Here is a 72089-nt window from a genome sequence, read left to right as displayed (position 1 = left end):
AGTCTGAAGGCTCAAGACCCAAGAAAACTCCAATTTAGTCCAAAGTTAGGAAAAGGCCAGTGTCCCAGCTCAAGAGCTCAGGCAGGAGGAGTTCCCCCTTGCTCACATGAGGGTAAGCCTTTTTGTTCTTTCCAGCCTTCAACTGATTCGACGAGGCCCACCCACATTAGGAAATGCAATCTACTTAATCAACATATTCGGGTGAATTCAAGAGGTTTTTAACACAGTATTTGATATTCAACACAGGAGAGTAGATGAGGGTGCAGAGGAATATGCTCTGATTTGCAGATGTCACCTGTGCCACATAATGCTCTCCTCCTGTCTTGAGCAGAGAACCATGGAAAGTTCCTAGGACAGGGGCTGACTAGCACATGCCAGGTATGTAACAAACATTAGTTCCTTTTATTCTCCATGAAGACAGAAGGAGCAGCTTATTAACAAGTCACAACTGATAAGATTATTTATAAATTCATTGCCCTTTAAAAATTTAGGGGACCTAACAGATGACCTGGACCCACCCTCACACTTTATAGGCAAGGAAACCAAGACCCAGAGAGCTCTAGTAATGTACTCAGCTTGGAAAAGCAGAAACTGGAACCCAAGTCCTTGAAACTTTATCCGGGACTTTTTGCCATATGTATCATCCATTAGGTCTGTAGGAAGATAATTTAGTCATTCAACAATTATTTATGGCTAGCCCTGAAAGATACACTGTGGGGGATCACAGATATTTATAATCTAATTGGATCGACAAGTGTTAAGTAACAGCAGCATTCAAACCAGCATTTCATTGGTAGAACAATTAGTGTGAGGCCATCAGTGAAATGCATAAAACACACAGGAAAAGAAATGGTCCCATTATTTAAGTAATTTAATGATTAACAAACATTTTATTGAGCTCCTAATTGCATGAGGCATTTTGCTAGACTTGAGAGATACATGGCCTCTATCCTTAAGGATCTTAAGTTTACATGGGATGATATGTGTGTAAATAAATAATTGCAACACATTATTTTTTTAAAATATCTGCAAGAAAGGTATTTGCAAAGACTGTGTAAGCTCAGATGACTTTAGGAGCACTAAGGAGATTATTTCTAAGTCTGTTTCGGGAAGCCAAGTTCAGGGAAATAACACTGGAACTGGGTTCTGAAGTATAATTAAGAGCCCACTGGTGGGTAATGGAAGAAGCCGCTTCTAGGGAGGAGAAGAAAAAGGCTTTGCAAAGGCCTACCAGACAAAAAGCATGGCTTGTTATTTAGGGAACTGGAACATGGTTGTGTAGATGGAGTTTGAGCTGATGGAGTTTGAGTGATATTATGTCAGGCAGAGCCAGAATAGTCAGGAAAGGCCATATCTCAGGAGCCATGATCACTTGGTCTCGAAGCTGGGATATTTTTGGTGTAGGAAATGAGAACTTTGCAATTTTTTTTCCTGTATTCCTATGGGAATTTTCTGTAATATTCCTGTGAGAATATTTCTGTAATGAATGTAGATGACTATACTCATCAAAGGAAGCACGGTATTTTAAAAGAAAGCAAAATCTGCCTGGTGTCTGTATGGAGGGTAGAGGACATTCAATATCAGGAATAGAAACAGGAAGCCAAGTTAGGAGAATTGCAAATTGTTGAGAAAGTGGACCAAAATTGGAGATGCAGAGAAGAGAATATATCTGAGAGGATGTGAAAGGGAGAGGGGAGTAAGGGACTGAGTGGATGTGGGTAGCAGGAGAGGAAGCAGTTCAGTGAGACTCCCAGAGGGTGCTGACATGACATGCAAGTCAACTGTCAAGCAGCTGCCTCTTGTGACTTCTGTATTCTCAGCTAGACTGAAAATACCCTTAGAACAGAGACTTCTGTGTTCTGGAGGTCTCTGATCATGTCTCATACAGAGCCCTGCTCCTCTCTTGCTCTCTGTCTGAGGGGCAGAGCGAGGCTGGAGAGCACTGGAATATGAGTTATGATTAGAGTTGTCAGATAAAATACAGGACACCCAATTAAATTTGAATTTCTATTAGAAATGAATAATTTTTAATATAAGTATGTTCCATGCAATATTTGAGATATACTAAAAATTGTATTGTTTATATGAACTTCAATTTTAACTGGGAATCTTTTATTTTTATTTGGTAAATCTGGCAACCTTGGTTCTAGGGGTGTGTGTGTGTGTGTGTGTGTGTGTGTGTGTGTGTGTTTAGAGTAGACAGTAGGAACAAAGAGTTGTGTGCAAGTAATGGGATATACAAAAGATTTAAATGAACTTAAGAAGCCTTCATTTTCACAGAGGAAGCGGAGAAGGCACAAGAGACCAAAAAGTGAGAGTCACACTAAGGGCGGCAATTGAGCAGAGTGGCTTAGAGTCTTTCTCTGCCTGGTGTCCAGCTACATAGGAGGCTGAGGTGGGAGGATCACTTAAGGCCAGGAATTTAAGACCAGCCTAGACTGTAGGAAGACCCCCTGAAGCTATTGCTACGGAATAAAAGATGAAATGCTTCTGATAATTGTAAATACAAAATTGCATGCAGGATTGTGTAAAGACAATGCCAGGTTGGACTGCCAGAATGAGCCAACAGCGCGTGATGTGCTTCCCCTTGCCAGAGAGCCTATGAATGGACGTGCAGTCAGGGAGGTTTCACATCACCAAGATTCCTATTCCAGAAAAGCAGATATTCATAGCTCTGGGAATGGAATGCGACCCTCGGGGAGAACCTATAAACGGGCACATGGGGGGCGTCTGTCCATATGGATAAGATAGGGCTATAAACACCCTCATCTTGCCACAGCTCTTCTAGGCCTCTTCAGGGTTCATACTCCCTTCTGAGAATTTCTGGTCTAACTGGTTGTCTAACTTCACGTCCTGTTTCTATGGATTGTTTGTAACCAGCTTTTGCTGCAACTGTTACTGCTGATTAATATCTTGCTAATCATAGGTTATGGAAAGACTGTGTTTCTGTTTTAAGGCTCTGTTAGAAATTACTGATGCACACACTATATTGTAAATTCTTACCTCTGTATACTGTACTTGTGCATACAGACGTTATGTTAAAGAATTACTTCATCCCCATATGACCATCTCACTTCATAATCAAATGACCCTAAATCCCTCACTAACCTACCTCGGCCCTCACTAAACTTAATAATAAATGCTGGCATATCCAGTGCATTGCTGGCACCGCAGGACCAGAAGGCGGTGACCCCCCTGGACCCAGCTTTCACTATCTTGTGTGGGTCTATTATTTCTCGACCTGCCGATCCCCCTGGGAGCAAACAGAGAGCCCCGTTGCGTTGCGGACTGCTGGCCAGTTCCCGCAATACTAGACAATGTAGTGACACTCCCTCTCTAAAAAAATAAAAAATAAATTAGCCAGGCATACAGTGGTGCATATCTGTAGTCCCAGCTACTTGGGAGGTTGAGGCAGGAGGGTCACTTGAGGCGAGGAGTTGGAGGCTGCAGTAAACTATGATCATACCACTGCACCCTAGCCTAGGCAACAGAGTGAGGCTCACCTCCCTTCAAAAATGAGAGCCCTTCTTCACATCACTACCACCCCTGGATGGAATGCACTGATAAACAACAATCGAATAGCTTCCTACATAACTCGTTTATAGACAGAAAATGCTCTGATCTGGGGAGAAGCCCTTTCTGACCCACGTGAACAAGAAAGAGAGGACACTATTTAGCACACAGGTTTTTGTGGTCAGACTGTCTGAATTCAAATTCTAGCTTCATAGCCTTGGGTAAATCATTTACCCTTTTAATCTATTTTCTTTTTTCTAAATAAAGAAAATCGATTTAAAGGGTATTGTAATTATTAGTTAAAATTTAAGGGTAATTATTTTCACACAATTAAAAATTATTTTGCAAAAAAATTTTGCATAATAATGATGGTAACTTACCTTCAGAGACTACTTTCATGTTTTCACATCGACTGTTTTTCTTGTAATCATATCTTCACAACAGCTGTGTAACATAGACAGTATGGGACAAGTTTGATTATTCCCATGGTACAGACATTTAAAAGAAGAAGAAGGTTAAAGAGGTTAGCCAAAAGTCACAGCAGGGGTAATTGGTTAGTACCTGAACCAGGACTCCTCAACTGATACAATATTAAAACTAGAAAGTAAACAGGATCATCCAGCAGTTCTCAACTCCAGGGTTTTGGAAATGTGAGGACCATTTTGATTGTCACAATGCCTGGGGGATTTAACGTCTGAAGCTCCAAATGCTAAAGATTCTCCAATGTGCACAACAGTCCTGGCCCCAGATTCTAATAACCCCCAATTGAAAAACACTGGTATTCCTGCCCCCTCATTTTACAACTGAAGAAACTGAAGACAGAGAGGTGAGATGACAGGTGGCTTTCACATAGTAGATTATAAAAAACTGTTTCCTGAGTGAGAGATACTGAAAAAGAGAAATGCAGCCCATTAAGGGAACTTTCTGCTTTTGCTCCTCTACGTGGTGAATGTAGTACCTATGTCAGAGGCACTGGAACCAGAGTGACTCCATCTTGAATAGGAGCACGGTAAAATGAGGCTGAGACCTGCTGGGCTACATCCCCAGGTGGTTGGGCATTCTTAGTCACAGGATGAGGTAGGAGTTTGGCACAAGATACAGGTCACAAAGACCCCACTGATAAAACAGAATGCAGTAAAGAGACCAGTTCAAACCCACCAAATCCAAGATGGCAAAAATGACCTCTGATCCTTCTCACTGCACATTATATGCTAATAATAGTGCATTAGCATGCAAAGAAGACACTCCTTAGAGAGTCAAGACAGTTTACAAATGCCATGGCAATGTCCAGAAGCTACACCATATGGTCTAAAAGGAAGAGAAAACTTCAGTTCCAGGAATTCCCCTTCCCTTTCCCAGAAAATTCATAAATAATCCACCCCTGATTTAGCATATAGCCATCCTTGGGGCTGCTCTGCCTATGGAGTAGCCATTCTTTTGTTTCTTCTCTAATAAACTTGCTTTCACTTTACTGTGTAGACTCTCCCAGAATTCCTTCTTGCCTGAGATCCAAGAACCCTCTCTTGGGGTCTGGATGGGGAGCCCTTTCCAGTAACACCTGTATATGTTGGTGTGGCTGCAGAATGGGAAAAGGCCACTGAGTTCCAGTCCCAGGTGCACAGCTGACCATGTGATCAAGAGCCCTTCCCTTGTTATCTTTGAAGACTCAGGTTCTCATTGTGAGACATGGGGTCTCCTATTCAGTGACCTGTAGTGTTTCTCATGCAGACGTGACCAGGACATAGAAAGAGCCTCCCCAAATGGCTCCAAAGAAAGGCACCCATCAGGCCGGGCGCGGTGGCTCAAGCCTGTAATCCCAGCACTTTGGGAGGCCGAGATGGGTGGATCACGAGGTCAGGAGATCGAGACCATCCTGGCTAACCCGGTGAAACCCCGTCTCTACTAAAAATACAACAAACTAGCCGGGCGAGGTGGCGGGCGCCTGTAGTCCCAGCTACTCAGGAGGCTGAGGCAGGAGAATGGTGTAAACCCGGGAGGCGGAGCTTGCAGTGAGCTGAGATCCGGCCACTGCACTCCAGCCCAGGCGACAGAGCAAGACTCCGTCTCAAAAAAAAAAAAAAAAAGAAAAGAAAGGCACCCATCAAAAGCAGAGCCAGACCCTGCTGACCTATGATGCTTAGGAGCCTCATGGTAAATGGCAGCATGAGGTCAGGCCTTCCTGGCAGAGTGGGATGATTTGTTTTTCTAAGACCAGTGGAGAGGGCACAAAAGAACCAGCGACCAGGCAAGGGTAGGAGCAAAACTGCAAGTTTATTTTTGGTCACCTAAGGTGTGGGGGAGAAGTCTGTCGGCCTCCAGCAAAGGAGGCCGGCAGAGTCCCCTGGTGGGGCTCTCAGACAGACTTCCCACAGTCCCGACATCCCGACAGGAGTGGGGCTGTGAGAAGGCCCCACAGCTCACTGGCCAAGAGTGGCTTTTCTAGGAGTGGGAGGGCAATAGGCGGGGCACGGGTGTGTCGGGGGGGGCATTCCACAGGCGCGACCAGGTAACTCTTGGTCTCTTCGGAGTGACGTCACCTGGCGCATGCCCAGTTGGTCTGCACCCTCCCCGGTGGCTGGCTGCATTTTGGCGCACGTGGGAAGAGTTGGTGGTGAAGAAGAACCCGGAAGTGCACCATCTTGCCTCCGTTCGTCCAAACATGGGAACCCTGCAATGGTAACACCCAGTGCCCAAGCTGCACTATTGGCTCAGGGCGAGCAGCTGAAAGCTAGAATGGCCTTAGTCCTAAACCAACATTTCATAGATCAGGAAAATAATTAAAATGCAACTATCTCCTTTCCATGATTTTACTACATGTAATGCAGTGCTGAGCAATTGCTACATATTGCCGCATTTAATTCCCACACTAATTCTGTGAACTAGAGGCTTGTATTCCCATTTAGACATGGAGAAATTGAAAGTGAAGAGTATAAGTAAATGTACTAAAGTCCAAAAGGTGAACGTAGCAGTGGTGGGATTCAAACCAAGGTCCATCGGATTCCACAGATACTATACTGCTATCTGGAAGACACTGAGGACTGAAAAGGGAGTTACCCAAGCGGACCCTTCTGCTTAGAAGGACTGGCACCCAAGTCCCCAGTCGTGTTTCAACTACTTGGTCACCCATGGAGACTGGAGACAGGGCAGTGTGGTCTGAAGCCGCCCACCCCACCTTGTATTGTGGGGAGGTCACCCAAACGTCCTTTGTAGCTTTCATTCTTCCCAAAGTAGCTGCAAAGAGGACGTGATGTGAATATTAAAAACCCCAGCCTGGAGGACTTGCCTCCCCAACCCCAGTGCGGAGCCACAGAACTTCAAAGCCAAAGGAAGCGCAAGCAGGAGGGGGAGGAGGTGTAAATTTCCCCCGCGGTCCCTCGGAGCTGTGAACATTCGCAGATTCCCGAGCCCTCCCGCCAGCTCCCCGCCAGGTGTCCGAGGCCCGACTGCGCCCCACCCCCGCGCGCGCCCCTCCCGGCACCCCGCCCCTCCTGCTCCGGGCTTTCATGTGGATCAAGGCTAGAGGATGACAAGCTCCTGACTGATAGATACACGGAGACTTCGCTGGTGATTTATTGGCTTTCTGCACCTGACGAGAACCACTAGGCCTATCTGAGGAGGGAAATATATGGGCTTTCCTGACTCCAAGTGGCAGCCCCGGGGTGAGCATGTGATGTCAAGCTGGGCAGGGGAAAGCGGAGCTGTGCACCGGCCTGTGTACTGTAAGCCGGCCCGGGTCGTAAAAGTGTCAGCACGCGATATATTTCTTGCGGGGGATCCTCTCTGGCTCTTGCCAGCGCCTCTCCCTGGTGGCTGGTAATCGCCATAGCCGGGCCTGTAAGCAGCGGATGCCCCAGGTCGCTATCCCTCCTCCCTGTCCCGGAGCACAGGGCCCTCACGTTCTCGCTCCAGCCTGGGATCTCTCACGTGGCACCTGGCCCTGGGGACGCTGCAGCGCAGGAGTTAATTGCTGTCACTCCTGACTTCAGCGAAAGAGGTGGATCGTGGGATGAGATATTGAAGCTGGGGATTGACCTGTGGACCAAGAGTTTGATGGAGCAACTCAACAGCAAACTCAGTGTTCCCAGAGATGAACCAAGTAGTAATCAGAGTTATTTATTCAGAAAATAAAGGGCTATTCGTGTGCCAGGCTCTGAGCCCGCTATCCGCAGGCCTCACCATGGCCTCCGGCCTGAGTTGGTCTCATTTCTCCTCCCTCTACCTCCAGGCTTCTTCCTCGGGGTTGGCAGGGGGCCTGGAGTGGATGTTTAGTCTACCGGTCAGACTCCAGGTTTTATATCTTGAAACTGTAAGTCCCTGAATTCACAAGACAATTCAGAGTAAAGATGGAGGCAAAGAAGAGGACCTTGGGTTTACTGTTCTCGAGGTAGGGGTGCAAGGGCTTGAAAAAAACAGAGATATAAACTGCATTTCTACCCCATGTCGATGAGAGTTTTATGATTTTGATCAATTTGATGAATTGGAGCGCGTCTGTCACTAATTGTTATGTCTTCAATTAGAGTGCAAGCTTATTCTTGGGCCCACAATATTCGAAATATGTGCTTGTTACTCTTTCCTAAAACTCCATTCTGTCATGATCTTTGGAAATCGGCTAATTCTATATTTTGTTTGTAACAATTTTTTAAATGTTCCAAATTGAGACATTGGTATGCTTTTTAAATTAGGAGATATTTAATTAAATTAGGATTAATTAAATTATGAGCCAAATTAGGAGATAAATTTAATTTAAAGCATCGACATGCTCTTCTCTCTCATCTTCCCCCTTTTTTCATCTCCTGCCCTGGTCTTGGAAAAAACATCTGCTGGGTAAATGTCCTGCTAGATGACCTCATAAAGGTGTTCAATGATGAAGAGGAGTGGCTGAAGAGGTAAGGAGAACACTGAAAGCAACAACAGCAAAACCTACAGTATGAAGGGGGTAATCATAAGGTCAGTCCATAACCCTGCCAGCATCATCCAGGTCGAAGTGGATCTGCTATCCCTCCCCACCCTGACTTCACTACCTGCACACCCACAAGCAGGGCAGCATTAGTCCCCAGTGCTCTTCTGTGCATATTAGAAAGAGTCTTCCCTGGAGAGCTCAGTACTTTGCTGGGGCTCATGGCATGGGGAGCAGAACCCAGGCTGAATTTCAGTCCCTACAAGGTTTTAGTACAGGGGTCAGCCTGCACAACCGAATGGGGAGGCCCGGCCCTCACCTGCCCTTCTGTAACTTGTCTTTCCCTGCCAGGCCTCCCTCAGAGCTCACTGTAGAAACCTGGCATCCAGAGCTGTGGATTCCCTGCTCTGCCATCTACAAACTGTATGATTAGGGCTTATCAGTTCATCTCTCTGAGTTACTTTATTTTGTAAAATGGAGGTAGGGCTACTTCTCTCACATGGCTTTATGAGGGTGAAGTGGTTTCCACTGAGCACTTATCTGGATATTCTAGGCCCATCCGCTCGCATAGCTAATGACAATCCCTCTTTACAAGATGAAGGATTAGGAGATGATTCTAAATCTTTGAACTGTAAGGGCCTTTAAGAGATACCTGAGTCTGTCTTGGGCCTTAGAGTGAGTAAAGGGACAGCAGGTGGTCAGGCCCTGCCAGCAGCAGGATATTTTCTGCAGGTGCCCAACGCCAGCCCTGGAGTTGCCTCAGATCCTCCCACTGCAGGCTTCATTGCTGTATCTGCCACCCCATCCCTGGCAGGGATAGGCCAAGGTCCTAGATACCCTGGCACCCAACACTCCATACAGGCTTATCTCTGAGCAGACTCTCGGTGAAGTCTATTGTGCTGGGCTGAGCAGAACGGGAGGTGCAGGGATTGCAGCTGTTCCTTCACTGCACTGTCAGTTTGGAAATTTTCCCAGAAGACTTAGTTGATGCCTCTTCTTTGATATTCATGAGTGCGTGAACGCAACGACCCTCCTCATCTTTGTCGAACACATTCCTCTTGGACCACACCACGTATAGTCCAAAAAGAAGGTGATCTAGAAGTGTGAAGGCACCCTCAGTTCCGGCAAATTCTTGGGTATCCTGCAATTCTCACTCAGCAGCATCCCAACACAACCAGAAAAAAGACCCAGGGCCGGGAGATGAGCCAAGAAAATAGCTTCGTGTTTGGCTTGAGGGTACAGACATCTGCAGAAGCCAGCCTGTAAGACTCTTTATGAGCCCAGCTGCAAGGGGCATCCTAAAGCCAGTTCGTGAGTCCAACTTTACAGAGGCACCAAGATTCCCCTCCCCTAGAAAGCAAGGCTATAGAGCAAGCAGAATGTTTAAGACACGGGCTTTCAAGAGAGGCTGACTTGGGTTAGCGGAACGAAGGATGACATGGGCCTGTGTAAGGAACTTAGTAACTCTGGGCTTCGTTCTTTGTCTATTTACCTACCCCAAAGTCCTGAAAGTACCACAGAAATATCTGTTTTTATTCAGAGGATAATAAAACGGAATATTTACATATTGCTTCATCTTCCCCCAGGTTATTTTTAGATTATCCCAATATCCTAAGGGTTTGTTTATGCATGCTTTATAGACCTGTATCTGTGGTTTAAAAAATACATAAATACTTTAAAATTTTATAATACAAGAGTATAAGTTACCTGATTTTTTTATGTGTTCCGCAGATGGCTATCGAGAGTCAACACGAACCTACCCCAAAGTTTGACCTTTGCCTTAAGTCAGTAACCAAGGAGGGCCACGGTCCTGAGTTCAGACCAGGCCCCGAGAAGATTCAGAGCCTGCAGTTGTCCTCTGGTTTCTAAAGTATGTTATTGGGCTAAAGATTTCAAGACATGTATCCTTCTTTGCTTTCTATCGTAGCCATTAAATATTTCAGATATTTTCTGCCAGAAGGCAGGAATCACGAAGATTACAAATATTAAAGACAAAACAAAATAACTTTTTAATGAGAAGGTCAGTCTGTGGTTTGGGTCTTTGGAAAGAAATCAAGAAATCTGACTATACTTTCTATTTGACCATTGATTCTCTAGTGGAAATGGGCAAATCTTTTATACCAGGGCAAATTTTTCAGTAAAGGGCCAGACAGCAAATATTTTAGGAATTGTGGGCCGTTCAGTCTCTCTCCCAGCTACTTAACTCTTTCAGCATAGCATAAAAGCAGTCATAAACAATACTATAACAAGTATGGCTGCGTTCCAATAAAACTTTATTTACAAAAATATGGCCTGCCACAAGCTATAGCCTTCCGACCCCTGCTTTGTCAAACTCAATAACAAACAGAGAGGGAAACTCTTCAAAAAAAGAAAAAAAATGATATTCATCTGGGAGTAGCATTGCAATAGGAATATGTATGCTGTAGCAAATTATGAGCGTTTTCAAAGAGATTGGGGCAAGGGAAAGTTTATAAAGGCAAAACGAAGAGGATTACAGTTGTTTGAATCAATTATCTTTGGCTACAAGGGTGGCACAAGTCCAAGCTTGGACAGGCAGTTGCTAGACAAACATCATTACAGAATTTGTACTTTCTGTCTAAGGTTGCAGTGGCCTTTTTGCAAAGTTATAGTAAATCACAGGGGTCAGTACAAACGTACTACAATAGATAAGCCTCGCCTTCGGAAGATCTTCGTGATCATGGTAAATCTGTATTGTGGTAAATCTGCCAAATAAGTATTGTGACAGTTCTTATCAGGCATTCATGTGTGAGAACCCTCCCTTGATGGCCATCCCTGGCTCCATTTGCCAAGGTTTTAACATAAATGACTCCATTTTGATTCTGACAACTTTCATAGCTGCTTACCATCTGTGCCTCTGTGTATAAAAATGGACATACTAAAATTTTTCTTTAGGGCTACAACTAAACATCCAGCCTAGCCCTTAGCCAGCACCAAGGAAGAGGCCTGGGAGATAGAGGAACAAATAATGAGACCAAGTCAGGCCACCCCCCATGGGGTGAGGCCTGCAATGGGCCCAGTGTGGTGTACCTCTAGCACAGTGCCTGGCACACAATTGCAGTCCATTTGCTGAATAAATAACCCTTGGATCGATTGGTTGCTCTCTGGGAATGTGACTTTGCTGTTGAGTTGTGCAGAGTACTCTCTGTCTCCAGGCCAATGCCCAGCTTCAGTATCTTACCCCACAATCCACGTTTCCCAGTGTCTGGAGTAACAACAATGACCTGGGGCTGGACTCTCAGCAAGTCAAACCCTGCCTCAACAAACCCAAACTGCTTTGGGGACCAATGTGACACAAATGTATACTGAATCCCCTGAACTCCCCCTGGTGATCCTGTCTTGTAACAGGCCCTCCCCATGCCCTCAGGCCAGTGCATTCAGGAAATCAGTGACCACAGGATGATTTCTCAGCTGGAGGGAAGGTCAGCCTGCATCTGAGCATCTTAGAACATGCAGTTACTTTGTTCCCACTGGTCAATCCTGTCCAAGCTGTACACATAGTGCCTCAGCCAGGTTTGTTACTGCAGGTAGGTCTGTCTTCGGAAAGGTCACTGAACGGAAGGAGGAGGCACCTTATTCTCTTTTGTTAGCCCTCTACCACTTTTGTCTAAAGGGAAGTTTAGCTGGAGGGCTGGGCATGCAGACAGGTTTCTGACTGTGCCACCTAGATCCCACCTTGCTTCTCTGCCATGCCTTATCATCTGTGACTTGACATGTTTTGCACACACGGGCATGTTGTACACATTGAGTCATGCTTCCTGCATTCAAAGATTTTCCCATATTGAGGGCATTTTCCTGATGTAGAATTGAAGACTGAATTGAAGCATTCAGACTGACCTCAGCATCTACGGGTCTGGAGGAGGTTTGGGACATTTTCTTTTCTTCTCTTCCGGGACCCACTCCTGTTGTAAAGAGCAGCAGCATTTATAATGAGGGTCCAGGAAATGCGGGGGATGGGGGAGAGCCTGCTGTCTCTGCAGTGGGTGACTGTTGTCTCCCTGATCAACAATGTATCATATCTCAGCCTAAGCCTGCCTTTCTCCTTCCCCTTCCACACAGGGAGGGGCTGTGGGCTCAGAGTTCACCTGGAATGCCTGAAGGGCTGGATGGAGACTCTGAGACAACCTGATGGATCATCTCATAAACAAAGCCCGCAGGAAGGAGAAGAAAATTATGCCAGCATAATGCACTTGCGAGAAATAGATACGTGCGGTGCAGGGAGAAATGCTTTGATATTAAAATTTTTGTAACTTAAAAAGGCATGAAAAATGATACCGACCACTAACTAATCAACATTCCTTTGCGAATGCAGCTTCAGTTCCTAACCAAAAACACATCCCTGCTATTGTCTTGTCTGGATCCAGATGCAAACATGATTAATTAAGTTTCTGGTGAGGAGTGGGAGGAGGGCAGTGGGAATGGATGGCTTGCTGAAGATCCTTTTCATACACAGGCCTGGGGAGAATCCCTTAATCTGGGTGCCTATTTCCCTCCACATGTCAGGGCTTACCCCATGCACTGACAGCCACAGGGTGCAGTGAGCAGGCTGCAGGCAGGGCCATGGAGTGAGGCAGTGAGAAGCTGAAAGGAGAGGCTCTACAGACAGTACAGAGAGGCTCTTGGTACCTCGCGTTGCCACTGCCCAGCACAGCACGGCAGAGTAGCGAATGAATATGACATGTCTTGTTGGGAGACCTGGGCCCTGTTCCAGACTGCTACCAAGTAGTTTGGGACCTTGGATGAGCTGCCTAACTTTCTCCATTTGTGAAATGAGAGGTTGGATTAACTGTTCCTCAAAGTCTTCCATATCTGGCTTTTAATGCTAGTGCCCGAAGTCCTTCACACAAAGCAGGTGTCTACCAATTGATTGCCAGGCATGGCCACTATTGTTGGCCTTGGGCCAAGGAGTCTGGTGGGACAGGGCTGAGAAGTATGCTAGGTGAGTGTCTCTGGCACAAGTGGCTGAACTGCAGAGCCCCAAGCAGCATGGCAGGGACCAGCAGACCAGATTCCTGATCCCTGCTCTGCCACAGTTAAGCGTAATGACTGTAAGTGAGATACACAACTGCTCTGCACCTCAATGTCCCCATTAGGAAACAGAAACACCAGGCCCAACCTACCCCAGTGTGTCAGGATACTGAGCACTGCTCTGGTCTCATGCTGGGACAGTGGCACAGTGCACCGAGTGGTATCTTCTCCCGAAGTCTGCTCCTGTGGTAGGAGTCATAGGTCATTGAAGTACACTGTAATTGAGTGGTTAACGGGGTGGGATCCAAAGTCAGGCTGCCTGCATTCAGATCACCCGGCATCCTAACCATTAGGCAAGTTACAAAACTCCTTTGGGCCTTGACTTTATCTGTAAAATGGGAATAATAATCACAGAGCATACCTCATGGGATTATTGTGAAGATTAAACAAGGTGAAAACTCCTGGCACGTTCAGCAGCTACTACATAGGTGTTAGTTTTGTTACTGCAAAACTCTCTCACGCTTTGGGTGCCCACCAAAGGTCCCTTTAGTGTGCACGGACTCGTGTCTTCTTCCAGGAGAGTGTAAGGAAAACTGCCCAAACTTTCAGTTGCATGGAACAAGTACCTTCATTCGTTCATTTATTTCCCGGACAGATATCTACGAGTTCCCACAAGGTACCAGGCCCTATGCTTTGGAGAGTCAATGTGACATTCCGCCTTGGCTACCACCTGCATTCACCAGGAGAGCACACAGTGGGTGCCTTCCCTGCATGGTGAATAGGAGCAGCCGAGTGTACAAATGAAAGAGTTTTATAAGGCCAGCTGGACCCCAGGGTGGTGCTGTGCCAGGTATAATGCCAGAGCTTCCCATCATACTTTAAGACTCTAGTGAGGGGATTTGAGCCAGAGCCAAGACTGGGATTTAGTGAGCTATTTTATTGGAGGTTTTACTGCCTCCTTCTAAAGCCCATTGATTCCCCTAGTGTTTACCCTTTCTCAACATCAGCTGTGACTGGCTGATTTTTTAAGATCACTATTCACACTCTCTCAAACATTAGAACAATGAATTGCCCAGTTCAAGTTCTAGATTTTCTCAATTACAGAGGAAAGAAAACGACTACTACATGTGTGTGATTTTGTCCCTGGGAGCAACTATGAAATATGCAGCATTCTCCTTCTAGCTGGGAAATCACTTTAAATATATTATCTCTAATTCATCTTCATGTTTTCAACAGGGAGTTTGTTATTCCCATTTCCCAGATGGAGTAACTGAGAGCAGAGTTGGGAGACAGCTTGCTCAGGGACCAAGAATGACAGAATGATTTGGTGGTGGGGCCAAGATTGAGTTCTTACTTCCTGCCTCTCAATCCATTGCAACCCAGGAATGACCTTTCTGGGCAATGTTAGAAACATGACCATATGAAATGGAGAATTCAGATTACAATTCCCTGGACCATATCCAGGACACTAAAATGAGTGTGTTGCTCTTGTGAAATGCATTCTAAGAATTATTTACTGTTCTGAATGTAATTTAGGATGAAACAGATCTTCTACAGAGGCTCCAGGCTAATCCTAGCTTCCTTCCCCACCCAAGCCCTATGGACAATGACTTGCAATCCATGTCAACAAAGATTTAACCCCTACAGTGTGCAGGGGACTGCTGTCCTGGATGTTTATAAACAAACTGGGTTGAGAAGGAACCACCCTTGAAAGAAAGGCATGAGGATGAATACAAAGATGAAATGTCAGGCCCCAGCCTGTACATAAACAGCCTTTGTATATGTGAGTGGCATATCCCATTCTCCAGCTGACCTATCGGGAAGCCTAGGGATAGTAACGACACTTTTAGCAGCGGTGGCAGGCCTCCTGTCTGCATTCCAGAGTGGCTCCTACTCCCCTCCAATTTCAAGTGACTCCTTATTTCAGGCTGCTTCTCTTGCCCTGGGACTTGGCCTTGATGTTTGCACTTTGGTTTTCCCTGCATTTTGTTCTCAAGGCCTCGGGTTTGGACTCATCTCTCTGGCACACCCTCCTCCCAACTCCTCCATTTTTCTAAGCCCAAACTGATCTGAGGTCCCCTTTTTAAAAATTTGGTACAATTTAGCAGATATGTGTTGAGTGTCCAAGAGATACAAGGTTGCTACACTAGAATTTGCGTATCACTCAATAACAAGAATGATACTGTTTTCGAGGAATTTATAATTTAATAAAGAGGATGAGAAAAGAACTCATTAGGTTTCTTTCAAAAAAAAATGGAGGAAAAATACCTCTTGGCCACAAGCATATTTGAACAAAGGCAGAAGCTTGCCCAAATTCTTTCTAGAAATAACTGTATTGGTTGAAGGTGGGTGCAAAAGAGGATAAAAGCATGGTAAACATTGGATGAATTTTAGTTCCATGGTGGACTGAATGAAAACGTTTACAGATGTTGATACATGTTTGCTTGCTTTTTCAATTACACTGAAGTAAAGTTCTATCAACAGATGTTGCCCAGGGCCAATGGGAGAGAACCAACTGTCTTGTTTTTCTAAGACCACCAGAGAGAGCACAAAAGAACCAGCAAGTAGGCACAGGTCAGGAGCAAAACTGCTTGTTTATTTTGGTAACCTAAGGTGTGCGGGAGAAGTCTGTCGGCCTCCGGCGAAGGAGGCCGGCAGAGTCCCCCCGTGGGGCCCTCGGACGGACTTCCCACAGTCCCGACATCCCGACAGGACTGGGAAGCTGGGAAGTCCGCATGGCTCAATGGCGGAGAGCGGCTTTTCTAGGAGTGGGAGGGCAATAGGTGGGGCATGGGCGTGTCAGGGGCGTTCCGCAGGTGCGACCAGGTAAATCTTGGTCTCTTCAGATTGATGTCACCTGGCGCATGCCCAGTTGGTCTGCACCTTCCCGGGCGCCGGCTGCATTTTCGTGCACGCAGGAAGAGTTGGTGGTGAAGAAGAACCCGGAAGTGCACCATCTTGCCTCCGTTCGTCCAAACAGTCCAACCTTTTATTGATAATAGTGATAAAGGGGCACTGTGGTCTGTCTGGCTACTTCCTGCTGTTAAGGGGCGTCGTTAAGGTCGGGGCCCATGGTTAGTATTTGGACGCACGGATGAAAAATAAAATAAGGCACAGTATTAGTATAGGAATGAGGAATGGAAGCATTTGTTGGAATATGGGCAAAACCCAGAAGGATAGTCGTGGCAAGGTTGGGGAGTATGAGATAGTTAAGAAAATTTAGTAAGTTTGAGGCGAGTGGGGAAAGCCAAACTGATTTCCACTGGTTACTTTCAGTAGGGGCCCTTTTTAGTTGGGAATGAGGAATGAGTGCGCAAAGTACTTGTTGGCCAGGCAGCAATTAAGGATTGGAGTTTTTCGTGGAGTGGATGGCTTTCCACTTACTCCTACTACAGAGATATTGGATGGAAGGCTAGGTCCAGAGAAGGACTGCAAAACAGAATAGGTAGCCTCGCTGTTGATTAAAAAATTGTCTTACCTGCTACCAGGAGAGTTACCCGCGGCTTGCGAGGGTGATGGGGGTCCCCGAGTCTCGGCACCTTCAGTTGTCATCGTCGTCCAGATGTAGGAGCTGGAAGGAGCTCCCCGGATCCTGGGAAAGGGGGTCACGTAGAGGCGCGGCACCTGTTCTCAGGGTGGGGCAATCAGACTTCCAGTTTCCTCCCTGCTGGCAAGCAGGGCAGGGGGTTGCTGGTGGACGAGGGTTAGGACATTCACTGGCCTAATGTCCTGATGACTTGCACTTATAGCAAGGCTGCGTTGGGACTCGGGGACCCTGTGGACACCTGTTGGCATAGTGTCCTGCCTTGCCGCACTTATAGCAGGCTCCTTTCGTGGCCTTGGAGTCTGTGGGGTATGTGCTCTCTGGTCTGGGGTTACGACTGGGCTGTAAAGCCGCTGCTAGGAGCTGTAACTTCTGTTCAAGGCAAGCCTGCCATCTCCTCTCTGGAGCTATAGACCTTAAAGGCTAATTTAACTAGGTCTTGTATTGGTGTCTGAGGACCATCCTCTACCTTTTGAAGTTTTTTACGAATGTCAGGAGCTGATTGAGAAATGAAATAAGATGCCAAAATGGTGGAAAGATCGGCCAATGAAAAAGGGACATGTACTCTGACTACCCCCTCCGCCCCAGCCACCTCTCACAAAGGTGCTAACACTGTAGGAGGGTGTGGGCAGAGATAGGGGACTCAAGACAGCCAGTTGGGGGCCCCGAAGGAGGCATGGGACCGAGTGGATTATTAGTAGATAAGGAGGAGGAAGGAGGAGTCTGGATGGGGGGAGGAGGAGGAGTCTGGGCAGGAAGGGAGGGGGTGGAGAGAAGGAGTATAGGGACGAGAGCCCAAGGCCCAAAAGCCTTGTGTGTAAATTTCGGACCACTTGCCTAGCCACTGGCAGAAATTGCTGAGGTCGATCACGCCACAGTGGAAAGGAAAATTAACCACTTCCTCCTAAGGTCTTGCTCGAGCTGTAAGGTTTTTAAATTGGCTAGGAGGCACCCTAAGGGGGTGCTCTTTGGAAATTTGGACTGGGGGTTTCCCATTTGTTTCCTCTTTACTTACACAATGGACACAATGGAAATGGAAGTGGATCTCTGCCTGGCTTCAAAGCATCCTTTGGAACCAGCAGAGACAGACTGGAGGCTCTTGAAGCCAAGGTGGAGATTACCTTCAGGCGGACGTCTCTGTCCTGAACGGGTCTCCGAGCCACTTGGTGGCTCCAAATGGACCTCGGACCTGCGCAGGATTTTGGCCGAGGGACACAATGGACACAATGGAAATGGAAGTGGATCTCTGCCTGGCTTCAAAGCGTCCTTTGGAACCAGCAGAGACAGACTGGAGGCTCTTGAAGCCAAAGTGGAGATTACCTTCAGGCGGACGTCTCCGTCCTGCAAGGGTCTCCCAAGCCACTTGGTGGCTCAAAATGGACCTCGGACCTGCACAGGATTTCTGGCCGAGGGAGGTAAAGAGGAGACAAGGGCACTTACCCCAGAGAGGCCATGAGAGTGAGGGAAGCGAGTCTCAGGTCCTGGTCCGTCCGCGGCGTGGAACGAGGAGGAGGAGGCTCCCCAGACCCTGAAGTGCACCATCTTGCCTCCGTTCGTCCAAATACCAACCACAGAGAAAGAGAGCATTAAGATTATTGTATTAGTCAGTTTGGGCTGCCATAAAAAATACTAGCCTCGGTGGATTAAACAACATAAATTTATTTTCTCACAGCGTTGGAAACTGGAAGTCCAAGATCAAAGTGTCAGCATGGTTGGTTTCTGGTGAAGGCTGTCTTCCTGGCTTGTAGACAGCACCAACATGCTGCAACCTCACATCACAGGGAGAGAGAGAGTGCAAGAGAGAGCAAGCACTCTGGTGTCTCTTCTCATAAGGGTACCAATCCCACCATGAAGCCCCCACCCTCAGGACTTCATCTAACACTAATTACCACCCAGAGGCTCCACTTCCAAAAACCATCATATCATGGGCTAGGACTTTAGCGTGTTAATTTTGGGTGGACAAAATTCAGTCCATGGCAGACATATAAATTATTTTGTCAAATTTCAAATCAAAGCTAAATTTTCTCCAAGATTATACTGCTTAGCATGGAATTAAATGAAATAATAGATCTGAAATGCTCAGAAGAGTGTCAGGTCCATAATACAGACTACATCACGATTTGCTAATATTTTTGAAATCCTATTTGAGATAACTTTAAACACCAGAAATCTGTAGAACTATTCTTGTAAATTACTTATGTTGGCATCATTGTCACCTTAGTATTCTTACCAAAATGTCTGGGAGAACAGTTAACTTTTCACTTCCCATTTTATATGTGCAACCTTCAATAGTAAGATAATTAAGTTGTATGGGAGATTTAGAAAAACTGTACTTGCAATTTTAATGGCCTTTACTTAATTTTTTAACAACATTGAAAGAAAGGTATTATTATGACCCTTGCCCTAATTTAAAATGAGAAAACCTGGGCTCAAAGGGATTAAATGTTCAAGGTCACCTAGCAATGTAGCAATGAAGAGGCAGTATCTGTACTCCACTCAGGTCACCTCCCACCATGGTCAATGCTCTTCTTCATCCGTAGATACCTTTTTAGAAAATAAAATCCCTCTTCTTGAGGATCACTGGACAGAGCACTACCTACTGGAACAAAGACCAACCAGATGCTTCGGCAGTGATAGCAAACCAGGTAAGGACTAATATGTAGTATTAATGAACACGTTACCCACACATATTCTCACATACATCATTCACCTGTGCCCTGAATAGCTGCCCATAATCCAAATACTGCTGAAACAGGGAGCAGGAAGACCAAATTCCTTGATTTCAGAAGACATTATCCAGAAATAAGAGAGAAAACATCTGAATAGAGCTATAAGCTGGCAGCGTTCATTTTTTCCTGCCTTCCCTTCATCTGCATCCTCCCCCACTTCCAAGCCCAATAGATAACGCTCTGTAAGCTGGGTAGAGAGAAGAGAGTTGAAGAGGAAATATGAGGATCAGATGCCTACCTTTGTCTGTGTTTTGTGAATGAATAGTTGCTATATTAGCTATTGTTTTATGCCAAGTAGTTTATACATATCATCTCATTAATCATAATGATTTTATGATGTATTCATTACTGTCCCCACTATGTGAGATGGAAGAGACTCAGTATCTACCATTGGTCAGTTTTAATAATCAACAAAGCCAGGATTTGTATCTGCATCTATATGAATCCAAAACATGCATTCCTGGGATTGGAGGGGAGAGATTATCCAATATACCATTTGTACCTTTGTCTTTTAAGCTACTTCCTACTTGGCCCTTTAAAAATGCAAATATAGCCTTTTTCCTCCCCTTCACCAGACACTCCCTACAAGGCAAGTTTATCTTTGTGCTTAGAAACTCCAGAAAGGAACTCGCACCCACCAGGAGAAAGCCTCAAGAGAAAACGGTTGATTTACAACCCAAAGTCCAGCTACAAAAACTCTCTCCCACCTGGGGAGTTTTTGGCCTGGTCCTGTCCACAAAGGCACCAGCAGTCACCAGCTCTACAGCTCAGTAGATAAAGCACCAGAGCTAGCACTTTGATGCCCCCCTACCTGCTGACTTCCTCCCCTTTGTGTCTTCCCCTTTAAAAGTACCCAGTTTCTGCCCCATAAGCAAAGTGGTCCCCTTAGGCAGGAATCCTGTACTTTTTCCCCTAAACTGACTTTGGAATAAATCACTTTCTTTACACCAGACCTCACTCTTGTTAATTGCACTCTGCAAGCCACATCTACCTATCCTCTCTATACAAAAGCATATTGATATTCCCAAAGCACTGAATTCCGTTCCCCTCCTTCTTTACAGGTGTGCATAAAAGCACTAACTCCTGATAACTAGACTTCCGCTTTCAAAGCTGTCCTTGCCTTTAGTAGGCATGAGCAGGTAGGGTAGGCTCAGAGGGCTTCGCAGGCCCTGGAGAGCAAACAAGATATTGAACTTGTGGGGGCAAGCCCTTTAAAAGGTCTGTGAGACCAGCAGTTCTTTCTTTACTCATTAAACATGTTTGCTTATGACCTATGTGACTTCAGACTGTGGACAGCGTGAGAGTGTGGAAGAGATATGCTGGCTGATCTCACATGTCTGGGGAAGAGGGAGCACTGTACATAGCAGAATATCTCTTGTTCTCAAATCGTCCTCCTCTAAACACATAGCCAACTGCAACCACACAATGTGTTCACCTTGCCTGCCACCTAGACAGAACTGATTTATCAAGACAGGGGAATTGCAATGGAGAAAGAGTAATTCATGCAGAGCTGGCTCTGTGGGAGACCAGAGTTTTATTATTACTCAAATCAGTCCCCTCAAGCATTTGGGGATCAGAGTTTTTAAAGAATTTTGTGGGTAGGGGCTTGGAAGTGGGGAGTGCTGGTTGGTCAGGTTGGAGATGGAATCATAGTGGGTTGAAGTTAGGTTTCCTTAATGTCTTCTGTTCCTGGGTATAATGGCAGAACTAGTTGGGCCAGATTACAGGTCTGGGTGGTGTCAGCTGATTCATCGAATGCAGGGTCTGCAAAATATCTCAAGTGCCGAATTTAGGTTTTACAATAGTGATGTTACCCCCAGGAGCAATTTGGGGAGGTTCAGACTCTTGGAGCCAGAGGCTGCATGAGTCCTAAATTGTAAGTTCTAATCTTGTAGCTAATTTGTTAGTCCTGCAAAGGCAGACTGGGCCTCAGACAAGAAGGGGGTCTTTTTGGGAAAGCACTCTTATCAATTTTCTTTCAGAGTCAAACCATGAACTGAACTCCTTCCCAAAGTTAGTTCCACCTATGCCCAGGAATTAATGACAGCTTAAGGGTTGGAAGCAAGATAGAGTCAGTCAAGTCTGACTTATTTCACTGTTATAATTTCCTCAGTTATAATTTTGCAAAGGCGGTTTCATAACCAGTACCACTGTTTTCCTATTAGATTGCCCATAGTGCTATAAGAAAAAGGGATTCCTTACCTGAACAAGAGACAAAAATCAGAAAATCATTGTCCTGATTGGATGCAGCCTTGGGAGTTACATTTTCATTTCATACCTAATCTTTGGAAATGAGAGAGAAAGGAGAATTCCAAAACTGATTTTGGGGACAAAGAGAAGCAGAATGATACTTCAAATCCCTCTCATTCACAATATCGACAATTTTCCAAGTAGGAATTGTGAACCCAGAAAATCTGAGACAGGTCTCAGTTAATTTAGAAAGTTTATTTGCCAAAGTTGAGGATGCACCTGTAACACAGCCTCAGGAAGTCCTGACAACACATGCCCAAGGTGGCCGGGGCACAGCTTGGTTTTATACATTTTAGGGAAACATGAGACATCAATCAATATATGTAACAAGTACATTCGTTCCATCCAAAAAAGTAGGGACAACTCAAAGCAAGCACCCTTTACCCTATGGGCTTCCAGGTCACAGGTAGGTGAGAGACAAATAGTTGCATTCTTTTGAATTTCTGATAAGTCTTTCCAAAGAAAGCAACCAGAATATACATCTATCTCTGAGCAGAGAAATGACTTCGAATAGAATGAGAGACAGATTTGTTCTGAGCAGTTCCCAGCTTGAAGGGGCTCAAGATATTTTCCTTTCACATTTCCTCTCTTTTGTTTTTAAAAATCTTTTGGAGAAAGCATTTTAGAAGAAAATGAGTCTCTGGCCTCAGGTTTCATCTGATCTCTCAAGGCTAGGACTGTTTATTCCTACACAGGTAGGTCCCAAAAGCTTATTTTTAGCAGGCTGTGAAGTCTCATGTCCTATGAAGAGAAAATTGGGGGAGGAAGGGAGAAAAACAACAATAAACAAAAGAACAATCCTGGAAAAATGTATATAGGCCACATTACTCTGAAGTCCATACATCAGTAGGCAGGTATGCAAGTGGCTTATGTATGTAAATAGGTTGCTCTTATTTTCTTCTGAAGTTTAAGTGGTCTGGCTTCAGTTCACAGGGTTTTAAGAAAGCAAAACTTAGTTTTCAGTGATTTCAAATTAGGAAAAACTTGAAAAAAAGAAGGAGAAAAATTGAAAACATTATTTTGAAGACTTGTAGCCAAGAAAAATTAGAATTCAAACAGTAGAAAATAATAAAACTTGAAAAAAACATCAGGCAAGACTACAATCTAACAACAGGGGTACTATAGTTTTGAAACATAATTTTTCTCTCTCCAGCTTCCCATTTGTACTGAAGACAAATTATGGCAGGACTGGTTTGCTTTATTATACTTGGCCTAATTATTTGTATACAGTGTGGCAATTATATGTGTGTGTGTGTGTGTATATATATATATATTTTTTTTTTCTTTCTTTTACATAGGTTTTTAAATTGGCTTTGATGGAACTTGTTTCATAAGAAGAATCTCAGATGAGACTTTTTAAAGCCAATCCAGGCATGGATTTGTGTCATCAGATATCTATGAGTTGGGTGAATTTCCTCTCCTCTTGAAGTTTTAAGATAAACCTGGGGCTTCTGGGCCTGTTGGAAAGTGACATTCATTATTTATCACAAGTCAGAAACCCTGTATGCAAACTGTGTACACAAAATTTGAGGCCAGTTTTTCCAAGGGTTTTATTGGCTCCATAAGTCAAGTTTGATTCCTTAAAAGAAAGCGCACCATTCCAGTCAAAACCTTGGTGAAATAACCACTTTCTCCAATTGTTTCCTGTTACAAATGAAAGCAGATTCTTATGGCACTTATGCAAATAACTGTATTGCCATAAGTTAAAAATACTCACAAATAGTTTCCAAATTCTGAAGAAATCAGGTAGAGAGAAACAAATATGCTCCTAGTTTTGTTCATACGAGTATTCTGAGTTGTTAAAAGCTGTCAATAGCATAAAAGAAAAGTTTTAAGACTCTGAAAAACAAAACAAAGGATCAGCAAACATTTTAAGCAAAAAAGTCAAAAAGATTAGTTCAGTCTACGTAGTATATTCCTGTTCTTTTTGATATTCATGAACATTTTAGCTCTCCATGAGTCCTGAAAGTTTTTCCTCTATTCTGATGTCACAGTCTCCAGAGTTATCAGAAACCTGCATTCAAGAGCACCTGTTAGAGTTTTATAGCTGATTATAAAACCACCTTCCAAAGAGGACCAAAATAAGACAATAATTGTCTGTGGAAGACAAAAAGTTTTAGGGCAGCCTTAGTCAAAGACACAATTGACAAGGAAATTTGTTACCTCTGTAGCACACAATAATTTTACCATAACAGTTATGATTATTACTGATAATGTACACTAAGTTATATCAGAATTATAGGAGTTTCCCATAATTTTGGAACACATAACAGTAACCTATTTATACAAATACAGCCCAAAGGAAACCAAACACCATTGCATATTCCTGTATAATTTTTGTACCAAATAAGCCAAATTATGTGGCATTTTTTGGACTTTAGGGAACCTGATATCTTAAAGAACTAATTAGGTCATAAAAAGACATAATTTATAATTTGATTTTTGAAAGTTTGTCAAACATCAAAGGTTTTCAACACTTTGATATCACAAAATAGGATCACAGGTCATAATAAAATAAGTCATTCATTTAACCAAAGTGATAACTCAGATATTTAAAAAACAACAACAACGACAACAACAAAAAAACCAGGCAAATGCCTTTATTCTTTGAGAGAGAAGGCTTAATTTTCCAAACAATAAACCCTAATAAAAACAGCATGTAATCCCAGCACTTTGGGAGACTGAGGCAGGCAGGTCACGAGGTCACGAGATCGAGACCATCTTGGCTAACATGGTGAAACCTCATCTCTACTAAAATTACAAAAAATTAGCTGGGTATGGTTGTGGGCGCCTGTGGTCTCAGCTACTTAGGAGGCTGAGGCAGGAGAATGGCATGAACCAAGGAGGCGGAGCTTGCAGTGAACCGAGATTGTGCCACTGCACTCCAGCCTGGGTGACAGAGTGAGACTCCATCCGGAAAAAAAAAAAAAAAAAAAAAAAAAAAAAAAACAGCCTGAAGCCAATTAATTTTTTTTCAAAATTTTATAAACAATCTCTAAAATTTTAATCTTGACTATAAGATATAGCTTCCATAAGCCTTGTATAATCTTTATAACCTTTATATAGGAGTTGGTTAATGCTTCAAGAAAACCTTGTTAATCTGACACAGGGGCCCATATGCTGGTCTTGCCTTGGTGTGCCTTTAACATTAATGATTAACTTATAGAGAAATAGAACTTATTTTATCTTTCAAAATTTACCCTTACAATCTTATGTGTCCACCTCTCCCTCAGTAGTGCCTGGGTGTCGAGGAGTTGAATAACTTTAATTTATTGCCCCATGTGTCAGGAATGCAGTTTATTTTGATTAGCATCTTCTATCAGGCCTGAAGATGAGGCTTTAATTGCTGTCAGTGTTTAAGATTTAGCTGGACTTGGTGTCCTTTTTAGACCCAGGAGCCAAAACCCTGTAACTCAATGTCACAAGGACTTTAAAAGCACGTACAGGAAGATACATGGATGTAATAACCTTAATTTTTTAAAAAAATTTGTCTCACTTTTTTTTTTCCTAAGCAAGCCAAACCTTGATGACAATATGATGACTGGATCATATTAAAGTTTTTTATTTTAATATTTTAATATAAATGCTCTTATTGTGACTTATGCAGACTGTTCATGACATACTTGGACTTTCTGGTTTGTCCTGGACATCTCTCTTTCTTAAACAACCAGTCATTTAATTATTTTATTTTAAAACTGCATTTACCATACAAGATTCTCATATAAAATTATTTCTCTTTAAGTTTTCTTATCACAAAATGAACCTGTTTATTGTTATGACTTTCTTTACATCTGGTTTTATTCTCTGGTTCCTTTTACCTTGCTTTATATGTAACCTTTAAATAAGCTTTGAATTAGACAAAACTTGTACAACTTTCTTTTAAAAGAGAGACACCCCCTTTTTTTTTAGCAAGAATGTTTTCCTACAATATGTGTTTATTGGAAAATACCCAAATAATAAAATATCTATTATTTAATTTAATATAACTTTATATTCTAAATTATGATCAGTTTGTCTACAGGTATTTATCCCATTACATTTACTTAATTATTTTATTTTAATTGTTTACCTAGATTATTTATGAAAACTGTGATAGTCATGATTTAAAGTGATAAAACCACCATTTCAAAATTATAACAAAGATGGTGAAAAAAAGATTTGACATAATTGACTCCATCTTGTTGTTAACCTCCAAGCTACCCTTGTTCATTCCTAGGCATAGGCCAAACTAACTTTAGGAGGAACTTAGTTTATAGTTTAGCCTTGAAACAAACAGTCCTTTCCCAAAACAAACATCCTTATTGCCTGTGAACTAGACTGCCTAAAGTCAAAAGATTAGTATTCATAGTAATCTTACTAAATTTAAGATGCAGCTATTTTCATTAAACCAGTATCAATGTCTTATTTATTAAAAATTACAAAAGCAAAGATCATTCTGTTTGGGGCTGGATTTATAATTTTGTAACCCTTGTGCCAAATTTTGACACCTTATAGTATTTGGCAGGGATAAGAATGAAATTGCTTGGCTAATAAATGCAAATAAAAATGTATGCTGGTAATTCTTAAGACATTTCTCATATTACTTTACCAATAATTTTAAAGTTAGCTTATTTATTAAAGATTTTACTTAAGATACATAAACTTGAAAAAGCATTTGACTAGTCTTTGCTTTTTTAGTATCTGATTTAGGCACTTTTTTAAAGCCAATTAATTAGAGAGCTCTTTTATATTTTTTTAGCAGTGAAACTTTGTGTATACACACATAAATACAGAGACATATTAGGCATGCTGATAAAAGTATATTTTATAGATTCATAAAACATTTTTTTTCCTATCTTAGACTTTCAGATTCCTGATAACCTGTTTTATCACCCTAGGCAGTTGTCAACTAAATAGCCTTAAATTTGCATATTAAAGAAGCAGCTCATGTGAAAGTCAAATAGGAAAAATTACATTGTAAGATGCAGAGAGAAAAAGATTGGGTTATATAAATCATAAAGAACTTTTAAATAGATAAATACACATGTACACACACACATACACGAAGTTCCTATGGTTTTTACTTCAGAACTTTTAGCCATGAGATAAATACAAATTTACCAGCTTGCAGAAAGAACTTCTTGGGTCTAAACAGTGGTTTTTATCTTAATGGAAATATAATGGAAATATAACAGCACATTCAGAGCAGGAAGAAAAGAAAAACAGAGAAAAACAGGACTTAGGAACTCTATAGTTTGCAGGTCAACCTTAGGGCTCTTTTTTCTTAATGTAAATGTGCACAAAGGCTATATTATTTCCATTTTATGTAAACTTTGGCAAGTAGAGGTGACATAAAACCTATGGAGTTCTCAAAAGGGGGTCATTCTCCTTGTTTTCTCCTCATTCTTAGATTGTTTCCTGCCTTTTTTTTTTTTTTTTTTAATGGAGGAACAGAGTTACGGTCTAGGGCTTTTGTGTGGTGGATCAATATGTGCTGCTTGTGGGCAGGACTCCACAGTGTGTCACCACTGAGTCATCTCCACCCTTTTACATGTCTCAGTTTCTCTCTCCAAAGGTCTATGACCTCACAGAGGGCTCAAAACACTGGGTGATCAGTCCTCATATGCGTTTCCTGAATGAGCCATTTTTAAAATTAATTTTTGTTGGGGATTTCCCTGCAGGGCTGCTTCACATCATGGAAGGGGTCAACCCCCAGACACTCCCATGAGGTCTTGGTCACCCAGGGACATCCTTCGGCTGGGAGGAGCAAAATGCCCTTTCCTTCAGAGCTGAGAAAGTTCAGTCTTTTATTATGAAAACAACGGTTCAGTTCCTCATGCAAACGCACACAGACAAACCAAATTAAGATTAAATTTGGGAGAAAAAGCAATAGAGAAGACCCTTTAGAATGTATCTCCAGACTACAGTTAGGATCCTTAAACAATAACTTCAGACAGGAACAAACAACAACAAATAAACCCCAACAATATGATCACTGAGCCCTCTAATGGTAAGCAGAAATTAAGACCAGTTTGTTAATCTTAACTTTAGCCAAGACAAGCTCCAATTCAGTTACTTACCTAGAGATGAGTCTCAGGCTAAAGACTGCTCTCTAGCATCCTAGAAGAAGAGAAAAAAACAAAACAAAACAAAAAACCTCATCTTCCTTGTTGGAAGCCAGCTCAAACTCCATAAAGGAGTTACCTGCCTTCCATCATCATGGATGCAAGAAATACTTGCCTTCCTTATGTTGGAAGCAAGTAAAACTCCGAAAAACAAAGAGGAGCTGTACAGCAAAATAAACTTTAAATCTCAACCAAATTTGGGGAGATCTGGGATTCTCTGGAGAGGGTACACTCAGACCTCAGCAAATTGTCCTATTGGTTTGAGTCATAAAGTCAGTTTGTGCTGGTACCAAGCACCAACAGGAGATTTGTGAAAGATCAGGGGCATCTCCACTCAGAATCCCCCCATGGTTACCAAAATGTGAACCCAGAAAATCTGAGACAGGTCTCAGTTAATTTAGAAAGTTTATTTTGCCAAGGTTGAGGATGCATCAGTGACACAACTTCAGGAAGTCCTGATGACATGTGCCTAAGGTGATCGGGGCACAGCTTGGTTTTATACATTTTAGGGCGACATGAGTCATCGGCCAATATATGTAAGAAGTACATTAGTTCCATCCAGCAAGGCCCTCCCCCGTCCAACCTTGGGGGCTTACAGGTCACAAGTAGGTGAGAGACAAATGGTTGCATTCTTTTGAGTTCCTAATAAGTCTTTCCAAAGGAGGCAATAAGAATATACATCTATCTCTGTGAGCAGAGGGGTGACTTTGAATAGAATGGGAGACAGACTCGCCCTGAGTAGTGCCCAGCTTGAAGGGGCCTAAGACATTTCCTTTACAGAATCATGACACTTTCTTCATTATCTATAACTATAAACTTTGGAAAATCAGAAAGAAAAAGGAGAATGAAAGGAAAAAGAGGAGAGTGGCAGCGATAGATGAGATGGATTCATTTGTGAGTGGTTTTTATTTGTACACAAAATTGTATCACTAATTCAGGGTCCATATTTAACTATCTCTCTATTAAATTTTCCATTTAACCCTGGTAAAAGGAAAACCTCAGCTGAGTTAAATTTAAAGGCGTTTAATTGAGAAGTGAATGATTCCCAAATCAGGCAGCCTCCTGAGCCAGAATAGGCTTTGAGACTCCAGCGCAGCACATGGTGGAAGATTTATGGACAGAAAAAAAGGAAGATGATATACAGAAAACAGAAATGAGGCACAAAAATAGCTGGATTGGTTATAGCTCAGCGTTTGCCTTATTTGAACAGAGTTCAAATAGTTGGCCACATTTGATTGGCCAAAACTCAGTGACTGGCACAAGTGTAGGCTATGGTCTGCTTACACCTTCATTTATTAGAGTTCACGATGTATAGAGAAACCTTTAGGTTGAACTTAAAATATGTAAGGAGGCAGCTTTAGGCTAAACTTGTTTGAACAACCCATATCTTATGCATGTATTATCAGGAAATCCAGAATCTTATTTTTGAATTCTCCTCCCCCGCATCTTAATATCCTCAGATTGTACAAGAGTTCCAAGAACTTACACATTATCTTCTGGTGAGAGAATTGAACATTTGCCAGATCCACTAATCACTGTAGGCCCTACAGGAGTTGACAGCTACCCTTGGCTTCTGATGTTAAGATGGCCTTGCTTAGGTCACTGTAGTTCTCCATGCAAAGATTACAACCCTTTTAAGCTCACATTTCCTTACTCAGCCATCATTCTCCAGAGCACTGTTAAAGCAAACTAGATATGACCTGAGAAAGACTCTGTATTTCTATATTTGAGTCCTTGTGGATGCACTGTAACCTAGCTTAATAGGCAGACAAGATTGAAAACTTAGGAGTGTGCACCTGCAACAATAGCTGAGTCTTGACCAATCCCAGTGGCCATACTTCAACCCCTCATACACTGATAAGTGTTCAAACTGTGCTCAAGTAAGGCAAACGCCAACCTGTAATGAATGTAGCTGTTTCTATACCTCACTTCTGATTTCTATACAACACTTTCCTTTTTTGTCTATAAATTTGTTCTGACCACGAGGCGTCCCTGTAGTCTCTCTGAATCTGCTGTGATTCTAGGGGCTGCCCAATTCACGAATTGTTCATTGCTCAATTAAACTCCTTTAAATTTAATTCAGCTGAAGTTTTTCTTTTAAAGGCACAAACATTGGTGCCTCAGTGCTTGTGTCTGGAGGACCTCTCGCTATGAACCTTATGATGTGTACCCAAAACTACCCTCCTCTACTCTGACAGATTGCATCGTTAGTCAGTTCTCCATCCCTCCTTATATCCATGTCCTTTGCCACATAACTTTGAAGTTTCTCTACTAAAGGGGCAGAGTGGCTAGGTGTAGTGGCTCATGCCTGTAATCCTAACACTTCAAGAGGACAAGGCGAGAGGATTGCTTGAGCCCGGGAGTTTGAGACCAGACTGGGCAACATAGTGAAACCTCATCTCTACAGAAAATACAAAAATTAGCTAGGCATCATGGTATGCACCTGTAGTCCCAGCTACTCAGGAGGCTAAGGTGGGAAGATCAATTGAGCCTAGGAGGTCAAGGCTGCAGTTAGCTGTAACCATCAACTGCACTCCAGCCTGGGCGATAAGAGTGAGACCCTGTCTCATAACAAGGATAGCAGGGAGGGGCAGAATATATTTTCCCACTCTTAAATTTGGATTTGGCCATGTGACTTGCCTTGGCCAATAGAAAAAGTTGAAAACAATGTGTTAGTTCTATGGCTGAGCCTTAAGAAGCCTCATGTATATTTGACTGCAGAACTCAGCTGAGCCACTGCAGTCAAGGACAGCCTAGATTGACTGAGCTCCAGCAAACCCACACACATTTGAATGAGCCTATTGGAAATCATCAGAGCCTTGCTCCTGAGCCTAGCAAATATCAGCCAACCCTTAGTCAACTAAAAGACTCCTTAGCAAAATAGTGTTTATTGGTTTTTCCACTGATATTTTGTGGTTGTTTGTTTTACAGCATTAGTGTGGTCACTGTTAATTGGTCCATGGACTATCACTCCATGTTGAGCCCAGGCCATCATGATTCCCCCTTTCTTCAAGATAATTTAGTTTTCAGGGAGTTTATTGGTCTTCCCCATCCCTGGCCTTGGTTGGGGACTCCCTTAGCCTGCGGATCGTTATAACTTTGGTCCTTGGAACACAGGGTTGAGATCTCAGCTCCTGTTTTCCCAGAAACTCTTGTGATCCTTTTGCAAAAATGTCATAGCCCCATACCAGAGCTTCCCTTCCCAAGGAGGTAGGCAAGTTTGTGAAGGCTCAAATATCAGAAAGTCTATTTATCTCTTTCTCCCAGAGATGATAATCTGATTAGCCAATTCTTATGTAACTAACAGGTATTTTTCAGGCTATGCCTCTGTGGAGCCTTGAAAGCTTCTCTGTCTAGAAAAAAGTCTCTAACAGTACACTGTATTATATACATGTGTCATGGTGTGGTACTCCACTATACATACAGTAGTCCCCCCTTATTCGCAGTCCACTGTTTCAGCTACCTGTGGTCAACTACAGTCTGAAAATAGCAAATGGAAAATTTCAGAAATGAACAATTCCTAAGTTTTAGACTACATGTCATTCTGAATAAGGTGATTAAATCTCATGCCACCCAGTCCGTCCTGCCCATGATGTGAATCATGCCTTTGTTCAGCATATCCATTCTGTACATGCTACCCACCTGTTAGTCACTTAGCAGCTGTCTCAGTTACCAGATGGAAAAACACAGTATATATAGGGTTTGCTACTATCTGCAGTTTTAGGCATCCACTGGGGGTCTTAATATATATTCTCTACAGATAAAGGGAAGCTGCTGTATAATTGTAGGGTAGTGATTTTATGAACTAGTTGTACATTTAAGAAAAATGAAGCAGAGAAATGTTATATGTCTCCCCAAAATTCAAACACCTAAGGAAAGACAGAACTACGATCAGAACTAAAATTTTCAAGTTCTCCATTCAGTTTGCTTGATGCTTAAACCATGTTGGGGTGTCTAAGGAATCCCAATAAATAGCTCTCCTCTTTGCCAATGTTCTGTACAAATTGAAAAAGGACTGGCAAATGGAAAACCAAAATATCCTTTGTTTCTGGTAGAGGCCAGGTTGGAGGATGTGGCAATCTGTTAGCCAAGTTGATCTGCCTGTACTGAACCTCAATAAGGAAAAACTCTCCCCTAGAAGAGCAAAATAAAATGCTTTCTCTCTGTGAGCAACTCACTCCCAATAGTGAGGAACATGGAGCTGAGCATGCCCAGAGGTATCCATCAGGTAAGATACTCCATCCACCCCAGAAGGGTGAGCAATGGAGACAGGAGGACAGGAGTAACACTAAATGAGCTCCCTTTAACAAAAGGAAACATCATGAGTTAGGTAAAAATATTCTTACAATACGCCAAATTTATTTAATGTCAATCTAAGTGAGGCCTCATTTGAAAAGTCCACATCTCAACCATCCAACTTCCATTAAGCCAGATAGATATGTCCTCTGCCTCTCTGTTAACAAACACAATAGGAGTTTTTCAAGCCTTAAACTCTGAAGTACTGTGAGGTAGAGTGGAATGGAGTGTATACTAAACCATCCTGAAATCACACCACCATATTCAACTATTAGTTCTGCCTCTGTATAAAATTGACCTGACTGACCCTGACACAAGAAAAACCTCTGTGTTTCGTCAATTTGTCAACTAATAAGAAACTACTTCAATCATAATACAGTTGTCATTTCTCATTCCATTCCCACCTTCAGATGTAGTATTCTTTTTTTTGTTTTTGTTTTTTTTTTTAAGACAGAGTCTCTCTCTGTTGCCTAGGCTGGTGTGTAGTGGTGCAAACTTAGCTCACTGCAACCTCCGCCTCCTGGGTTCAAGCAATTTTCCTGCGTCAGTCTCCAGAGTAGCTAGGATTTCTCTATGTTGGCCAGGCTGGTCTCAAACTCCTGACCTCAGGTGATCCGCCCATCTCTGCCTCCCAAAGTGCTGGAATTACAGGCTTGAGCCACCACACCTGGCCGACAGTAGTATTCTTTTAAGCCCAAATAAATTTATCTTGTAGGAAAATTATCTGTTAGAATAATCTGGATTTTAAATAGGTTGCCATCTTAGCATATTCCCAATTCATTACCAAATCCAGTTGCTTATTAGCTTCTTATAGCCAATGCACGATGCACAGTGTACATTTATAGAATAAGAATTCATAGATGGATTCCTCAAATCAAGGCAGCAAAGATTACTAATGGTCAAAGCCTTTTATAAAATAGGTGGAGAGCAGGAATGGTTCTCATCATATCCTGTCTCTGCCATCTTGATTCATCTACAGTAAAAAGGGGGAAGGGTGTGGGTGTAGAAATATGTGTAGATGTGTGTGTTGATGTGTGTGTGTGTGTGTGTGTTTGTGTGCGTGTGTTTCAAATTGCATTTTTTGGCTACATCTCCAGTGAGATGATTAAAGAACTTTAGCTCTTTGCAACCAGCCCAGCCAAAAGTTTGACTAGGCTTCACTTTCCCAATATGGTTCTCATTTACTTTCAGCCTTACTCATTTATTATTTGTCTTACAGAGAAAAAGGCAGCAAGAAAAAATCAACCTTGGGGTTCGTTAATTAGGCTTGCATTCTTGTTGATATATTTCAGGAAAACAATTGGTAACTTTTGCCCTACTCTCTGGAGAACCTTATAATGTGGTTCTATTCATTCATCAGGGCTCAGTGAAGCTTTGGGGCCCACCCCCGTTTGGTGATCCTTAAATCCTTTTACATATGGAATTGTGGACACCACATCAGTTTTTAAAACGAATCTTTCTCCCTGCAGAGCTTCAGCAAGCAACCACTAGGGCAATGTCAAAGATCTTCAGGGGTAAGAAGACAAGGAGCAAATATTTTTATCTTACTTTGTGATTTTCATAATTTAAAAAAAAAAAAAAGAAAGAAAGAAAAGGTAAGCACTAGCTCTCTCACTGTCCTCACTCCCAAACACCAGGCATTCTAGTTCTGATTTCCTGTTTACTTAGTATGTGAGATCCTGACCCATCTTAAACTTAGTTTCATTTTTCATGATAAACAAAAATAAAGGCAGGAAACTGTGGGGATGTTTTCCCAAATGTGGAACCAGATAGAGTTAGGAAAAGAAGTCATATATGTGCCTTCTCAGCTCTTTCCTCTTCACATTTATGCCTCTGGAAAAAAGACTGACGTGGTTCAGTCATTTTATCCAAGCCCCTTTTGTCATTTTCACCAAAATAAAATATTCAGGCTGGGATTCCCTAAGTAAGAATGGATCCTTCAATAAGAAGTTCTCTGTTAATTATTTAATTATTCTGCTCAAGGAAATAGTCTGGGTGTTGTAGAAACTCAGAGATGAGTTCTACATTCGGTTTTCCAGAGGCTTTGCCACAGCCAGAGGAACTAAGTACCATAGAAGAATTCTGCATATGAGAGAGCTTTGTACATGTGATCTGTGACAGAAGAATGGCCCCCATTTTCAGAGATGTTTGAGTATGTGACTTAGGAGGGATTCCAGGAAGCACTGAGGAGTGGCCATGCAGGCAGTCAACGATGCCAAACCAGCCAGAACTGTGCATGCAGGGACATGTGTGGCAGCCCCTACAGGCAAGCCAGGGCTAGATGTTGAAGAATCCTAAATGTCAAGTTAGCGAGTTTGAAATTCCCAGGAGGTACTGAGGAATCACTGAGTGCTATAGTGCCAAGAGTGTAGACGATACCTGCAATAGTGCCTGGCACACAAGAGGCACTCAGTATGTGCTCATTGAATGAATAGCTCACCTTAAGATGCTCCAGGTTCTTCTGCTTCAACATAAACAACAAGGCTGTTAGCACCCTCCTCTTTGAAGCAGAAGGCTATTACACTGATGGTAGCTCTGCTCCCGTTTGGTAGAGACCACCGCTGAATCTTTTGTATTAGGGTATAAGACTGCTAAAAGTTGTTATATTATTATTATCATCATCACTATTATTTGACAAGTAGCCATCCTGCAGAATGGTGCCTGGAAAGTGCTGGGGCCCTAACTCAGAGACTGATAGCTTGAAACCATCCTCTGCTCCTAACGTTTAAAACCTCGTGGTGGGAGAACTAGTTATTGTATAAAAATTAAGGTATTCAAGGAGTTATATAAAACAATGCATATTATAATCTCAGTTTTATTATTCTTCTTTCCCAATCATTTGTCTATTGAGGCACTAGAAACAAGAATATGAGAATGTTTAGAATGTGTTTAATTTCATTGAATTTGTACACTAGACCAAAAGTGCTAGAATCCCAGTGAGAACTGAGGTTGGCACCTTCCTGGCTGCATGATGTTGAGTGAGCTTCTTATCCATTCTGGGCTTCTGCTTCCTCAGCTGTAAAACCCATAGCACCTACCACAAGATATTGTTCTGGAGGTCAAATGACACGATGCATGTGATGTTTGAATGAGGTGATCCTACTCTGACCATGCTGACAGGTTCTCTCCCTAAGCACCTTGTATATTTTTTGGAATAAGTGTGGTCCAGCTGCCTTGCTTATTCTCCAATAGTAGCTATTTTATAATAAAGGGTTGAATGTCTCATGTAATTTATTGAATACTGTACTGAAAGTGAAAAACAGAATGATCACATGGGTATGTAAAGCATAGTTTCAGTTGAGTGCATATGGCACAAAGAGAAGCCATAGGAATGTAAAGCTGTTTCTTCAGTTCACCCATACAACACCCTTCATGCTGGTTCCTGACACCATCAGACCAATGGTTCTTTTTATAATACAGGTGTAATTGTTGCCCCTTTACCATCCTAAGATTAAATTCATAGTTTAACCTACCTCTGCACATTATTATAAAAATCAGTAGGCCAGGCATGGTGGTTCACGCCTGTAATCCCAACACTTTGGGAGGCCAAGTGGGGCAGATCACAAGATCAGGAGATCAAGACCATCCTGGCCAACATGGTGAAACCCCGTTCCTACTAAAAATACAAAAATTAGCTGGGTGTGGTGGTGCACGCCTGTAATCTCAGCTACTCGGGATGCTGAGGCAGGAGAATCCCTCGAACCCGGGAGACAGAGATTGCAGTGAGCCAAGATCACGCCACTGCACTCCACCCTGGTGATAGAGTGAGACTCTGTCTCAAAATGCAAACAATATACTGTCCTAACTATAATAGAAAGGTGAAAACATAGTATTCTGTGATAAAAATATGCAACTCAATATGTATATATTCACACATAAACAGACCAGAGGACATAATTGGGTCACATGCTTGTACCTACTTAAAATGATGGTTTGAATTAAACAAACAAACAAAAAAAACACCATGCCTGTAATCCCAGAACTTCAGGAGCCTGAGGCAGGAGGACCACTTGAGCCTAGGAGTTTGAGACAAGGCTGGACAACAAAGTGGGGCCCCATCTCTACCAAAAAAAAATAAAATTACCCGAATGTGGTGGTGCACACCTGTAGTCCCAGCTACTCAGGAAGCTGAAGTGGGAGGCCTGAGAGGTCAAGGCTGCAGTAAGCTGAAATGGTGCCTCTGTACTCCAGCCTGGGTGATGGAGTAAAACCCTGTCTGAAAATAATAATGATAATAATGATAATAATAATAGTATCAGAAGACACTCCATACAAGAAGTTCAGGAAAATAAAAGAGCAGAAATACTGGACACTAGAATAAAACCTTGATTTAGATAAATAACGATAGACCAGGTTGATTATTTGTATGTGATAAGAGATAAAGGGAAATAACCTTAATTAATAAGGAAAGGAAATATGTTTTACATTTGGGTCACTGGAGAATGAAAAAAAAAGAAAGCAGCTACAGGAGGCAAGACATAAATGGAAATCAAGAATTCAACAGAAGCTGGAACTTATGAAGTATCTGGGAAAAAGTGTCCATCCTCTGAGAATTCATAGAAATATGGAAAGGGAGGAATAGGAATTCCAAACTCAATGTGATATGGGAGTTAGAGCCAGTTTGCTTTTTAATATTGAAGAGAAGGTGGCTCCATATGACAAGAGGACCAGGAACATTTAGGAAGCTGAAACTTGGGTTACAAATCACAGCCCAGGTAGTGTTGCTGTCACTGTGTGAGATTTATCAACAGAATAAACCATGTACCTCTTTCAGAGCAGGAACTTAACAAAGGCTGGTTGTCAGCTGAGTGAATATGCATTTGGTAAATGGTACGCTTGTATAACTCAGACAATGAGCCTACTTAATATTGAGGCTTTTGTTTGTTGTGCACCCCCTGTTATGGTGCTTTATCTACACTACCTAATTCCTATAACAACTCTGTAAGGCATATGCTATTATCTTTATTTCATGAGGATGAAAACTCAGATTTGGAAAGTTTTTGGTAGGATGTGAATGCAACTGTTTCATATTTGACTCTCACCCTCGTCCTAGGCAGTAGGTGGGTAGAAACAGAAATTACTGTTCTCACTTTGGCTTTGAGTCCCTTGATGCCAGCAGCAGGGATGCAACTTGCTGGATGCTGTACAGCTGGTGTGCAGCATCCCTTTTCTGCCTGGAAAGTCCCTGTCTTCTCAGCATTTACATAATATCTTGTGATATGTGCATCAAATTTGTTTTTGGGATCTCAGAAATCAGCTGCAATCTTAGGCAAATTAAAATTAAACCCTACTACCCAAATATGAGCATGGTAACTTTCATATCAGAGAGCAGAAATTTAAATGCCACTCAGTTAAGATCATTTAGTTAAGATCTGTGCTCAGTATGGGAACAATTAGCTAACAGATTGCAAATAAATTCTCTGATTACTTTCAGGGATGGAATAGTGACTTGTTAAAAGCCATTCCTGGATACGATGGTGATGTGCCTCTATCATCTGCATCATATTGCTTGTTGGTTTTGATCCTGTATGGTGGAATGAGTTGTTCTGCCTTCCGTGCTCATTGCTCCTTGAACAGTCTTCCCAAATGTGCATGCTGGGCTGAAGGTCACAGTCAGTGGAAAATCCTTCTCCTATCAGGATCATTCCAGGGTGAAGCATCTCCTGAGAGGCAGAAGACCCTGTGAAATTGGTTTGTAGAAATCAGTACTATGGTTGTATGTTCTCTCTAATTAGCGACTATGTGCTATTAGAATGAAGCCTAAGTGGAATAAAATAACTAGAACTCGTATACTTTAACGGGTAAAATGGGACTAATTTTTCTTATAGCTAAAAATACACCTGCCTTGTTACTCACCAACTTTACTGTGAAGCATTTATCTCAGAGAAATAAAATACAGTCCCAAAAAATTGTGTAAGAATATTCACAGTGGTTTCATTCATAATAGCCTCCCAAACTGGAAACCATTTGAATGCCCACCAACAGGTGAATGGATAAAACAAATGTGTATTATATTCATACAATAGAACAGTGCTGAGCAATGGAAAAACAGTGAAATACTCATGCAAGCAAAACACAGTTGACTCTCAAAAGCATGTTGAGCAAAAGGAGTCATAAATAAATAAATAAATAAATAAATAAATAAATATTTAATTGACCCCAATAATTAGAAATTCCAGAGCAACAATTTGAAATTCTATGTGATGATGAGAGAAGTCAGAACAGTGACTACCTCTGTGGGTGAAACAGCATTGACTGGGAAAAACAAGGAAACTTTCTGTAATGATGAAAATGTTCAATTATCTTAAATGTGGTGGTATCTTGATGCCTGTCTTGCCGAAATTTGAAGAGCTGTACACTTAAAATGATTGTGTTTTATGGTGTGTAAATTATATTCTAATTTTAAAAAATGAAACCTAAGATGATTTCAGCTACCGGATGATCATAACTGTGTTCTGTTTCCACTCCCGCCTTCTCTTCTACTTCTTTCTTTTATGCTTCAAGCCTTTCTTTTATGCTTAAATGCCACACCTGCAGCAAACATGTGCCTGGGCATCCAGGCGTTTCCACACATCTGATATCTACGCAGAGGTTTCCAGACCTCAATTCTTGACTTCTGTGCACCTGCAGGCTCAACACGACACAGAAACTGCCAAGGCTTGGGGCTTCCTTCCACCGTCTGAAGCCACAGCCTGAGCTGTACTTTGGCCCCTTTCAGCCACAGCTGGAGCAGCTGCAACGCAGGGCACCAAGTCCCCAGGCTGTACACAGCCTGTGTTGGGAGAGGCTGCCCTGAAGGTCTCTGACATGGCCTGGAGACTTTTTCCTGTGGTCTTGGGGATTAACATTAGACTTCTTGATACTTATGCAAATTTCTGCAGCAGGCTTGAATTTCTCCTCAAAAAATTTTTTCTTTTTCTACTGCATCATCAGGCTGCAAGTTTTCTGAATGTTTACGCTGTTTCCATTTTAAAATGGAATGCTTTTAACAACACGCAAGTCACCTTTTAAACGCTTTGCTGCTTAGAAATTTCTTCTACCAGATACCCTAAATCATCTCTCTCAAGTTCAAAGTTCCACAAATCTCTAGGGCAGGGGCAAAATGCCGCCAGTCTCTTTGTTAAAACATAACAACAGTCACCTTTACTCAAGTTCCCAACAAGTTCCTCATCTCCACCTGAGACCACCTCAGCCTGGACCTTATTGTCCATATTGCTATCAGCATTTTGGGTAAAGCTATTCAACAAGTCTCTAGGAAGTTCTCACATTTTCCTGTCTTCTTCTGAGCCCTCCAAACTGTTCCAGTCTCTGCCTGTTACCCAGTTCCAAAGTCCCTTCCACATGTTCGCATATGTTTTCAATGATGTCCCACTCTACTGGCACCAATTTACTGTATTAGTCTGTTTTCATGCTGTTGATAAAGTCATATCTGAGACTGGGAAGAAAAGAGGTTTAACTGGACTTACAGTTCCACATGGCTAGGGAGGCCTCAGGATCATGGCGGGAGGCAAAAGGCACTTCTTACTTGGGGGCAGCAAGAGAAAATGAGGAAGAAGCAAAAGCAGAAACCCCTGATAAATCCATCAGATCTCATGAGACTTATTATGGGAATAGTATGGGAAATAGTATGGGAGAATAGTATGGGAAAGACTGGCCCCTATGATTCAATAACCTCCCCATGGGTCCCTCCCACAATAGGTTAATATTAGGTTCATGCAAAAGTAATGGTGATTTTGCCATTAAAAGTAATTAATGCAACCTTGGGTTGTTGGGAATTCTGGGAGGTACAATTCAAGTTGGGATTTGGGTGGGGACACAGCCAAACCATATCAGGCTCTAACTGGGAGTCAGTGGTGCCCATATGAGGAAGGGACTGAGGGTCTCCCTAGACTTTTAGAATGTAATGAAGCTACGCCCAGAGAAGGTGATTGTACTAACATAAGCTGGTGTGCTCACTTGGAGTTCAGCTTCTGGATATGTCGACGTCCTCGTGAGTTCAAAAATGTAAACATCAGTCCAGGAACCAAAGATGCCCTGACCTTTGCATTAAGTTGGCCACACCCTTCCAGAGGAGACCACAGTAGAAAGCAGAGAGAGCAGGGTGAGACTGGGCAGAGATGGGAATGAGTAATGCTGACTACATCCTACCCCTCCTTCTTTGAGAATTCAGGTTTTAAAATCTGTTCTCTAATTTCACAACAAATCATCATCATGTACCTGCTATGTACCAGGCTCTGCACTGGGTAGTGGGATTCAAGAATGAATGCAACATGGTTCCTGGCCTCAGGGAACTCAAAGTCCTGAAAAAGCCACACTGTAATGACACACACGCGCACACACACAGCCAGCTCTGCCCAGTGGCACTGAGGAAGGTTTTATGGATGGAGAAACACATCAACTGAGTCCTAAGGATGAGGAATGATTAGTATGTTCCAGAATGAAGGAACAGTAAGTACAAAGCAGAAGCTTTTAAAAAAATGTGTTTTGATGTAGGCAGAGGCAAAAGTCGCCAGTGGGCTGTTAGAACTTTCTTGAAGACTCAGATAGTCTTGAAGAGTTCCTCACCAGCTTTACCACTGGCTTCCCACTCCCTGCTGAATAAACTCTTGGTTCAGCAGGCCTGAGGCCTTGGCTACATACCCGTACCCCGGTTCATGTAACAGCAGGACCTGTGGGCTCAGTTTCATACCCAAGGACTAGGGCGGGCAGAAGAAAATATAGTTCAATTTATGTGAAAGGGCCAGCTGAAACACCTGTCTATTCTGGCAGTGTTCCTTGGTCACCCTAGCCAGAAGCCATTTTGCCCTCCTCTGATCTCCTATTGGCAACTCTTTGTAGTATTAATTAAAAGCACCGTAGTTAAGTGTGGACTCTGGGGCCAGAATGCCTGGTTTTGAATTCCAGAATGTCTGGCCTCCACCTCCATATCTGTAAAACAGAGATAATAATGATCCCTACTTAATGAGTGAAGAGCTACCAAACCCTTAAAACACTGCCTGACACACAGTAAATGCTCTGTAAGTGTTATTAGTTACTATTATTGAAGATAACGCAACCATTTATTGAGTATTTATTGGTACTAAGTGCAACACTAGGCCCTTTACATGCCTTATCATTGCTCAGCACAGGGTGCTGAGTGTCTGAGCATAGAGGATGTTACAATATTAGGTGACTTTAGGGAGGACATTGCTGCTTTCTGAGTAGAAGAAACTTTGTCTCCTGCTGAAGCCACCTAACTCACAGTAAGTTGTGTTTGATCCTGGATCAACCTAAACCCCTTGAAGAATACAAACTGTCTCCAAGATGCCAGTGACTCTCACATCCACAGGCTGTTGAGAGTGGATCCCACAGCATCTTACACGTAGGCACCCATGTCCTCGACCCCAGACACCCAGCAGATTCTGAAATCCTGATTGTTTTTCCTGTACCCAGCAACTGACTTTCTCCATGATCTTGGGAAGGTGCATAATCCCAGCTCTTGCTACTTAACTCATCTTCACATCCAGAAACACCACTTCCTCCAGTCAGATCTGATCTACATAGCAAGCTCAGCAGCTAGAGGGACACACTTCCTTCCTACTTTAGACCCAATAAAGCAAACACAAACAATGCCACCTTATGACAGAAGTCATTGGCCTTGGACCAAGATCTTCAGCAGGCCCTCCTTCAGGCTTTCTTCCCATCTCTTCCTGTAACTGACTGCAGAGCTGACCCCATCCACCGTGTAGCCATTGCAAAAAGGCTCATAGCCTATAAGTGGCTTGTTGGCTGCAGAAATATGCAAACTGTCTTTAGTTTGACTTAGGCATCCATGACTGATTTGGCTTCAGTTTGCAATGACCCAAGGTTGCATTAATTATTTTCAATAGCCAAACCACAGTTACTTTTGCACCAACCTAATATTAACCTGACCACAGCACCAAACTGTTCATCTTTAACCCTGACGGGCTTGAGCACAGACTGCAAAGTCCAGGGCTCATCCTGACTTCCAGAATTACCTCAAAAGAAATGGATGGCTGGGTTAGAACAGGATCACAGTGATCAGGAGAACCTAGCATGTTTTTAATCCCCTCCATTATGAAGAATTTTGGCATTCTATTCTACTGTGAAACTATATTTGCTTTCTAAGAGACTGGGTTATGACAGCTCAAGAATGACTCGACATTTCTCTTCATCCAAAATAAGCAGGCATATTGCTCAATGGGTACCCCATGACCACCTGAATAAAACCAATATCTTTTCATAACCTCATCCTGAAACACTCTCCAAGCCTGCTAGTGGGTCCAAAGCTGGCCTGTCTTACCCATGGACCCATTCCCTGGAATTCAAGAGGTGCTGCAAAAATGCTGCCTCAATTAGCTCTGCCTGTGGCCCTATGTCCCCCATTTGAGATTAGTTCACTTAGGTGCAAACATTAGAGGCTGATATTACACTGTGTTACCTTGGAGAGAAGATGTTCTTTAACTCAGTGCAATGATCAGATTTAAAAGGTCTCCAAGAAGGTCATTATTTCAAATTTTAGAATCTCTCATGAGAACCTCTACTGTTCTTTCTATCTACTGCCAGCACCTTTTAAGTATTAACTCGCTTACTTCCCATTACAGTGTGGGAGGTGTTATGAGGAAACCGAGGCACACAGAATTTAAGTAACATGTGGATGTTAATGAGTGAGTGGCGGCAATTTGGAGCTTAAACACCACGTTCCAGTGTGTGTTCATCACCAGGCTTCCTTCTGGAAGGGAGAGACAGAGTCAGAGTCTGGAAAACAGCAAGGGAGAGACTGGATCGGGGACTGTGAGCAGGCCAGGTGATGTGAGAGCTGATATGGCCTAGAGGCTGATTATGGAGGTTGTGAAAATTGCTATGGAAAAGAAATTTCCAGAACCCAGATTTTGGCAACTTTTGAAAGCACTTTTGAGGTAATACTGTCCTCTAGTGGCTAGGTAGCAGGTAGTGATTACCCTCCAAATAAATAGGCAATGAGCCTTGAGTGGAGATGGTATGACAAGTCAGTGGGAAACTCATTTTGCACTCGAACCACAGATTCCAAAGGAAAGGCTAACCCCACTGCTATGGTCATTGGTACAGCTCAGGATTTCTGCCTCCCCCGCCCCGTGTGTTGGCTACAGGCTAGGTTCAAATCCCAATTCTGCTTATTACTGCTGAAAGGCTTTGGTCATGTTAATTAATCTCATTTTCTCTTCTGAAAAAGAGACAATCTTGAAAAGATTGACCTTCCATGAAGATCAAATGAAGTAACACGTGTACTGTGTCTGGCACGTCATAAACGCATCACACACGTGAGCTGTGGCAATACTAAGGACCAGTGGCAAGAGCTGGGGGAGGAGTGGAGACGAACGGACCTGGACAAATTAGTGACCTTTCTGGGACCCCTACGGAACTGTTCTGGAGAAATTAATTCATTTTTCCAAGTACTTTTAAGTTTGCTTTTCCTAGCATTTCTTCTATATTCCTGAATAATTTTCCACTCAAAAATTTCACTGGTTCTCCCTGCCTCCCATATTAATCTAGACATAATTAATTTCCCCAGAACAGTTCTGTGGGCAGGGAGGGCTGTACACTATGCATCCTCCTAAATCCCCGAAGCTCAGACCGTCCTGGCCTGGGTCCCCACTGCTGTCCTGCCCCTGGGCTCCCAGGCTGTGCTTGCTCTTCTCCCATACCAAACCCATCACCACAAAAAGCCCCTCCTTCTCCAACACGGGAACTTTTGCAATTTTCTACCTGAAATCACCGACTCCCTACCTCTAACCATCTGTGATGAGCAGAGGACAAGATAAAGTTTGAGAGAAAAGAAACCATTTGCTCACTTTGAAGTTTAATTTTGTAATAAGCTTCACTTAATTTTGAAGTAAATTTGCAAAGCCAGCAAAATTCTTTCAAAGTCAACCTTGCTCAGGCCTAGTTGCTTATTTACTGCTAAGCTGGATGTTTTCATTAAAAGATTAACTTTGAGCCTTCAACCTCTCCTTTAGCGTGAACTGTGGGTAGTGATGTTGTGTGTTTCCTAGCACCTCCGGCAGTGAGCCAGGCTTTGAGTGACTGTGTCTAAACACCGCTTTCCCTGAGGACTGGAAGATGTTAGAATCAGGTTTGTCATTGAGTGTGTTCTGTGTGCTTGGAATTGAGAAAGGAGATGAAGTGCCAGGTAGGATGGGAATGGGAGATATCCTGGAAGCCAAGTGTGAGTTTGCAAGGCAAGGACCTTGGCAAAGACAATCCTAGAGAGAGAGGTGTTAGGGAACTCAGGGGGCACGGGCAAAGGAAGATCTGGTTTCAAAGAGGATACAGACAGAGAAGGTTAAGTCTAGGAAGTTGAGTCTTAGAATTGTATGGTGGAATATCTGTGGGTGTCCGTAGGAGGAAAAATGGATTAAAATGTTTTCACTTGACGGTGTTCTGAAAACCTAAAAGGTATGGTTATTGCCTTCAGGGATATATTTAGTATTTTGACCACTGCTTCCTGGACACAAGCAAAAGAAAACAGTGACATAGCTATACTCCTAGAAAAGCAAAGAAGTCACTGTGTCTCAAACAATGTAGTTCCTTTGAGCAATAAGCTTATTTGGAACAAATAGGTTTCAAAGTCCCTCTAATGAAGAGCCTCTGATTGTGTTAAGTTGAATCTACAGATCAACCTGGAGAGAACTGCCAAGAACACTAATGAACAGGGAGGTACTGGTATAAAGACAGATAATAGATCAATGGAACAGAATAGAGAGTTCATTAGTAGGAAGCAAAATCCCCAAACTTTTATTCTTAACTACTACTATATTCTGCATTTTGCAAGATCCTTCAATTCTCACAAGATCACTATGAGACAGATAGTAATATCCTAATTTAAAGATAGATGAAAATTGGAGCTTATCTAGAATAGCTATGTTATACTAAAGAATAAACCTTGACAACTTAGTGAGGTAACACATAAATATTTATTCCTGCCTCATACAATATCAACTGATCTCCAGGGCTACTTTTTTCGAATGGCGTTTTGGGAATCTAAGTGGCCTTTCTCTTACAGCTCTGTCTTCTTGAGGATGGAGGATCACTGTAGAGGAGGAAACAAAGCTGGATGGTCACATACCAGCTCTTCAATCCTTGGCCTAGAATTAACACCTGCTATTCCCACTCCCAGCTCATTGGCCAGAAGAACTAGACACAGAGCTGTGCCTGTATTTAAGCAGCAGGGAACTGTTAAGCACATGGGGAGCAGTATATGCCTCTGCCATCCTGGCTAACAGTGTGTGTCAACAAACCTTCTTGGGTAAACTAATGAGTAAATCTGACAGAGGGTTTAAATTATACTATGACAGAAATACTCAAATCCTGAAGCAGCTTTCCACTTCCAGAGCCTCAGATGAAATCACACATGTCATCAACAGGAGGAATAATGAACATGGAGTTGCCTTTATTGACAACCTAGTCTATACAAGGTACTGTTTTAGAAATTTCAAAGGGGCCATAGTGCTTAGTCCTCATGGTAGCCCTATGGGATGGATGTTAATATTCTCCTTTAATAAATAAATTTTGCATGGAACCGTGGTGAGCAAGTAATAGAGCTGAGATTTCAGGCTATGTTTGCCAAGTGCCGAAGTTTGTGATGTACTCTATCTTCTCTACTCCACTGACTCCCTCAGTCATAGTTCCTTGGGCACAGTCGATCAGTGGAAAGCAATGGCCTTCAGAAACACAATCTGGGTAGTTGCCATAGACAGAGATGCCAGGAAGAAGGCAAAGAGAGAAAAAACTGCACTTCATAGCTGGGCTCTTCCATCCCCAACTGTTCTGGTCTTTCTCCTCTCCTCCTGCTACCACCCAGTGATTGCCACTGTGAGATATAGGTACACCTGTAAGACCTGAAGTCACCAGTGGACAGAGTGGAGGGCAGAGCCTGTTTTGGAGCTTTGTGTGGATGCTGATGTCTGTTTTGCACATTCTATCCTTGTTGAGCAGATACAGAGGCAGGGGCAGTGATCTCACAGTATCATATAGAACTCCTTTCCCAATATCCTGGATTTTGTGGGAATTGACCAAGCTCACTTTATGCAGCTCTCTGACCATTCAGAACAGAGACTTAAATATCTCCTTCATACCGCTAACACTGTATACTAGTTCAAAGACATTGGAAACAAGTCAGAAGGATTCCAGGTCAGGCTTTGCCATTTCTGTTGCATGAGCTTGGATAACTCACATGGATTCTCCGAGCTTTAGTATTTTCATCTATAACATGTGGCTCATACATACAATCTCTGATTGCCCGCTGGATTGTTGTAAGCACCAAATGGAATAGCATATAGAAGAGTGCTCTGTAGACTGTTAAGACAGATTTAAACATAAGAGGTTATTTTTTAGTGATTTGCTGAATAATGAAGATTTTTTCTGATTGAGTTATGATTTTTTTTGAGGGAAGAAAGCAAAGTTGCATATGTCCATGACATTTTAATCCTCTAAGGTCTGTGCCAACTCTGTCATTCCATAAACCACACTTGGCTGGGCCCATTTTCTTCTTTCTATGGTGCTTCAGAGCCAGGCCACTGGAATCGTGACACATTACTAGATATGTAATATTGAACAAAGTATTTTAACCTCCTGAACTTCAGGTTTCTCACCCGTGAAATGGGGATGATAATATTTGTGTTGAACATTTCAACAAGGATTAAAACAGTCATGCATGTAAAGCAATTTACACAGTGCATGGCACATCATGAAGCACTTGATAGATGGTTGCAATATTGTTGTCATTATTATTACTCATATTAAGGAGCCATCATGCTGTCTCCAAGGTTCTTTGCATAATCAAATTATTCCACTGTTTGAAATAATAAGAAAATCCTCAATCTTTCAAAACACTATATAAACATTTGGATCAATGTCTCCCAGTATGCCCTAAACTATTTTCAACACCCTATGGGCAGCACACAGTTTACAACATGGCTGGGTTCCAACACTCTACTTGGAGGGCATTTGTTTGAAACTCAGAACAGATTTTCCCATAGAAAGAATGCTATTAAAATAGCAGTTGGATTCCCAGGTGACTGAAAATACCCACTTGATTCACAAAATAGCAGAAGATCTGGCATATTTGCAATGCAAATTAATGTGAAACAATGTTATTGTATTGCTGGTCATTAACCAAAACTGAAAACTAAGAAAATTGTGTAATAAATCATTTTAAAAAATTTCTTGTATATGCAGCTGATGAAGAAAACCAGGCTTAATTAGAGGAAGAGAGAATTGAGTGGAAATGTAAGTAAGAAATGTTAAGATGTCTTTGAGGGTACTTTCAAAGGTTTTTGAAGTTCTTTGCTAGGTCTAATGTGCCTTCAAAATTGTTTCACTTTGTTCTCCTTGACACAAGGGACTACATAGCACAATTATTTTTGGTTTGCAAATGAAAAAGCAAAGATGATGGGAGAGATTAGGAAAAGAGAAGAAGGGGTGAGAAAGATTTCCCTGAGAAGGCACTCAATAGTTTGGAGAAATTGAGAAAGGAGGAAGAGGCACATCTATGTAGTAAAATGGATTTCAATTACCTGGTCTGACAGCAGGAAAAACAGGTGGCGTGACAGACCATATCGTCTTGTAAAAGGGAATGGTGACAAGATTGGTCAAGTAGTTATTCACTGAAACCATAAGGTGGTGCCATGGGACCAGAAAAATTCATGAAAAGAAAGCCCTCCAGGCTGGGGAGGAGGAGCAAAGGCAGGCTTGAGCATCCAGCTGTTTGGTATTGGCAAATATGTCTAACTATTGTGCTGGTTCCCTGTTCTATACTTTATTGCCATGAAGTAAATGTTGAATTCAAATGTTCATATGAACTCATCTAAATAGCTCCTTATATTTACGGGCCAAGAAAGCACAGAATACGAGTACTTGAAGGACCTCAGCTCAGCTTTTAATTTCAGGTGGCTTCAAATCTATCATGGATTAAGCTGAAATATACAAAAATGTATATTTTCTCAAATGAGGACACTGAGACTTGGAGAGAAGACATGTAGCCTGCCACTGTTCAAATAACAAATAAGTGTTAGTAACTATCTCCCTTGAAGCAGCCTGCCTCTCAGGCTGCCACATGCACAACTCCACTGACTGGATGAAGCAAAAGTTCATTCTATACCTCCAACTTCAAGTGGAGCTCCTTTTGCTGGCATGACTAAGCAGGGTCAGAAGGAGTAGAGGTGAGGTGGAATGATAAAATCTAGTGTAGATGAGTTGAGTCTCTAGAAATCTTAGGTCTGTGCTGAGAAGCTAATTCTCAAGTAAGGAGAAACTAATTTTAGGTTTTGCCAGGCTATCCACAAGCAATTGCAAGAGTCGTATTGTATTTCAGAAAGAACCCTAAATGTGGAGACAGAAGACCTGGGTTCATTTATTAACTGCGCTACCAAACTTGTGCACATCTCTCTGTTTCTCTAGGGTCCCCCTTGGCTCCATCAAGCAAGACTGTTCTCATAGTCTTCCAATCCTCAATAGGCAGGATGTGTGGGAGGCAGGACAGTGGTAGGTAATTGCCTAATTAGGTCACTATAGCTTCAGAGTGAGCATGTCCTTAATATAAACGTGCTCGCCACCGCAAACCTCAAAAACTCTTTCAATCCATGACACACAAAGCTCCTAGAGTAAAGCAAAGATATGAGTCACTCCCCTATCATGACTAAGGAAGCTGTTCTGAAGAACTCAAGCATCATACTTCTCATGGTAGAACATGCTTACAGGTTGAGAAAGGAATTTTCATTAGCAGAAAGGAAAAAAGGCTAATGAGAATGGGTGAGGAGTGGCAGTCTAAGGAGGAGAGATTATTATTATACAAATCAGAATAAAATTTAAAAAAGGGCCATTATGTTTCAGAAGGCTCCTGCATCCTTGATTCACAATGTGTGAGAGCTCAGGGAAGAAGTTAGAGCTGATTCTGGGCTGACAGCCACCAGGAATTAATCCTTGCCGCATCTTAACTGGACTGGCTCCTTTTCCCCTCACTCCCATACAAATGCCATCCTTGAGTCCTCAGGTCACTGCAATGTTAGAAACACTTGGTTACCTTTATACACTGAGGGCTGACCTGCTGTTCCCGGGTATCCAAATTCTTCTTCCTTCCCTCTCCTCCCCATGCTTGGGGCTCATCTGCCTCAGTCACAGGAGCATTTTCCAATGCCATTGACTCATGTCTTCCCTGGACCCAACACTGCCATCTGCACATGGCTCTGCTAGTCTCCATCAGCTCTGCGACCCTTCTCCTCTCCCGTCACCTCTTCATTCTCAGGGTCTCCTCTAGCTTCAGCCTCTCCCCTGACAATGCTGTTGTTGACAATGCTATGGTAATGGCTATACCCTTTGTATCCACTATCCTTGAGGGCAAGACTGATTAAAGCATTTTCAGCCAACTTTGAACAGTCTAATCTCTCAAACTAGGCCCGTAAAATGTAGCCTTGATATTATCTGACATTCCATTGGGAAACTTGGCATAAGTTCCTAAAGAATTAGGCCAGAGGTTCTGGAAGGACACCATCCTATAGCACCAAGCAAGTATACCTTAAAGTGAGTCATCAGAGGCTGACTTTTCTCCCCCGTTGTATCTCCACAGCCTACCCTGCAATGTTCACACTGAGATTTCCCACAGACCGTGTAGTGGGTTTCCATACAAATATAAGCTGCGATAACCCTGAGTTCCTAAAGCAACACCAACATGAATCATATGAATCATACAGAATCTTCAAAGGAAGACAACTTGTTATCTGTCTGGTGTTAAATCAGATTGCAATATTGAAGAAAGCCAAGTCTTCCTTGAAAAGTCTGCCAGCTTCTCTACTTCCTTCCTCCTTCCCTCAGTCAGGACAGTTTGAACGTCAGATTGGTAGCAACAGGTACTCCTGAATGTCCTTGCCCTTAGATTTCCTCCTCCTTGTCACTGGTCTGCTAATTGTATCTCACTGTTTTCATTATCAGACAAAAAGCCTAAAGAGGTTCAAGGAGCTAAAATGAGCTAAAGTTTCTAGAACAATAGCTGGCAATTGGTCAATTTGCAGTTTTATTCTTTTCTCCTGTGTCCCTTCTTCTTGGGCAGTAGGAATAAAAAAGGAAAAAGAAAACAACATTGAAATGGAGACAAAATAAAATGGGAATACAAGAAAACCATTAGATTACTTGAATCTTCCCTTTAATTTCTGGTGGCAAAGGCTGGTAGGGATCAAATTGAAATAAAGTACATACAAATATATTATACTAATTTCTTCATTTCCAAATTTAGGAAAAGCTTTGAACAATGAAGTTACCTTTTCTTTAATTATAAACCTTATATTAAACCTCTAATAAAAATAATAGAGATTTGCATATATTATATTAAAAAATGTATAATTGTATTTTTCAACCTACAAAATTCTCTCAAGTTCAATGTAACAAGTCATTTATGAGAACCAACTATTTTGTTCTTTACCTGAAATTGAAAATAGAGAAAGTCTACCTTTAGAAGCTACCAGGACACACGAGTTCAGAACCATGTCTCATAATAACTTACTACCTGATTGTATTAGTTCATTTTCATACTGCTATGAATAAATACCTGAGACTGAGTAATTTATAAATTAAAAAAAAGTTTAATGGAGTCTCAGTTCCACATATCTGAAGGGGCCTCACAATTATGGCAGAAGGCAAAGGAGGAACAAAGGCATGTCTTACATGGTGGCAGGCAAGAGCATGTGCAAGGGAACTGCCCTTTATAAGACCATCGGATCTCATGAGACTTATTCACTATCATGAGAACAGCATGGTGAAACCCACCCCCCATGATTCAATTACCTCCCACCGGGCCCCTCTCATGACATGTGTGGATTATGGGAGCTAAAAATCAAGATGAGGTTTTGTTGGGGACACAGCCAAACCATATCATTCCACTCCTGGTCCCTCCCAAATCTCATGTCCTCACATTTCAAAACGAATCATACCTTCCCAACAGTCCCTCAAAGTCATAACTAATTTCAGCATTAACTCAAAATCCACAGTCCAAAGTCTCATCTGAGACAAGGCAAGTCCCTTTTACCTATGAGCCTGTAAAATCAAAAGCAAGTTAGTTACTTCCTGGATACAATGGGGGTATAGGCATTGGGTAAATACAGCCATTCCAAATGGGAGAAATTAGACAAATTGAAGGTGCTTCGGCCCCATGCAAGCCTAAAATCCAGCAGGACAGTCAAATCTTAAAGCTCCAAAATGATCTCTTTGACTCCATGTCTCACATCCAGGTCACACTGATGCAAGAGGTGGGTTCCCATGGTCTTGGGCAGCTCTGCCTCTGTGGCTTTTCAGGGTACAGCCTCTCTTCTGGCTGCTTTCACAGGCTAGTGTTGAGTGTCTGAGGCTTTTCCAGGCGCACAGTGCAAGTTGTCAGTGTATCTACAATTCTGGAGTCTGGAGGATGATGGCCCTCTTCTCAGAGCTCCCACTAGGCAGTGCCCCAATGGGGATTTTGTATGAAGGCTCCAACCCTACATTTTCCTCCTGCACTGCCCTAGCAGAGGTTCTCCATGAGGGCTCTGCTTTAAGCAGATTTCTGCCTAGACATCCAAGTGCTTCTATACATCCTCTGAAATTTAGGAAAGCTTCGCAAACCTCAGTTCCTGTCTTCTGCACATCCGCAGGCCCAACACCATGTGGAAGCTGCCAAGCTTTGGGACTTGCACCCTCTGAAACTACAATCTGAGCTGTACTTTGGGTTTTAGCCACCGCTGGAACACAGCACCCAGTCCTGAGACTGCACAAAGCAGCAAGGTCCTGGTGCCTTGTACCCTAGTCCTCCAGTCCTATGATGGGAGGGTCTGCAGTGAAGATGTCTGATGTGCCCTGGAGACATTTTCCCCATTGTCTCGGCAATTAACATTTGTTTCCTCATTACGTATGCACATTTCTGCAGCCAGCTTGAATTTCTCCTCAGAAAATTGGTTTTTCTTTTCTACCATCAAATCATCAGGTTGCAAATTTTCCAGACTTTTATTATGCTCTGTTCCCCTTTTAAAAATAAGTTCCAATTCTAAACCATATGTTTGTGAATACATAAAACTGAATGCTTTTAACAGCCCCCAAGTCACCTCTTGAATGCTTTACTGCTTAGAAATTTCTTCTGCCAGACACCCTAAATCATCTTTCTCAAGCTCAAATTTCCACAGATCTCTAGAGAAGGGGCAGAATACTGCCAGTCTCTTTGCTAAAACATAGCAAGAGTCACCATCATTCTAGTTGCCAACAAGTTCCCCATCTCCATTTGAGACCACCTCAGCCTGGACTTCATTGTCCATATTACTATCAAAATTTTAGTCAAAGCCATTCAAGAAGTCTCTAGGAAGTTTCAAACCTTCCCACATCTTCCTGTCTTCTTCTAAGCCCTCCAAACTGTTCCAACCTCTGCCTATTATTCAGTTCCAAAGTCACTTCCACATTTTCGGGTATCTTTATAGCAACGTCCCACTACCAGGTACCAATTTACTGTATTAGTCCATTTTCATACTGGAAAAGAAATACTTGAGACTGGATAATTTATAAAGAAAAACAGGTTTAATGGACTCCCAGTTCCACATGGTTGGGGAGGCCTCACAATCATGATGGAAGGTGAAGGAGGAGCAAAGACATGTTTTAAGTGGCAGCAGGTAAGAGAGCACATACAGAGAACTGCCCTTTATAAAACCATCAGATCCGCCAGGCATGGTGGCTCATGGCTGTAATCACAGCACTTTGGGAGGCCAAAGTGGGTGGATCACCTGAGGTCAGGAGTTTGAGAACAGCTTGGCCAACATGATGAAATCCTGTTTCTACTAAAAATACAAAAATGAGCTGGGTGTGGTGGTACATGCCTATAATCCCAGCTACTCGGGAGGCTGAGGCAGAAGAATTGCTTGAACTAGGGAGACAGAAATTACAGTGAGCTGAGACCATACTAAGCTTTACATACATTATAAAAAGAAAAAAATGCATAATTGTATTTTTAAACCTACAAAATGCTCTTAAATATAACAAGCAATTTATGAGAACCAACTATTTTGTTCTTTACATGAAATTGAAAAATAGAGAATGTCTATCTTTAGAAGCTACCAGAACACATGAGTCTAGAACAAACTGCACTCGAGTCTGGGCGACAGAGTGAGACTCCATCCCAAAATAAATAATAAGTAAATAAATAAATAAACCCGTCAGATCTCATGAGACTCATTCACTCTCACAAGAACAGCACTGGAAAATCCACTCCCATGATTAAATTACCTCCCACCAGGCCCCTCCCATGACATGTGGGGATTATGGGAGCTACAGTTCAAGAAGAGATTTGGGTGGGGAAACAGCTAAACCATATCACAGATCTTTCACAAGTTATGTTATTTCTGAGGCCTCAGTCTCTTTAAATGCAAAACTCAAAAATTCACAGTCCACTAATACCTTCTCTGTCTTCTTCACAGGGACATTAAGAAAAAGCTGTAGATAAAAAAGAGTCTAAGGAAAAATTAGAAGAGGTATAGAAATGAGATAAAATAGTGTTTATTATATGTAAGATGCTAGGGTTGATTATTTGTGTCCAAGCAGCTTTCAAACCACATAACTGACACTATTCTAGGCATATGACTCTGCCATAATTGTGAGCATATTTCATCTGGATTAGACACAATCTTTATGCTAGAATTGTGTAGAATAGCATTTCTATGAGTGTGTAATGTATAGGATATGTGGATTTATTGAGATATCAGGAGTTGAAACCTGGTGGAAAATTCTCATCCAATAATGAAGATAAATGACAGGCAGGGGAATGTTAAATTCAAGTAAGGACCACTTGTAAGCAGCAACTCAGTGCCATGTACTATCCTAATGCCTGGGAATACAAAGTGTGTTGGGGATCCCAGGTTCAGTTCTTCATTAGGAAGAACAAATAGTCGAGGCTATGCTCTATTACTGAAAACAAAATTAGCAAAGGGAAAAATGGCTCTTGCAGCCAAATCTGGAGGAAACCAGGTATAAACTTCCATGAGTCCTCTGCCAGTGGACTCATGCAGGATGCAGTTAATTCCCCCAGCAAAAAGATGTGATGACACATGTAAAATGTTACCTACCTGAGCAGGTCAGTAGAGATTCAATGCCCAGAGTTTCATGTTGGGGGCTAATCATGTGGTCTCCCTCTGCCTAGCCCATACCAAAATTCTAGACTCCCAGAGGAGAAGCAAATGTTCATCATAAACCACATTGTTTATACAAACAGTTTACACATAGGGAGGTACTCTTATCAGGGAACACTGGGAACCCTGTTGAAATCCAAGTTCCCAGACACCAACCAAGGTCCAATCTTGCAAGCAGACCTCTGGAAGAATAACATTCCCAGGCCTGGTATGTTAATTCTTTAATGCCCACAGAGATATAAATAAGCAATTGCTATATAATTGGGTACTTGCAATGATTAATTCTTTGACTAAGGTTTGTTAACCCTTTGAAGGGTGGAGTAAGAATGAGCTAAATTAGATATGGTTGTAGTACTTTGTCAGACTCAACTCCACACCTCAATGTTCTCTCCTCACTCACTGGAAGAGTACTTTTTCTATAAAAAGTGCTATGACTGGGCTCCAAATTACTCCTCATAGCCTCCATCTAGAGCCCAGTGCACTTCCTGGGGGTTCTGTTTCCTGTCTGTCATATAATTTCTTCCTGCTTAGACCTTTAAGTAAGTGCTAAGGGCTATTTCTCTGTTTGACTTCAACAGAATCTGGCTTAACCAGATTCTGGCTTGACTTGAGGTATCCTCAAGCAAGTTCTGCCCCATCCCTGCTCCAGCCAAGATTCCCAGCACCTCACATCTCATCTGGCCTCTCTGTCCCCTTTGTCCATTAGAGGAACTAACCCATTCATAGTTGAAACCCTAGTTACTGGGAACTATCCTCTTCCTTTAGATAATGACTTAAAAGTTTCTACCCACAACCTTTGGTTAATTTTCACACGGCTGCCAACTGCCTGGGAGTTGGCTGGAGCTTGGAACTTCACGTTTCTCTGTGAGCTCTACATGCTGTAACTGAAAGCAGCTAGTGTCTTCAGTATCTCTGCTGCTGCTGCTGTTCCTACTGCCCTGTTTCTACTGGAGAAATTTATTGATTACCCCCAAGCCTTGTCCTCTTTTCTCTTTCAGAGGTGTTGTATCACAAGTAGCAAGCTCTGGGTTTATAGGGCTCAAATTGAAGATGGGAATAAATGGAGGCAACATACATTGTTTCTCAGGTCCCCAAATTAGCAAAAATAGCAAAGAGGTAGATGGTGACCCTTAAGCCTCCTGCTAATATTAAGCAACATGTTCAGCGACCCAGCCAAGAATTACAAAGTAAACTTTCTTTTGTTCTTTCCGCTCTCTATAATCCACAGCCCCAGCAATTCAAACACTGAGGTTCCTGGGAACTCTCAGATGGTAGCATAAGTTCACCAAGGAATGAAGCTGGTGAGGCAGTGAAGAGCCAGGGCCTAGAAAGCTGGGAATGCCATGATGTGGGCACATTGAAAGGCAAGAGGCAGGCATGATCAACCTTGAACTTTAGGAAGATCCCAGGCAGCTGATGGAAGACAAGATGGGGAGTGAATGTGAAGGCAAGATAAAAAAATAATTACAAACAAAAATTTGTAATGAGGTTTTAAGAGGTGGTGGGGCCTGAGCTAGGTCTAAGGTGGTGTGTGTAGAATGGAGGAGAAAATATGAGAAATACTCAGAAGGCCAAATAATCAGGATTTGGGAATGGGAATGGGAGAATGGAGGGGTGGACCATTACTCTCTGCCTTCTGGTTTAGGGATCACTGGCTTTGGCAATAACTCTGTTAAGATAAAGAATACAGGGAGACCAATGTTGAATCCAAACAATTTCATACCGCAGCTTCCCCTTCATTTTCTTTTCTGCATCTGAAGTGTTCTCACTGGGTTTGTTTTGGTTTTGTTTTCTCCTTGGAAGGTCCAGAAATGTCCTTGGTGTGTCTGACAGACTTTCAGGCCCATGCGCGAGAGCATCTGTCTAAGTCAACTCGGGATTTTATTGAAGGTGGAGCTGACGACAGTGTCACGCGGGATGAAAACATTGCAGCATTTAAAAGGTTTGGTCTTCTGCAGCCTGTCTATTGTTAGGTTAAGGTGCACTGGTGGAGAGCTCCTTGGACAGTAGTAGTCCTGGTTTCTGCCTCCAGAAAACACAGACCACTCAAGACCTAATAATGTGGATGATTGTTTTGTTGTTTTTGTTTGTTGGGAGCAGGGGAGGGAGGGTTATGGGAAGATGGAAAAAGAGAGAATTTCTCTTATAACTAGCATAAGGAAGTCATTCTCCTTCATCTCAGCAACTCTGCAACCTGACAAGATAGAACAAGAGTCTCAGAATGACCAGTTCCCTGGTCAGGGAGGATGGGCCTGCTGGGAGGCCTAGATCTCCTGAGTTCCTAAACTCTGGCTCGGAGAAGAAAATGGAAGACAGGAGAGAACACTCAGGTTTGGAGAAAATACAGAGATCCAAGGAATCTTAGAGATAAGAGATTGAGTCAGGGGAGAAGAGTTGGTCTGAAAAAGTAGGAGATGGAGCATCGGTCAACCAACATCAGTCCACAGGCAGAGGCTGACCCGCCACTTATTTTTGTATGGTCCATGAGCTAACGATCGTTTTTCATTTTTGAATGACTGGGGGGTGGGGAGTCAAAAGAAGAATAATTTGTACTACATAAAAATTATATGAAATTCAAATTTTGGTGCCCATAAATAAAGTTTTATTTTAACACATCGATGCTCAGCCATTTACTATTGTTTATGGCTGCTTTTGCACTTCAGCAGCAGTGCTGAATACTTGTGACAAAGACCACATGGCCCACAAAGCCTAAAATATTTACTCTCTGGCCCTTTATAGAAAAAGCTTGCTGATTCCTGTGATAGAGAGGTCAGGAGAAAACTGAAAAATGGTATAAAAGGGAGCCCTATGTTCTGTATTTTCATACTTAGCACTATACTAAGCACCTTACATCATTTATTTCAGTCTGTCTTCACAAAACTATTAGGAAATTTGGATTATTGTTCCTACTTCAGATGAAGTGACTGAGGTTATCTTACTCAAATTTGCACAATTAGAATTTTCAGAAGATTTTTCTAAGTTCATGTGCAGAAATAATGATATTGTGTAAACAATGAAAACTTCAGACTCCTGAGGCTAAGTAAACATTTATCTAAAAAGCATGTTTTGCATATTTATTATTTGTAAACTCTCCTACTTTCTTCTAAAGCAGTGTTTAAGTCAAATCTTCGAACTAACTAGCCTTTATCTCACAAAAGCCTCAATCACTCCCTGGGATTTGTTCTCATTCAGTGGCCTTTTCTTACTTTCTGGAGACTTGTTCCTAACCTGAGAGGAAAAGAGCCTGGAACTTCTTCCTACCTGTTCTTTTCCTTTTAGTCTTTGTTGTGATGAACCAAACCATCCAAGTGCTGCAGTGTAGTCAGGGAGGCATGGCTCAAAGACACAGACCTCTGACAGAGCAAAGCAGGTATAGTGTATAGTGTGGACTTGGTGTGCACAGAGTGGTTCAGAGAAGGTTGGGTAATGGGAAATGAGGTGTTGGGAATGGCTTTCTGGAGATGAGCCTTCTTCTGGATCAACATAGGTTACTCAGCTCTCAGCCAACTGAACCCACCAAGGTTCCACAGGACCCAGTCTGGTTTAGACTTGTATCAGGAATCAGGGGGGGTCCACCCCAGGCAGCACCTCCCTGCTGCAGAATCATCACACCAACAGAAGATCTCTTTGTTGTCTGGCACAGAATTCGCCTCCGTCCCCGGTACCTGAGAGATGTGTCTGAGGTGGACACCAGAACCACAATCCAAGGGGAGGAGATCAGTGCCCCTATTTGCATCGCACCCACAGGGTTCCACTGCCTTGTCTGGCCTGATGGGGAAATGAGCACAGCAAGAGGTATGAACCGTCCCCACCTCGAGGTTCCCTTCCCAGAGGAGGGATCCCTCAGAGCAGTGGTAGAGTGCTCCAAGATTCTCTCTAGAAGGGCTTTAGGAACACAATCTGGTTAACATTAAGGAAAGCAGGAAAGGGAATGCTTAAAGCTATGTTTGTGTAACCTAAGATTGAGAAAACATTCATTTTCCATAATAAAGAATAGTTAGAGTGCAAGGGGGGTTAAGATGAATAAGAAGGTGCTAAAATCCAACCAAGTCATCCCTCAGAAGAGGGATGCTGGCCCTTCAGGCTCACACCATCTGCAGGAAAAGGGACGCTTAATGCAGCCCCAAGGCTAGGGCTCTCTTTGGCCCCTGATAGGCCAGGACTAGGGCCGAATGGCAGTCTCTGAATTTAGGATGAGGAGAGAATCATGACATTAGGTCCTAACACAAGGCCCTGGAAGCTGCTGTTGCCCAAATATTCCATTTTCCCTCTCTTCAATTGACCTTGTCATCTTGTTTGACAAAAATTTTCTTGTTGGGTTACATCTCCTTCCCAGTCAGCCTGATTCTCATCCCACATCCTCCACCACCACCACTAATAATAATAATAATAATAATAATAATAATAATAATAATAAATAGAAAAGGAGAGATGGGGCTGAAAATGCTCTTGGGACTCCTTCATAATCTTCACTCTAAGTCACATCTGTTTTTGTGAATTACTCAGGGCTTCCCTGAGGTCTTTTCCTTTGACTCCATGATACAGGAAGCTATGGATTCAAGGATTCTAGAGCTGAATGTGACATCCATCTTGATGGGGTTTAGGGACCAGGTCTAGCTAGGTTGAAACATTAATATCCTATATGAATATGACTAGTTTACTAAGTCATCATGGTTGAATGTGTTGTTTAGGGGTAGGATGAAAGAATGGGGTATCTCCTGTTGACATGAAAAACTGAAAGTGTTAATTTTTGACTAGCCCAAATTCTCTGCCCATAAGTTATAGTGGGACAGTGACATTAACCTGTTGGAGAGTTCATTGAAATGAATAGAGTAGGAAATGGGAAATCTGCCAGTCAGCAGCAGCAGTATGAATGTCATCACCATCAACTTCATTAGCACTGGTATCTATGCAGTACGCCACTTTGCAATGTAAAGAATGCTTCCATAGCTAGTATCTCATTCAGTCTCCCAACAACCCTAAAGAGATGTATTATTTTCCCCATTTTACAGATAAAGAAAATGAGAGACTCAAGGCCACACAGCAAAGAAGGAGTAGAACTAACGTTCTTCTAATTTCATATGTTATGCTTTTTCCACCATGAAGTTCAGGATTCTCCACTGGAATTACATTCCCTCGTCCGCTGTCCCCTCTAATTCTCTTCTGCTTCATTAAGGAGTTCATAAGAAGCCCAGTTTCCTGTCTGAAGGCTATAACACAACCAGCATGATTCTGGAGATTGCATGACATCTTTAGCTGGAAATATTTTGTTATCGAGTAGAGGGTTTGTAAGACAGGTTATACAGAGGAGAACCCAAACAGCTTTAGGTCTCTCAGTCTCATCAAATTGCCTTCCATCCCTTTCTTACAAGGAAGCAGAATGAAATTAAGTTTTATCTGCATTCATGGGGCAAGATGGCCAGAGGCTACACAGACTCCCAAGGCTTTTTAGCCTAGTCCAGAGGCCTCTGCCCTCCAGCCTGAGTCATGTCCTTTGCTTTGCAGCTGCCCAAGCAGCTGGTATCTGCTACATCACCAGCACATTTGCCAGCTGTAGCCTTGAAGACATTGTTATTGCAGCTCCCGAAGGCCTCCGATGGTTCCAACTCTATGTGCATCCAGACCTGCAGCTGAACAAACAGTTGATCCAGAGGGTAGAATCCCTAGGTTTCAAAGCTTTGGTAATTACTTTGGATGCACCTGTATGTGGCAATAGGCGACATGACATTCGAAACCAATTGAGGAAGAACTTAACACTAACAGATCTTCAATCACCTAAAAAGGTAGGAAAGATACCAAATGCAATGGACAGACATTACAGGAGGCAAATTTCCTTCCCTCTTTTCTCCTTTCCTCCATTCTTTCTTTCCACAACCTGTTACTGAATGCCTGCTCTGTGCCAGACACTGGTGATACAGCAGTTCGAAAAAGCAGATATGGTTCCTGCACCTTAGAGTTTCCAGACAAGCAGAATATAAGACCAAATGTTCTCACCCTTGGAGCTGCCCAACCTGTCACCAGAAGTGTTCTGACCAGAGCTGGATGCTGAGAAATAGGAAAGCCATAGAAAAGATTTTCACATGAACAGGGGAGTAAACTAAAAAAGTTCATCCAACATTTTCTACTTTATGACACACTCAGAAAATGCTAATTTTGGTTGACATACATAGACAAACTGATTCTCCAAAGGGGATGTTCATGGCCAAGGTGACTGGCCAGACAGTCTAGACAGGCCAGGTTCTACCCTACTGCCTTGAAACTGAGGAATCAATATCTCTACACACATAGAGCTCATTTGTGGAGCACCAGGATGTTATAGCACATTTGTTTGTAATCTCTGAACTAGGTGACTACAAAGGGCCCCTTCCCCATTAAAATCCTGCAATTAAATGGCAAGGAGTACCTCAGAGAGAGACAGCCATGATAAAGTGGGAATCCCTGGCTATAGTAGAGATACCAAAGCCAGCCTTTGCACCCAGTGGGCAGCTGTGACATCCAGCCAAGTAACTCAACAGTTCTCATTAATCACAGATTGGCCTTGAGGTGCTCCAAAATCCTTATTCAAATTCCAGAAGCACATTGAGATTTATAAATATTTGATGTACATAGTGAGCCAAGAGTAAATATTGGGTAATAACTGATTTGGTATTGCTTAGTTCTTATCCTGGGTATGTCTCAACTATAACATATCACATTGACCTATAAATGCTTTTGCTTATCCATCTCATATACTAAACTCTGAATTTTTTTAAAGTAGAAACTTTGTCTTATTTGTCTTTGTGTCACCAGATCCTAGCACAATTATTGAGCAGCAACATGATTCATGGTCAATGATAAGCAATTGAAGTAGAAATTCTTTTATACTAATTTTGTTAGAAAAAGGAGCTAGAAATATTGTTGGGTTTTGTTGCTCCTTTTTCTTTTTGTTTCTTTGTTGTTTGTTTGTTTGTTTGTTTTTGAGACAAGGTCTCACTCTATCAGCCAGGCTAGTATGTGGTGGCGCCATCACTACTCACTGCAGTCTAGAGCTCCCGAGCCCAAGTGATCCTCCCACTTTAGCCTCCCGAGTAGCTGGGACTACAGGCATGCACCACTATTTATTTTTTTTAGAGGAGCAGAAGCAGGGTCTCTCTGTGTTGCCCATGCTGATCTCAAACTCCTGGGCTCAAGAGAGATCCTTCCACCTCAGCCCCACAAAGTGCTGGGATTACAGGCAAGAGCCACCATGCCCAGCCCTGTTCTTCTTCCTTCCAGTTTATAAATGGCAGCTCTTCAAATGTGTCTCATCTTTGGAATGCATCAAATAGCCTTGTGAGAGTTCAGGACTAAGTTCCCTTTTTATTTCCTATAGGGAAATTCAATACCTTATTTCCAGATGACTCCTATCAGCACTTCTCTCTGCTGGAATGATCTCTCCTGGTTTCAGAGCATAACTCAATTGCCCATCATCCTTAAAGGGATTCTGACAAAAGAGGATGCAGAGTTAGCTGTGAAGCACAATGTCCAGGGCATCATTGTTTCCAACCATGGTGGGAGGCAGCTTGATGAGGTTCTCGCTTCAGTAAGTAGGATTACTTCCAAGAGGGGTGTGTTTGTGAGTGCTGTGTGTGTATATGTGAGTGTGTCCACATCAAGAGACTCTGTGCAATCTGAGCATATTTCACTCCTCCATACCACATGTGTTGGTATGTAGCTGTGAATTTTAAGGACTGTTAATTATTAGTAGTAGCCTACTGTGTGCTAGGCTGTTTTTTCAACCTTTACATATAGCATCTCTAAGTCTCATGCCAATGCTGCAAGATGGGTATTATCCCTGTTTTGCCAATGGGGATTCTGTAGTTTAGTGATGTTAAGTAACTTGTCTTTAGTTCACATAGATAATAAAGAGTCAATATGGAATTTCATTAGACAGATGTTCTAAAGTAAACACCTTTCATGGCAAAACTCTAAAAGCACCCTAATGAGTCTTTTGCTAAAATCTACAAAAATCCATAATTTTTTCCCTTAACTCATAAACTTATGTCCATTATAGATGAAGTTTGAGGGCAAGAAAGTGAGGGAAAGGAAGGCAGGAAAAGAATCTTTACGTGGGAATTTGTTGTTGATTTGTTTTCATTGAGTTATATTTTTTCAAATGTTCTGCTGCTGCTTGACTTGTTTTAAGAAAGAGAAATGAGATTTTTTTCCTCTTCAGTTTCATTGACACTTACATAAATAAAACATGTTCACTGCAGATACATTAGAAAATATGCATAAGCAAAAGATAAAAATTAACACTAATTTTTTTTTTTTTTTTTGAGACGGTGTCTCGCTCTGTCGCCCAGGCTGGAGTGCAGTGGCTGGATCTCAGCTCACTGCAAGCTCCGCCTCCCGGGTTTATGCCATTCTCCTGCCTCAGCCTCCCAAGTAGCTGGGACTACAGGCACCCACCACCACGCCCAGCTAGTTTTTTGTATTTTTTAGTAGAGACGGGGTTTCACCGGGTTAGCCAGGATGGTCTTGATCTCCTGACCTCGTGATCCTCCTGTCTCGGCCTCCCAAAGTGCTGGGATTACAGGCTTGAGCCACCGCGCCTGGCCCAATTAACACTAATTTTATCACTATCACTAACATCAATATTTTGGTCATTGTTAACATCTTCTTAATGCAAATACAACTTTTTGTGTTTAAGAAAAGTATAAATACTATTTTGTTATATTTTTCTTTTACTTAGCATTATATTAAGAGCAACTTTTTGTTTCAGTATATATGTTCCTCTTATTTTTAATGGTATGTAGTATGAACAGACAACTATATAACCGACATCCATTGGAGAACATATGTATTGCCTCTAATCTTTCCCTATTTTAAACAACACATCAGTGATTGAATCCATAGCACATTCTCAAGTACTTCTTTAAGATAAATTCCAGGAATTAGAAATTTGCACTAGCTGGTTGGTACATTCCAAGGTGCGTGATGCTAGAAAGCCTAAGAGCCAGCCACTCACCTCCTCCTCTGCACCAGTTCTAACTGGTAGAGGCAGAGGAATGGCAAGCCCACATGGAGAGCGGGGGCCACTCTTCACTGTGGCTTTCTGGTAAGAGTTGAACTGAAGTGGTCGGGCCTCCTACTTTCCATCCCCTCTGTTGACCTGCAACCTTAGGAGAAAGTGGTTGGGCAGAGCACACACTGAGTTCTCTCACCCAATCCCTGCCAGGATGCCTACAAGCCATCCAGTATTTAGCAAAACAGAGAAAGCAAAAGAGTATGGCATGCCCTGAGTCATCCCAACTATGCCTAAATAAGAACAGAAGGCAATGAAGAGCCCATCACCAACAAGCAGCAAACAGTAGAATATAGGCTTTTGAAAGAAAACTAATAAAATACATCATACAATAGGTGTCAGGCTCTCATTAATCAACTTAGCTGGTCTTGTTCCTTTGGAAGAACTGAGTAATGAGTAGAGACAGAGGAAGACTAATTCTCCCATTGTGCTTCCCCACTAGAGAATCAGTATTGGCTAAGGCAGGGGCCAGGGAGAGGAGAATTTCTCCTATCTTATTCTACTGATCAGCTTGTTATTCTCGCAAGCCATTTGGCTTCACATCCAAGCCCAACATCACTCAGAGACAGCACCAATATCATTGTGAGCCTAGTGAGGGTTTTGCTTCAGGTGAAACCTGACTCTACACTTGTGTAACCCTACCTCACTCACCTCACCTTAATCCTGGCCTCGAGATCTATTTACTTATAAAAACAAACTTCCAGCTCACAGGCCAGAGTTTGCCATTTGGTTTTCTAAAACATTGTATTCAAATATCATTTATCTGAGTTTTTTTTTTAAATTTACTTCCGTAGGTTATTAAGGAACAGGTGGTGTCTGTTACATGAGTAAATTCTTTAGTGGTGATTTGTGAGATTTTGGTGCAACCATCACCTGAGCAGTATACACTGCACCCTATTTGTAATCTTTTATTCCTCACCCCCTTCACACCCTTTCTCCCTTAGTCCCCAAGGTACATTGTGTCACTCTTATGCCTTTGCATCTTCATAGCTTAGCTCCCACTTACGAGTGAGAACATATGATGTTTGGTTTTCCATTCCTGAGTTATTTCACTTAGAATAACAATCTCCAACCTCATCCAGGTTGCTGCAAATGCCATTAATTCATTCCTTCTTATTATGGCTGAGTAGTATTTCATTATCTATCTATCTATCTATATATATACATCACAGTTTCTTTTCTTTTCTTTCTCTTTTTTTTTTTTTTTTTTTTCAGATGTAGTCTCACTGTGTCTCCCAGGCTGGAGTGCAGTGGCGCAATCTCGGCTCACTGGAAACTCCACCTCCAGGGTTCACGCCATTCTCCTGCCTCAGCCACCAGAGTAGCTGGGACTACAGGCACCCACCACCACGCCTGGCTAATTTTTTTTTTTTTTTTTTTTTGTATTTTTAGTAGAGATGGGGTTTCACTGTGTTAGCCAAGATGGTCTCGATCTCCTGACTTTGTGATCCACCCGCCTCAGCCTCCCAAAGTGCTGGAATTACAGGCATGAGCCACCACACCCAGCCCATACCACAGTCTCTTTATCCACTTATTGATTGATGGGCATTTGGGTTGATTCTACATTTTTGCAATTGTTAATTCTACTGCTATAAACATATGTGCAAGTATATTTTTCATATAACGACTTCTTTTCCTCTGGGTAGATAGCCAGTAGTGGGATTGCTGGTTCAAATGGTAGTTCTACTTTTAGTTCTATAAGGAATCTCCACAGTGTTTTCCATAGTGGTTGTACTAGTTTACATTCCCACTGGCAGTGTAGAAGTGTTCCCTGTTCACTGCATCCACATGAACATCTATTATTTTTTGATTTTTTGATTATGGCCATTCTTCTAGGAGTAAGGAGGTATTGCATTATAGTTTTGATTTACATTTCCCTAATCATTACTGATGTTGAGCACTTTTTCAAATGTTTGTTGTTGTATATTTTCTTTTGAGAATTATCTATTCGTGTCCTTAGCTCACTTTTTGATGAGATTTTTTTGTTTTTTTTTTTTTCTTGTTGTTTGAGTTCCTCATAGATTCTGGATGTTAGACTTCTGTCAGATGTATAGCTTGTGAAGGTTTTCTTCCACTCTGTGGGTTGTCTTTTTACTCTGCAGACTGTTCCTTTGCCATACAAAAGCTCCTTAGTTTAATTAAGTGCCTGCTATTTATCTTTGTTTTTATAGTACTTACTTTTGGGTTCTTGGTCATAAAATCCTTGCCTAAGCCAATATCCAGAAGGGTTTTTCCTGTTATATTCTAGAATTTTTATAGTTTCAGATCTTAGAATTAAGTCCTTGATCCATCTTGAGTTGATTTTTGTATAACGTGAGACATGATGATTCAGTTTCATTCTCCTACATGTGGCTAGCCAATTATCCCAGCACCATTTGTTAAATATAGTATCTTTTCCCCACGTTATGTTTTTGTTTGCTTCACCAAAGATCAGTTGGCTGTAAGTATTTGGGTTTATTTCTGGGTTCTCTGTTCTGTTCCATTGGTCTATGTGCCTATTTTTATACCAGTACCATGCAGTTTTGGTGACTATTAGTAATGAGAGAGAATTCACGTCCAAATAAAAGACATTTTTATAGTCCCAGCGTGGCATTATTTGGATTTTTTCTTTTTTTTCTTTTTTTATTTTTTTTGAGTTAGAGTTTCACTCTTGTCACCCACGCTGGAGGGCAATGACACAGTCTCAGCTCACTACAACCTCCGCCTCCCAGGTTCAAGCAATTCTCCTGCCTCAGCCTCTCAAGTAGCTGGGATTACAGGCACTGGCCACCATGCCTGGCTATTTGTATTTTTAGTTGAGATGGGGTTTCACCATGTTGGCCAGGTGGGTCTCGAACTCCTGACCTCAGGTGGTTCACCTGCCTCAGCCTCTCAAAGTGCTGGGATTATAGGCATGAGGCACTGTGCCCAACTGGAATATTTTTATGATGTTGTGAAAGAAAAACATGTTTGTACAAACTCTTCTAGTGAGCCATACTATGCAGTGGAGTTGATAATAATTGTGAAATAAAACAGGGAGTGAATTTCACCTTAGGGTGCAGTGAGGCTTTAGAGTTAATTTTTAATAGAACAGAACAGGACATTCATTAGAGTCTTCTGGGGACAACAGCTGACTTGTCCTTTCCCCTGGTTCCAGGAGGAAGTACAAGGACAATGTTAGATATGAAACCTCATAGACGTGGGAACTTTTCTCAAAATCCTCACCTTTTATAGCACTGGCAACATCCTGCAGGGAGTGGGACACTGACCTCAGGCACAGACTCTAAGGGGGTGCCAAAAACTCAGATACTATAGTTCAAAATCAGATGATCTCGAAGTTCCTCATAGAAGTTCCCACCTCTTTCACAACAGTATAAAAATATTCCAAATAATACCATGCTGGGGCTATAAAAATGCCTCTTATTAGAATGTGAATTCTCTCTAGTTATTACATGCAAGTTCCAAACATATTCAATTCCACCCCTTCACCTATAAATTATAGAAAATTACTTCCTCACTACTTTCTTACACTGTTCAGTCTCGGCCGAAGGATCCCATTCAGATAGAATGCTGATGGATTCCTTTGGCAGCAGATGGCCTCATAGGGCCCAGTTTTGACTCCTCTTCTCAGGCTATCCCTCAGAGAAGCACAGACAGAACCCCGAGGGAGTTCCAGAACTCCCTCCCCAAGGATCTTCCCCCTTGATCCATAAGGGGCCTGCTGTCACTCCTCTTTACAGACTTCTAGGTGCCTAGAAGCAAAGATTGGCCTGGGGCACCTTGTGTGGTCAAGGCCTATTGGCCTGTTCCCTGGAATTGAAGAGGCGACATAAGAGACAATGCTACTTAGAAAAATCAGGCCAAGGTGATAAGATGTTTTCATTGTGTCTATCAAAGTCTCAAAATTTAGTTTTACCATGTTGTACTTTAGTCCTATCTCATTTTCTCAGATACGCCATGAGGGAGTCAGGGACCAGTTGGCCAAATGGTGCATGAGAAATAGTGTGCAGCCCAGTCTCCCAAGTCAGGCTGCAATCCAGACATGCAGGCCATGGCCGAGCATGCTTGTCTTGCCAAAAAGACTTAGTGCCTTCACGGTGGAGAGCCTTTCTATTTTTGCCACCCTAGAAACAGAGAGAGTAGAAGAAAATCAAAAGTCAAACTGTTGTTTGAAAAGAAGAAAGTTAAAGTGAACATTATAAATGGAAAATGCCCCTTTTGGGATGGAAAGAGCAACCAAGCACTTCTTCCAATCTGTAAGAAAGTTAAGGGGGTTAGAGAGAAGCTAGACTGGAGTCAAAGCAGAAAGTCAAGGCAGGAGGGCCTCAGGAATGTGACTGCCGCTGCAATTGATCAGCACCGGCAGCCTCAAGCATGGGAGGGGAAGAAATTGTCAAGGGCATCTCCTCAGCTTGGTTTGCCTGTTCCTATGCCACGAAGACCAAGTCTAAGAGTCAAAATAGAAAGCCCTCCAGCCCATGTGTATCTCCTTTTCAGATTGATGCTTTGACGGAAGTGGTGGCTGCTGTAAAGGGGAAAATTGAAGTCTACCTTGATGGCGGGGTCCGAACTGGCAATGATGTGCTGAAGGCTCTGGCCCTTGGGGCTAGGTGCATTTTTCTTGGGAGACCAATCCTATGGGGTCTTGCCTACAAGGTGAGAGTGGCAAAGCGAATCAGCAAGAAGACACAGAGCTTCTCATTCATTTCTGTGCTTTCCTGTGGTTCATTTTCCAAGCTTAGCCCTTTTCAAAATGATTCCTAAAGGATAGTTACACCTAAGCTGCATCTCCATGCTTCCTCTGAAGCCTATTGCAAAATGTTCAATAGCTCTCATCCCCTATCTTTGTCTCTGTCCTTTCCTTTATTCCCAAGGTAATTCTTACTTCACAGATATTTCCCATCTTTCCCATCATAGCTCTGACTACATCTAGAATTTATGTTCAGTGGATGGTCAGAATGTTCCTTTATGTCTCTTTGTGTCTCTGTCTGTCTGCCTCGGGAGCAGGGTGAACATGGTGTTAAGGAAGTTTTGAACATTTTAACAAATGAGTTCCACACTTCCATGGCCCTTACAGGTAAGTTAAAAACATTTTTTTCCCCTGATTTGGAACTTAAAGCAGGATGGCTAAAGAATAGGAATAGCAGTCCTTCCCTCTAGCTGACCCTTCCCTGACATGGTAGCTGTCCAAAACATAGGACAGGCAGGCAACATTAAAGACAAAGATTAAGCAGTATTCTCTGCCCAGTGGAAACCAGAGCTCTCCTCAAGATCACTGTCAGTTCTGGGGAGTGTCACCTCTGGCTCTGAATTCTTGCTTCTGTTGAATTCATTCTATTTATGGACTATTGACATATCCCATGCCTGCTGCTTCTGTCCACTCCAATCAACCCAGGCATGAAACTCAACTCTTTCTATGCTTCTATTTCTAGGAAAAGACCCTCTCGTTCATATATTTTTGTGAATAATACATTTTGCCAAAGTTATGGTGCATACATCATAAATATGGAAAGAACTCCCAGTTAAACATTATGCAGCCTGTTTTTGAATTCTTTCAGCCTTCTTATGACCAGGGACTTCTCATTGCCTACTCAAGCCCACAACTCCCCAGCCCCATAACATCATGCCAGCTTCTCTTTCTCCCTGCCTTTAGTTATCTGGAGTTACTCTCTTCAATCCTTATGTCCAATCTGAGCTACAGTCATAATTTTACATATTAATTAATATCTTCTTCTAAAGAAGAGTCTTTTCCTTTGACAGAACTTTCCTTTAGAAGGCAATTGTTACGTGGAATACTCACCCCATCTCTTTTGATATCTGTGTGTCATATTCCTCCCTAACAGATACTTCCTATATCCCTGAGCCTTATCAAAACCAAGATAAAGATCAAAGACATCTATTGCACACAAGAGTTGATTTAGAAAATGCTAAAATAGGGTTTTTACATGTTTACCCTGACATTTTGACATAGCTGTGTTCAGAGATGACATGGGCTCAGGTTCACAGAATAATTCCCAATGCAAACAGAATTACATTATTCATTCTGTATGTAAACCATTTATAAGAGTGAGCACAAAGATCAAGTCAGACTTGTTCCCCTTCATCACCCCTTACCCATGATGAGGCGAATTGCTGGCATTTGAGATAAATGAGCTTGTATCCACATTGTTCTTTTAGGCTGCCGGTCGGTTGCTGAGATCAGTAGAAACTTGATCCAATTTTCCAGGCTGTAAGACAAAAGAGCCAATAACCAGACTGCTGAGGTTGCCCACAGGAGGATCACAAACTCACAGCACGGTGTGTGATGCTGTCCTGCCTGGACCCCATCCTGTCCGGAGGCTCATGCCCCATATTTCCCATATTTCCAATCCCTCCACCCCTGTGCTTCAGGCCCTCCAAAGCCCTGTGTTCTCCAAATGTTCCATACCCTTCTTTGTATCACTGACTATTATATGTTGCTTTCTTGCTTCAAATCTTCCTCTGAAGTAAAAGATCTCAAAAGGGCAGATCATTAATGACTGGAACCACTAGTGGGTTATATTTTTTGCATACTGTATGCAACGCTATGAAATGACTATTTAACTTTGTACTCTGGACAGAGGAGCTGTGTATACAAGGCATTTTCCTGACAAAAACATACTCCTATCTAAAGAAATAGGGAAATAGTTAAGGACATAGGCTTTGGAGCCACACAGATACAGATTTGACAGTCAAGACTAACGCAAGCTATGTGACTTGGGCAAGTTTTCTGATCTCTCTGTGTTTCTGAGTCCTGGTCTGTAAAGTGGGGATTATACTCCCTCAGTCAGTAGGTTGGGAAAAAGTTTGAGTACGATGATGTATTTGAAGTTCATAACACAATGGTTAGCACATAGCTAATGAGTATATATATACTCATACTTAATGAGTATGTGTGTGTGTGTGTGTGTGTGTGTGTGTGTGTGTGTGTATATATATTTAATTGCTTGGAAAATTCCTATTAACTTTTCAAGGTATTGTTCAACTTTCAACTATCACTGAATATTAACCCAGGCTATTTGCTCTGTCCTTCCTATTGTACTTTGCACATTCCAGTATTACAACCCTTATTACACCCTGTCATATTTCTTTATTTGCATGTCTGTCTCCACAAATAGACTATGAATGACTCCAAACAAGAAACTCTGCTTTATTCTGGGCTTGGCATATAGGAACATCTCAGTGAACATTTCTCGGATGGATGGATGGAAGGATGGAGGGATAGATAAAGGAGAGTTGGAAAATATATAAATGACCTATCAGAACAAAACCTCCTGAGACCAGTAGTCAGCTTGAATAGATTTCTAGAGCAGGGATACCCAGCTGGATAAGATCTGACACTTGAAGACATCAAGAAGGTTAGAGATGGCTGGGCATGAAGGCTCATGCCTATAATCCCAGTACTCTGGGAGGCTGAGGCAGGAGGATCACTTGAGCCTAGAATTTTGAGACCTCCGTGGGCAACATAGGGATACCTCTATAAAATTTAAAAATTTGTTAAAAACCTAGCCAGGTGTGCTGGTGTGCAGCTGTGGTCCCAGCCACTCAGGAGGCTGAGGTAGAAGAACCACTTGGTCTGGGAAGTTGAAGATCATGCCACTGCACTCCAGTGTTCTGAGTGACAGTGCAAGACCCCATCTCAAAACTACAACAACAACAAAACCAAAAAAAGAAAAAGAAGAAGAAGGTTAAAGAAAAAATATCTATGTCTAAACTAATAACTTCAGCAATGGCTTCCCCATCATCTCTCCTGCTGCTTGCTACACTCTGTTCCCACACAACAGCCTGAGAGAGTTTTTAAAAGTAAAATCAAATCCTATGTCTCACCTATTTAAAACCTTTCTATAGCTTCCCATTCCACTTGCTATACACTCTAAACTGATCTCCAGCTCTCTCGGGCACTGCATGAGCTGCTCATCCTTGCAATGCATTTCCTCATCACTCTCCTTTCTACTCACAATGCCACAGACAGATTGGCCTCCCTTCTATTCCATAAACAAACAAAACTTTCTTGCCTCTGGATCTTCACATTTACCATTCCCTTTACATAAAATGGTGTTCCTCACCTTCTCATGGTTGGCTCTCTGTTGACATGTAGATCTCAGTTGAACTGTCACCGCCCTGATGAGGTGAGACATCCCTGACCATCCTCTTCTGAAAACACTCTGCTTCACTCATCACATCACACTGTTTCTCCCCTCCTAGCTGTTACCACAACCTGCAACTAACTTATCAGTTGTCTACCTTATTGTTTATCTGTACCTGCATAGGGACCTTAGACCGTCTTGCTTCCTGCTATGTTCCCAAAAGCCTAGAATCATGTCCAATGTCATAGAGGGCCCATACGTATTTATTAAATAAATTAATCCATGAAGGCAAAGCTGGATCAAACTACATCAGCACATCTGGAGAATTATAGCAGTCAGAGGAGGAAAACAGTGAGTTAGGATGGAATCCAGCAGAATGGGTCACTACCTAAGCCAACAGACCTGAAAAGTCTTCTATCATTCCTTGACTGGAAACTTTCCTGCATGAAACCACGCCATAGTACAGGTCCACTTTTT

At 42.3% G+C, this 72089-nt stretch overlaps 1 protein-coding gene and 1 long non-coding RNA gene across 3 annotated transcripts; both read left to right on the top strand.

The window, feature by feature from the left end:
* The first annotated feature begins 7861 nt into the window (after positions 1–7861).
* Positions 7862–33914, top strand: LOC111549573. Its single transcript, XR_002733775.1, has 3 exons — positions 7862–7897; positions 8354–8399; positions 33789–33914. It is a non-coding gene; the product is annotated as an uncharacterized LOC111549573 (long non-coding RNA).
* Positions 33915–44304: 10390 nt separating this feature from the next.
* HAO2 (hydroxyacid oxidase 2) lies at positions 44305–70031 on the top strand. Of its 2 annotated transcripts, XM_023222758.2 has the most exons (9): positions 44305–44431; positions 55711–55929; positions 56286–56424; positions 58126–58277; positions 59988–60265; positions 61834–62043; positions 68005–68163; positions 68515–68584; positions 69685–70031. In XM_023222758.2, exons 2-9 carry the CDS (start codon positions 55899–55901, stop codon positions 69738–69740), a joined length of 1095 nt encoding a protein of 364 aa, XP_023078526.1. In that variant the 5' UTR covers positions 44305–44431; positions 55711–55898; the 3' UTR covers positions 69741–70031. The 2 variants fall into 2 exon arrangements, with proteins under 2 accessions (XP_023078526.1, XP_023078527.1); XM_023222759.3 differs by lacking the exon at positions 55711–55929 and having other exon boundaries at positions 44314–44431.
* Positions 70032–72089: the final 2058 nt, after the last annotated feature.

Source organism: Piliocolobus tephrosceles, chromosome 1 (assembly GCF_002776525.5).
Source record: "Piliocolobus tephrosceles isolate RC106 chromosome 1, ASM277652v3, whole genome shotgun sequence".
Lineage (NCBI taxonomy): Eukaryota > Metazoa > Chordata > Mammalia > Primates > Cercopithecidae > Piliocolobus > Piliocolobus tephrosceles.
This window is presented reverse-complemented; position numbering and strand designations above follow the sequence as displayed.

What these genes read in the sequence shown, in the direction of transcription:
- HAO2 (XM_023222758.2), top strand. Translation starts at nt 55,899, where the DNA reads ATGGAAGACAAGATGGGGAGTGAATGTGAAG. An exon ending in ATCTTCAATCACCTAAAAAG is followed by an intron (nt 60,266 to 61,833) that starts GTAGGAAAGATA and finishes TATTTCCTATAG; the next exon opens with GGAAATTCAATACCTTATTT. An exon ending in CACTTCCATGGCCCTTACAG is followed by an intron (nt 68,585 to 69,684) that starts GTAAGTTAAAAA and finishes TTGTTCTTTTAG; the next exon opens with GCTGCCGGTCGGTTGCTGAG.